This window comes from Dromiciops gliroides, chromosome 5 (genome assembly GCF_019393635.1).
Source record: "Dromiciops gliroides isolate mDroGli1 chromosome 5, mDroGli1.pri, whole genome shotgun sequence".
Lineage (NCBI taxonomy): Eukaryota > Metazoa > Chordata > Mammalia > Microbiotheria > Microbiotheriidae > Dromiciops > Dromiciops gliroides.
This window is the reverse complement of record NC_057865.1, coordinates 193978470-194050558: the sequence shown is the minus strand read 5'-3', so window position 1 is coordinate 194050558 and position 72089 is coordinate 193978470. Positions and strand designations below refer to the sequence as shown.

The 72089-nt window shown below is 38.1% G+C and overlaps 1 protein-coding gene across 1 annotated transcript; it reads left to right on the top strand.

Annotated features, from left to right (window-relative positions):
* The first annotated feature begins 33881 nt into the window (after positions 1–33881).
* On the top strand, positions 33882–61952 carry EMP1 (epithelial membrane protein 1). The gene is made up of 5 exons (XM_043968620.1): positions 33882–34045; positions 52630–52738; positions 60628–60724; positions 60833–60973; positions 61769–61952. Exons 2-5 carry the CDS (start codon positions 52661–52663, stop codon positions 61933–61935), a joined length of 483 nt encoding a protein of 160 aa, XP_043824555.1. The 5' UTR covers positions 33882–34045; positions 52630–52660; the 3' UTR covers positions 61936–61952.
* Positions 61953–72089: the final 10137 nt, after the last annotated feature.

The following is a 72089-nucleotide window of genomic DNA, read 5'->3' as shown; positions in this document are numbered from 1 at the left end:
ACCTTAGACTCTATAGCCCAGAGAATGAGACTTGGGGGCTTGCTCCATTTCTTTTTGTTCTTTTTGGTTCTAGGCACAGGAAGTAGAGTTTCTGGACTAGAGAGCCTGAAGGCAGGATTCCAGGCTGGATGAGAAGCCAGGGTGTGAGAATGTGAACCTAGGGGGGCTTTGGACTTGAAATTTGGTAGAACTGTGCTATATAGGCACTGGGTTAAGCTGTGAATCTAATTCTCTTTCCTTCCTCAGAGAATGAGGTAGTATTTATTTGGAAGTTATGCTCCCATGTGCAGGGGATGTTTGTTATTTCTATACCTTTGTGAGGTAGGCAAATGGAACTGGGGCACCCTTAAATTTGGAGAACACAATAAGTGGGGGCTTGAGCAAAATGGCAAAGGTTCGATACTCCCAAATTCCCTTAAGAATAGCAGTGGGGGCGGCTAGGTGGCGCAGTGGATAGAGCACCGGCCCTGGAGTCAGGAGTACCTGAATTCAAATCCGGCCTCAGACACTTAACTAGCTGTATGACCCTGGGCAAGACACTTAACCCCAATTGCCTCACTAAAAAAAAAAAAAAATAGCAGTGAACTCTGGGAGGGGGGGGGATCGGGGAAGATGAAATATAACATAGCTCATCTTCAGGCAATGGGGACCAGAGTAATGACTGTTACATGTTTGTCAGTGTTCATCATCTCTCCAATTCAGATAAAACTTCTAGGCCCACTGAAAATTAAAAGAATTTTTTTCCTTACATTTTTAAATTAAAAATTTTTATTTTCAGTTCCAAATTCTCTCCTTCTTTACAACCTTACCTGACCCATTGAGAAGGCAAGAAATACAATATCCATTTTTACATATGAAATAATGCGAAACCCTAACATTTTTGAGGCCAATGTTTTACAGTCTGATGAATATGTCTAGATCTTATAGGCTTACTTGGACTCTTGACACCTGTATAGTCATAGCCTTGAATGAACAGTTTTTATCAGTAAAAATCACCTTTTCCCAACTTTCAGTCCTTTAGTTTTACCCATGATGAGTTTTTTAAAAATTCATAGAAACAGCTCCTTTAAAACAACAAAATAAGCCTGTTCTTCTTGCCATTTATTCTACCAACTTAAAGATACATACACCAAACTATAGAATGCCCCCAACTGATCCTGTTTCATCATGGCCGTAAATAATGCTTAAAATCTTTGACTTCCGCACACAACAGATGCTGGAATATCTCTAACATATATAGAATATAGAAACATATTCCCTGAGCACTACAATTTTGCATGATCCTTTGGAGCAATACCTATTATTTAAAACCACAGAAATAAAAATTCAACAAAAAAGAGCAACAAAACACACATAAAAAGAACGAAATCTAGTGCTCAACTAGAAAGAGAACTGAGTAAATGTGAGGAAACCAATATAATCTGGGTTCATCTGGTCAAGGTCAGACTTCTGAATCAGACTAGTGTCAATAGAATGACATGCATGACCATTGCTTGTCATAAAATGAAATAACTGAAAAATTATTGCTTGTACTAAGTGATTCACCCACCAGTATATGTATGTTGCCCAAGGACAAGCCTAGGTAGGCTGGTAAGATTTATTGCCAGATTAGGTGCAGGGAGATGACTGTTTCAGCCATGGTAAACTATCTCTTAAGTTATAGATCCATAGCAACCTGCAACAAAAATCACCCACACTGATGAAATCATAGTCCTCTGAAATATTGAACTAAAAGGCTAGGGACTAACTCTCATTTTGTATCTCCCCCAGTGTATCATGGTGCTCTGCAAACAGTAGGTAAATAATAAGTGATTGGTGAGTGAATTGATGAATGAAAGAAATAACATCTCTTGGCTGGGCTTGAATTCTCCCTTTGGCACTTACTAGAATAGGACACCAATAAATGAGTAAACAGGAGCAACAAAATGTAGGAGTCCAAAAACAAGTAATTTAAAATCTCTGAGCCTTAATTTCCTCATTTCCAAAATGAGGATGATAATATCTACAGTATCTTAATCACAATGTTTTGTTTTGAGGATCTTATGCTAATAAATGTGTAACAACCCTTTTCAAACACTATACAAACATCTGTTTTAATTTTTTTCCTAGTAGTGTTGTTACTTTCCTCCTTTATTGCTTAATAACTAGTCTATTCTTTTTTAATATTCATATATTTAAAAATATAAAAAAAGAAAGGAATGGTGAGTCCAAAGGTCACAATATTGTACATTAATGATGGCAATTATGATGTGACATTTTAAAAGTTGGAGAGACATAGTCTCTGGATAATTAACATTTTATTAATAATGTGACATGTTATGAATAAAAGGCCCAGTGCCACTCTTGAATGCTAAAGACCCCTCATGGAACCCACCCAATGCTTATATGCCCTTGGAAGAGTGGCTGTTCCTGAGGGGAGCAATTGACTCTGATTGGTTAACAAGTAATGAGAGAGAATGAATATTATAATGAGAGATGGGCTTATTCCATTGAAGGTCTTGGGGCAGGTGACACTGAGCATCTAGTCTTGGTCAAAGAGACATCAATATCTATATTAAAGAAGGAATCCAGTTCTAGCCCAGACCTGTCTGACTAAACACAATGAGGTGAAATCTATCAATTTACCTAACTTTATCTTTTGAACAGATATGAATTCTTGCTCTCACTATCAGCCTTGCACTTCAAAGTCTGCCTAAATAACCTAGGGGGGATAATTTCTCAATGAGGAAGTAGAAAAGAGGGAAAACCTTGGTCCTAATTCAATAATTAGTTATTAAATGCAAGAGACAAACAATTGTTTCTCTCAATGAAAAAATATTGAATAGGTGAGGAGTTGGTAAACAATTTAGAGCTCTTTATTTGGAGTCACTGAACTTGGGTTCAAATCCTGACTCTGCTACTATATTACTTCATTTTGGGGGATCTTAGTTTCCTCATCTGTAAAATGCTTGATTGTGAGACATGAGAGACAGGATCACCCAGCATGGTGTGCTCAAGTCAAAGGAGGCACTGTATTCTACGAGCAAAGCAGAATTTCAGTGGCTCAAAAGAAATGTGAAACATACAAATCTAGAGACACCTCCACTCCAAATGATAATACAGACAATTTTTGCCTGACCTGTGGTAGAACATTCTGTGCTCCTGTTAGTCTGATCAGCCATAGTCAGACACACTATATCTTGACTCTAACATAGTGATGTCATTTTGGTTCTCTGCACACCAAAGACAACAACCAACCATCAACTAAAATGAAGTGATTGGACCAGTTGGTCTTAAGATCCTTTAAGATTATAGCTCATAGATTGAAGGCTGGAAGGGACTCCAGAGGTTATATAATCTAACCTTCTTATTTTATTGATGAAGGAACTTTTTCCTAGAGAAGTTAAACTCAAGGTTACACAGTTAGTAAGTGACAGAGTTGAGATCTGAACTCAGTTCCCTCTAACTCTTAATCCATCAGTTGTTCCACATTACTACAGTGTTTCTAGTTTTAAAAGTTGTCATCCTAGAATTCTTTGCATTTTGAGTCAACTGCACTATAAGAACAGTGTCTAGGAGCAGCCTTTGTGGGTAGGGTGGGGAGCACTTAAGGAGAAGGAAGGGCAGTTCCTGGCTGATTGTAAAATACCATTAAGCAGTATTGGTCTGTCCAAATTATTCATTGATTTCTTTCAAAAATTTCTGATCATTGTTTTTGAAGATTGCCTTGCTGTTACCATGTTTTTCCTCTTTGTTTTCAGGCTCCACTATCTTAGTTTGGAGGACATAGCTGGGCTTCCTCTCCATCTTCCTTCTTCCTGTTTTGAACCCAGTCATTCATTCCTTCATTCAGTTCAAGAAATATAATTAAATAAGGACTGATAAATTATATAATATTCATAAAATTAAAAAATATTTTTAAACACTGTTAAACTATTATAAATATCCAAATTAAATATAAAGGACATAAGAAGAAAGATGCTACCTTCATCCAGAGAAAGAACTGATAAATAGAAGCATGTATAGAATAATTTTACATCTATCATCTATCTATCTATCTATCTACCTACCTATTTGTATTTAATGGTAGCCATCTCTGGAGGAGGACAGGGAAAAAAGGAGAAAAAAAAGAAAAAAGGAATTTACATGATAACTTTATTGTATATTTGAAAGGAATAGCAAGTTGTTCATAATGGATTTGCAGTTTCATGTGCAATAATCCTTTTTACAAATTATACTGTGTTATGGAAATGCTTGTTTTATTCCATAAAATAAAATAAAAAAACATTATGAGCAAGACACTGAGGATATAAAAAAAAGCAAAACCAAAAAGCAAAAACCACAAATAGCCCCAAACCAAGCCCTGTTCCCTCCAGAGTTGCCAGTTTCTGCAGCTGGGGTGCACAATCTGCGTCCAAGGAAAGCTGATCCAGTGGGTGTAAAGGCTTGGATGCCTCCAGAGGGCCATAGGAGTGTGGGTGAGGAGAGGCTCACACAAAGGGTACAGTTAGAAAAGAGGAGAACAATGAAGAGAAAAGGGGAGGAGGAGAAGGAAGAAGAAAAGGAGGTTCTCTTGAGCTAAACAGGGCCTTGAAGGGAAAAAAAAAAGGATCTCAGTAGAAGGGGGTGGAGGAGAGAAGAAAGAGGATTTCATTTCAGACATGATATACTGTGCATTAAATTGTCTAATTTGACTGGAGCATCGAGTATCTGAAGGAGAGAAATGTGAAATTTCCCTCGCTAATAAGGTGGATTAACTGTTCCTTTGGCTATTACTTGTAGCACCCTCTAAATTATGTTGCCTAATTTAGGGACAGAGGTCTGGTCAACTTGGAATAGTTACAGGTCTGGTTTCTGGGGTCAAGAATCTTTGGCTCAAAGGTAGTAAATAAATACTCTGAACCTTTGAACTGACTGTCTGCCATGCCTGGCTGGGATGTTTTCCTTCTTCATCTCTACATTCTGGCTTCTTTAAAGCCCCAGTAAAAAATCCTGTCTTCATACTGATCCTGTACATAGCTTGTCTACACATAGTTGTTTCATATTGTCTTCCACCATTAGATTGTTCACTTGTGTATCCTCAACACTTAGTGTTTGGGGGGACTTGTGACCTGGTTTGGGGGACTAGCTCACCCAAAGAATTGGAGTCTCATCATGAATCTTGTAAAATAAAAAGAGATTTATTAGGAGAGGAATATATGGCTGGGGACCAGATCACCTTGATGACTGTCCCACTGGAGTAAGACAAGACCTGGTCTTTTGTATTTTTACAAAACAAAGAAAGGGAAGGGAATTACAAGGTAAGGGGAAATGCAAAAACTCGGGCCAGAGAACTAAGAGGGGATCTTTGATAATGGGGCATCGGTAGGATATGCAGCATCCATCCATATCCTGCATATCCTTTAGCAGACCTTAGTATTGCTTCAACATACTGGGCTTAAGTCTTGCCACACCTCATACCTGAGGTGGGAGAGAGAGCTGTTTTCCCCTTGGCTTTTGGGGTTGGGATCTTGAGATTTCTTGTGGTCCCAGTGTATACCTACAACACTTAGAATAGAATAGCACAAAATAGGTGCTTGATATATACTTATTGATTGATTGGCTGAATGTTATAGAGGAAAAGGGAATACTGGACAACAGCTCTAAAAAAACTTAAGGAGAGTTGAGGTTTTTAATCTGTGTGATTAGGGGAAAAAGACAATACCTGAGTTGGGTATTGAAGATTAGGTTGATTCTTAACCATATTTCATGTCATGCACTCTTTTTACAATCTAGTGAAGCCTCTGGATTCTTTCTTGTGAGAAAAATATGGGCCCCCTTCAAAAGCTGATTGAAGTTGTCTGGGGAATATCTGGGAGGTGAATTTCATCTGGGAGAAGGGTGCTTACTAATGGCTCCTTTCCTCCTTTCCTTCCCCTTCCCAGCAATCAGGATCACATGATGAGAGAGACCCAGGGCTGGTCTCATGGGGGAGGAGTTTAGAGGGCTGCCCCTTTGACTATATTGTATTCTAATTGGCTAGCATTTGGCGCCAGTGTCTTGGTGCGAAGATTGTAACTGATGCAGCAGGGTGGAGCCAGTCGTTAAGAGATAAAAGAGTCCCATGCTCACTGCCATTTTTATTAGGGAGCTGGCCCATTCATGCTCAAATGTATAAATAAAGGCCTTTGATACTTCTCCAACATTGAGTCCCAGAAATTTTTAAATGGGATTTCTCACAATTTGTTTCTCACATTTCTCAAAATATTTCTAAGTGAATATGATGAAATACATTGGATTACAAGGGAAGCCAATTAGTTATAAAAATACGGTTATCAAAATATATTTTAAAGTAAATTATCAGATCCCCAAGTTAAGAACTCCTGTATTAGAGAAGTTCCAATAATTATTTAATCAGGAATAAATTGCTTCCTCACCCCCCTGGAACTTTCTGGCATATCTTTTTTGGATTTTCAGATAATATATTTGGGTGTGTGTTTATAGAATTTTTTTTTTTAAAAAGTGATGCAAACTGTGAATACCTTGTTTAAAATATATGTAATTGACCTTTATTTGATAGGCTCTCCACTGGTACCTCCTGTTAAGAGGGATAGAATTAGACTTCACATCTGAAGGGAAGCTGGTAACATGCTGGGCTAGTAATTCATGTGATGTTGTGAAGCATTTGAATCAATAATTATAGATCTTGCCTGGCCCCACCACTTTCCAATTTCATTGAGAAGCTGAGTTTCAATCAACTTCCCTTGAAGTAGCTGTTTTGTCATTCATTATATGAACGGGTTCTGATTCTCATTTGTCTTTCAATATGTTAGACTTTTGGGGACAGCATTCTGCCTTAGAAGGAAAATACAATCTCCTAAGCATAGCTGGCACCCAATAAGAAGATGAAATAGATGCAGAAATGAGATGGTATGGCCAACAGGAAGCAGAATTATCAAAGGAAGTGCAGTAGGTAAGGGGGAAAAATTAGACTGTATATCTATGTAAAGGGTAATAACTAGCATGAGACACTATAGGAGACATAGGGCAAAATCTATAAAAGCAATAGAATGTAAATAGAATAAAAGAATAGAAATAGAATAGAAGCTCAAACCTGTTACTACAGATGTTTTAAGTCTGTGAAGAACACAAAAAGATTAAAGAAGGAACAATAAAGATGTAGACCACAAATCAGAGATAAACATTCAGAATAGACCAGGAGAGATGAGAATTAACTGAGAGTAAAAAGGAAAGAAATTTTCCTTAGAAATAGTTCCCCCCCAAATTTACCCCCCCAAAGGGAAGATGAACAGAAGGATCTGAAGGGAGTTTTTTCAATTGACCACTTAGCTGAGAATGGGGGAAAAAGGGGAAGATAGATAATCAAATAAAACAAAGAAATCAAGAATATGAATAAAACCTGCAAATTAAGTAAAAGATTGATAAAGAAGAGGAAGGTATTTGTGTGGAGAGCCTGTGGGAATAGTGTTGCATCAAAACAGTTTAAACAAAAGTGACTATAGTGATTAACCTAAAAGAAGGGGAAATGTTTTTAAAGAAACATTAGAGTTGTAAATTGAAGAAAACATAAACCTATCTCTTGTAAAGTTAAATAGGAATGGATTAAATAATCTAATAAAATGAAAGAGTGAGAAGATAGATAAGAAAACAAAAATTCAGAACGTGTAGCTTATAAGAAGTATACCTAAAAAGGAAAGACTTATAGAATCAAATAGCAATCCAGGGCAGGTGAAAGAAAAAAAAACCACACCCAGGAATTGTAGTTATTGTATCAGAGCAAAAAGCAAAATTAACAATATCAATAGCTGCTGATCAATGAAGTTATGTTATTTTTAAACCAATACTAATATTAAGCACATGCATGAATTGATATAGTATCTACATTTAAAAAGGAAAAATTAGTTGAACTGCAAAAGACATAGATGGTAATACAGTAATAGCAGGAAACTTTAATATTCCTTTCTTAGAACTTGAAAAATCTTACAGAAATATAAGCAAAAGGGAAAAGACAGAACCAAACAAGTTGGAGAATTTAGTTAAGAAATTTACACCAACTGTACGCATTTCTCTGCACCATTTGACACTTTCAGAAAAATAGAAAATACCATAGGGTACAATGACATTTCAAATGTGTGAAAAAAAGAAGAAATATGAAACATATCCCTTATAGATATAATGTTATAAAATTGGTAATCAATTCAGGGATCATAGGCAAAAGAGAGACATAAATGGCTATTTAAAAATGAATGAATTACATGAACAATATGTGGAATACAGTAGCAATAAAGAGACAACCTAACAAAAATTCTGGGACACAACTAAGTCAATTCTAAAAGAAAAAAAATTCCCCCCAAAACATCCATTAACAAAATTAAAAAAGAAAGAATTAGTGGACAGAATACATATTTTTTATAATTAGAAGAAAGCAAATAAAGCACAAAAGAGATAATCTTGAAAATGATAGGTGAAAAAGATGAATTAGAAACTACAAAACTATTGAATTGATTAATGAAACTAAAAATTGGTTTTTTGAAGACTAAACAATTGATAAACCTTTAGCCAAATTGACAAAAAAAAGAGAGTAAAATAAAATCAAATTAGCAAAATTGAAGGGGCAGCCAGGTGGCACAGTGGATAAAGCACCAGCTCTGGATTCAGGAGGACCTGAGTTCAAATCCTGCCTCAGACACTTGACACTTACTAGCTGTGTGACCCTGGGCAAGTCACTTAAACCTCATTGCCCTGCCTCCCCCCCCCCAAAAAAAAATTAGTGAAATTGAAAAATGAATAAGGTGAAATAATCAAGAAGAAAGAAAAAGAATGGACAAACCTAAGAACTTAAATGAAATAGATTATCAACAAATGGACGGAACACTAAATAGAAATTTTAAATAATACAATCAGAAAAACGTTAAACTATCTGTAAAGAAACTATAACAGAAAAAATGTGCTAGCTTAGGACTTTAAATTTTTAATGAATAATTATTTCCTATGCAACAAAAAAATTATACTCCAAAATTGAAAAGGAATGCGCTCTACTAAATTTTTTAAAATGGGACAAATATAATCCTAATGCTTAAACTAAGGAAGAATAAGTCAAAGAAAAAGAATTACTGAACAATATCATTAAAGAATATTGATTAAAATAAAAAAAACTGTCAAAAAACATGCAGCAATTGCTACAAAGAAATAATTTACTTGGATCAAGTTGGATTTATAGCAAATCATTTCAATATTAGGAGACAATTAACATAATTTTTTTTTTTTGCGGGGCAATGGGGGTTAAGTGACTTGCCCAGGGTCACACAGCTAGTAAGTGTCAAGTGTCTGAGGCCGGATTTGAATTCAGGTACTACTGAATCCAGGGTTGGTGCTTTATCCACTGCGCCACCTAGCTGCCCCAATTATTTTTAATACCACATTATAATAATTAGTTCTTTTTAAGCCTGAGGAGTTATATGATGGCTACTAAGAACCATATTGTTCTCTCCTTTGAAGTTTTAGCAAATTTATATTAGATAAAATTTTAGGACTGAAATGAGAATTGGTACAAGACCTCTATAATAAAAAATTCCTAATGTTTAACCTGAGGTTGGACTTTCTGCCTAACTTTACATTTATTTTTGTCTTTAGTTAACTACTGGCCTTCTTGTGGTTGAGGCAAAATTCATTTTTCTGGGAACATTCAAGTAATTCAGGTAAAAAACAGTAGATTATATATTATAATGCCTATGGATGGTTAGTTACTAGAAAGGGAAATTGGGGGAAAAGCAAACCTTTTCTTTTTTTAATCATAAAAGTATTTTATTTTTTTATAATTACATGTAGAGATAGTTTTCAACATTTGTTTTTATAAGGTTTCTAGTTTCAATTTTTTCTCTCTCCCTGCCCTCCCTCCTCCCTCCCTAAGACAGCAAGCAATCTGGTATAGGTTATATATGTACAATCACATTAAACTTATTTCTGCATTAGTCATGCTGTGAAAGAAGAACTAGAGCAAAAGGGAAAAACCTCAAAAAACAAACCAAAAAAATTAGAAATAGTATGGTTCAATCTGCATCTAGATGCCACAATTCTTTTTTTCTGGATTTGGAGAGCATTTTCCATCATGAATCCTTTGGAACGATCTTGGACCATTTTATTGCTGAGAAGATCAAGTCTATCACAGTTGATCAACACACAATGTTGTTGATACTGTGTATAATGTTCTCCTGGTTCTGCTCATCTCACTCAGCATCAATTCATATAAGTCCTTCCAGGTTTCTCTGAAATCTGCCTGCTCATTGTTTCTTACAGCACAATAGAATTCCATTACATTCATATACCACAACTTGTTCAGCCATTCCCCAACTGATGGGTATCCCTTCAATTTCCAATTCCTTGCCATCATGAAGAGAGCAGCTATAAATATTTTTGTACATGTGGGTCCTTTTCCCTTTTTTATGATCTCTTTGGGAAAAAGACATAATAGTGGTATTGCTGGGTCAAAGGGTATGCATAGCTTTATAGTCCTTTGGGCATAGTTCCAAATTGCTCTCCAGAATGGTTGGATCAAAGCAGATCTTTTCTTTGGACTTCCCATAGTCCTTTTATAGGTTGGTTCATTGATGATATCAACCTGGGACTTCTGTTCAGAGATGCTTGTAGAGTCAATGGACCTTTTCAATATCTCCCTTCTTTGAGATAGCTCAATACTATCTTATCTTCCTCCTTTTGCTGGTTTCCCCATGGCTTTAGGTTTCTGGATTAGCATTATGTGACCTTCATTCCTTCCTGTTCTTGTTTGTCCTTCTATCTAGAAAAGGTCCACTTGCAATAAATTGGATTTAAGTGAGGGAGGGCTGTGCAAAGTCATCAGCCTCACTCTCTCCTCCATAGGCATCTGGGTCCAATTACAAGATATAGCTCAAGACAACTGGAGATGGATCCAGATGTTTAAGGCAATTAGGGTTAAGTGACTTGCTCAGGGTCACACAGCTAGTAAGATTTGATCTACTGTATCACCTAGCTGCTCCTTATTCTTTCTGCTCTTCTTCTAAATGCTCAAAATCTCTGTTTGGTTTTGAGATAACTCCATCCTTTTGTACAAATTCTTTTTGCTATTGTGCAGTCATTTTAGTCATGCTCGACTCTTCATAACCCCATTTTGGGTTTTCTTGGCAAAGATACTGTAATAATTTGTCATTTCCTTTTCCAGCTCATTTTAACAGATGAGAAACTGAGGTAAACAGGGTTAAGTGACTTACCCAGGGTCACACAGCTAGTAAGTGTCTAGAGTCACATTTGAATTCAGGATGATGTCTTCTGACTTCAGGGCCAGCACTCTCATCTAGTATGCCACTTAGCAGCTTTAATTCCATAAGGCAGGGCTAAATCTCTCACACAGAAGTTTTGATTAATTCAAAAACTGTATGCGTGGGGGGGGGGGAGGGGGGGAGGGGGATAATCCTGTTCACATTCAGTTCTGATTGATTTACTGGATCAACATGTACTGTTACGTAGCAATATTAATTACTGCTATGTGGATAGAATAATCACTGGAGCTTCACTGTTATATAACCATTTTTTTTTTTAAAAACCTTCTAAGACCACATGGTTATATTAATAGATACAGAAAAGGCATTTAAAAATATAACATAAATTTATGCTCAATAAAACAAACAAACAAACCACTCTACATAAAAGGCATAAAAGGTTTTTTTAATCTGATAAAAGGCATATATAAAAACCCAAAATATAATGTTATAATATATGATACAATATAAAATAATTATATAATAATATAACACAAAACAAGATAACAGTATAATATAACATTATTATATAATGGGGAAATAATAGAAAGTTTCCCTATTAATACAGGAACAGAGTAAGGATGTCTTCTTTCCTCACTATTAATGTAGTTCTATAAATGGTAGTAATAGTAATAAGATGAGAAATAAATTAAAGACATGAAGAGGCAAAGAAGAGACACATCTATCCCTGTTTACTAATGATAAGTTTACTTAGACATGGTTAGTTTACTTAGAAAATGCTAGGGCAATTAGCAAAGAAACTTTTTAAGATGAGAAATATCTTTTGTAAAGTTAAAGGCTACAAAATGAACTCACATTAAAAAAACCCCTTTGTTTCTATATAATGAGAAAATACATGAGACAATAATAGAAAGTACAGTCCCCTCCAAATAATTACAAAATAAATAAAATGTCTGGGAATCAATTTATTAAAGCACATTCAAAACCAGTGTGTGTGTGTGTGTACACATGTGTGTGTGTGTGTGTGTGTGTGTGTGTATATATATATATATATATATATATATATATATATATATATATATATATATATATATATAGTAACAATTGAGCAATTTAAATTGCTGGGAAACTATTCAGTGCTCAATATGATAAAAATTCCAATACTACCAAAGTTCATTTATAAATTTAGTGTTATAAAAATTAAATTACCCAATATATATTTTACAGAGCTTGATAAAATAAAATAAGAAAACTCAATGGGTAGAACAAGTAATCTAGGACAGTGGTGTTAAACTCAAATACCATTAAGATCCCTATGGCCACATATTACCTTAGACAACCACATATTAACATTATCTATGTTTTATTATATTTTTATTTATTTTGTTAAATATTTTCCAATTGCATTTTAATTTAATTTGGCCTGGAGTGTTGTGGGCAACATACTCCCTGAGTGTTTGACACCTCTGATCTAGAATATCATGGGGAATAATAAAAAATGTTGTAATGAATGGGAAATAACACTTTTATTCCATAAATTATATTACAAAAATACAATCATCAAAACCATTTGGTACTGGTTAAACAAAAGAAAATCAATGCCAAATACTAGACTAAGAAGGATCAGAAATAACTGAACTCAATAATGCAGCATTTGATAAACTCTGAAACATAAATTATAAAGAAAAAGAATCTTGCTATTCGAAAAGAGATGCTGAGAAAACTAATTCAGTTGGGCATAAATTAGCTTTAGACCAATATTTTATGCCATGTTACACAGCAACAACAAAAAATGAAAATGTGACCTAAATGCTGAAGATCATTACATAAAAAGATTAGAAGAGAAACAGATTAGATGTCTTTAACAGCTAGGGGTGGATGATGAATTCTTTTTCTTTTTTTCTAAGCCATATTATATTGAGCTTTATTAAATATATTTTTCATAAACATTAATGGTAATTCAGGGCATATGTGGTTGATGATTAGCAATAGTATGCAACAGCTTTCAGACTCTTTATTTAAGGTCACTATAAAATCTAATGAAGAATCTTCATTTTATACTTCAAACACAAAGTTTAGCTTTGAATGTATTCTATTTAACAACTTTTTATGAGTCTACTCTGACATTGAGAAATTTAAATAAAAACTGCAGAATTGGTCATTCATGGGGGTAGAGCCAAGATGGCAGAAGAAAGGCAATGACTTGCCTGAGCTATCCTCAAGACCCCTCCAAAGACCTTCAAATAGTGCCATAAGACAGTTCCTGGAGCAGCAGAACCCCCATTTTCCAGTCAAAGACAACTTAGAAGGTCAGCAGGAAAGGTGTGTTGGACCAGGGGAAGAGTGGAGCATAGCCCAGCACAGGCCATGTCAGTGCAGACCCAACCCCAGCACAGATGCAACCCCAGTGAACCAGGTCTTGGGAGCATATGAATCAGCTACATCAATAGCTGCTTCTGGAACTCAACCCATGTACACTGAGATGGTTGAGTGGTTGACCAGGGGGAGATTACAGAGGTCTTTTTGCTGGCACTGAGGCAGGACTCTACTGTTTTGCCTGTGCTCACAACCAAGTCACAGTCTTGGGTGGTGGCCCCAGGTCGGGGAGGAGAGAAACATACCAGAGCTTGTAGCCACAGTAGGGCAGGGTTCTGTTCTGGGTACCAGGGCAGAGAAGCAGACCTATGGTTGCTTGAAAACCAGAGCACAGGCCAAGAGAATTGTGAAAATACCTCTCCTTAAATCATACCACCTTGGAAGAACTAAGGACATACAAATTCCTAGAAGTATCTCAGAGAACAGCCACTCAAACCCCCTGAAGCTTGGGACAGTGCACCCTCCACCCTGGAAGCAGTGCCCTACTTTAACAAAGAGTTCAAAGTCAAGAAATAGGCAAGGAAAATAAACAAACAAAAAAATGCTGACCCTAGAAAGTTTCTATGAGGAAAAGGAAGATCAAAATATACCCTCGGGGGCAGCTAGGTGGCACAGTGGATAGAGCACCAGCCCTGGATTCAGGAGGACCTGAGTTCAAATCCAGCCTCAGACACTTAACACTTACTAGCTGTGTGACCCTGGGCAACTCACTTAACCCCAATTGTCTCACCAAAACAAAACAAAACAAAACAAAAAAACACCCTCAGAAGAAGATAACAAAGTCAAAGCTCCTACATCCAAAGCTTCCAAGAAAAATATGAATTGGTCTTAGGCCATAGAAGGACTCAAAAAGGACTTTGCAAAAAAAAAGTAGGAGTGTGAGAATTGGAGCATCACCATCCTGCTGAGAAAGACTTTGCAGGGAAGCTCTGCCCTGAGGAGAAAGCAGGAAGTGACCTTTCTGGGGTTTTGAAGGTTGGATTGGCATCCAGAAGTTACTACCTGTTAGTCATGTCAATCAGTGCTACCAGCCAATTAGCTTGTAGCTGTGTGTGTGGATGGCCCTGCTTTCTGTTTCACAGGGGGCTTCTGGGAGGAGCCACAGGGAAGTGTTTTTTTGTCTGGCTTTTTGGCATGATGGCACAACTTCATGTGGACTGCTAGGGTTTCTCTCAGGCTATACCTAATAGACCTAAGCTAGGGTTTTTTCTATTCTATAAGAATTCTGTTCTCAAACTCCCTCTCTTCACTAACTTCTAATACACTTTAATAAATACTTAAAAGCCTAAACTCTTGCTGAACTTATCAGTAAATCTTAGCTAGTTTTTCCCCCACAATGGGATCAGGTCAGGCAAGCACACATTAGATTTTATTTTTATTTTTATTTTTTATTTTATTTGTTCTTTTTTCTTTTTGTTTTGGTGAGGCAATTGGGGTTAAATGACTTGCCCAGGGTCACACAGCTAGTAAATGTCAAGGGTCTGAGGCCGGATTTGAAGTCAGGTCCTCCTGAATCCAGGACCTGTGCTCTATCCACTGAGTCACCTAGCTGCTCCCACACACATTAGATTTTAAATGTTACAGCTAGAATTTTAGGCTTTAAAAGAGGCAGAGGAAAAAATGGAAAGAGAAATGAGAGTGATGTAAGAAAATCATGAAAAACAAAGTCAACAGCCTGAAAAGCTAAATTGGCCTAATGGAAAAGGAGGTACAAAAGCTCATTGAAGAAAATAATTCCTTAAAAATTAGGATAGAGCAAATGGAAGCTAATGACTATGAAAAATCAAGACACAATAAAGTAAAACCAAAAGAACGAAAAAATAGAAGGCAATGTGAAATATCTCCTTGGAAAAACAACTGACCTGGAAAATAGATTCAGAAGAGATAATCTGAAAACTATTGGACTAACTGAAAGCCATCATCAAAAAAAGAGCCTGGATATCATCTTCCCAGAAATTGTTAGGTAAAATTGCCCTGATATTCTAGAAGCAGAAGGTAAAATAGAAATTTAAAGAATCCACTGATCACCTCCTGAAAGAGATCCCAAAAGGAAAACTTCCAGGAATGTTATAGCCAAATTCCAGAGCTCAAATATCGAGGAGAAAATATTGGAAGCAGCCAGAAAGAAATGATTCAAGTATTGTGGAGCCACAGTAAGGATCTAGATCTAGCAGCTTCTACATGAAAGGATCAGAGGGCTTGGAATATGATATTCTGGAGGGCAAAGGAACTGGGATTACAACCAAGAATCACCTACCCAGCAAAACTGATTATAATCCTTCAGGGGAAAAATGGGAATTCCATGAAAGAGAGAACTTTCAGGCATTCTTGATGAAAAGACCTGAGCTGAATAGAAAATTTGAATTTCAAATACAAGACCCGAGGGAAGCATAAAAAGGTAAACAGGAAAAAAGAAATCATAACAGATATTAGAAGGTTAAACTGTTTACATTCCTGCATGGAAAGAAGATACTTGTAATTCATAAGAACTTTCTCATTATTAGGGCAGCTGGGTGGAGTATATTTAGACAGAGGACACAGGTGTGAGTTGAATATGAAGGTATAATGCCTTTAAAAAATAAAGTTAAGTGGTAAGAGGAATGCACTGGGAGAAAGGGAAAAGGAGAGGTGGAATGGGGTAAAGTATCTCACATAAAAGAAGGAAAAAAAAGCTTATGGAGTAGAGAGGAAGATGGGGGAGGTATGGGGGAGTGAGTTAGCCTTACTCTCATCAGAATTGGCTCAAAGAGGGAATAGCATACACACTCAATTGGGTATAACAATCTATCTTACCCTACAGGAAAGTAGGAGGAGAAGGGGATGTGGGTGTGTATGTGTGTGAAAGAAGGGAGGGCACATTGGGAGAGGAGACAGTCAGAAACAAAACACTTTTGAGGAGGGATAGGGTGAAAGAAGATAGAAAATAGAATAAATGTCATGGGGAAGGAATGGGATGAAAAGAAATACAGTTAGCAATAGTAAATGTGAAAAAAATTTGAAGCAAGTTTGTCTGACAGGTCTCAGTTCTCAAACACATAGAGAACTGAGTCAAATTTGTTAAAATAAGAGCCATTCCCCAATTGATAGATGATCAAAAGATATGAAGTTTTCAGATGAAATAATCAAAGTTACCTATAGCCATATTTTAAAAAATGATCTAACTCACTATTGATTGGAGAGATGCAGGTCAAAACAATTCTGGGGTACAACCTTATACCTATTAGATTGGATAATAGGGCAGCAGAGGGAAATGACAAATGTCATAGGGGATATGGGGAAAATTAGACATTAATACCCTCTTGGTAAAGTTGTAAACTGATTCAAACATTCTTTAGAGCAATTTGGAACTGTGGCCAAAGGGCTATAAAACTATATCTACTCTTTGACCTAGTGATACCACTACTAGGTTGGTATCCAAAAAGAGATTAAAAAAAACACAACCCCAAAAGTTGGATTCAAAATTAAGGAGATGCCCATCAATTAGGGAATGGCTGAACAAATTGTGGGATGAGACTATGATGGAACACTATTGTGCTATAAGAAATGATGAGCAGGATGTTCTCAGAAAAACCTGAAAAGTCTTACATGAGCTGATGCAAAGTGAAATGTACTTTATACAAAGTAACAGCAATATTGTAAGATGATCATCTGTGAATGACTTGGTTATTTTCAGCAATACAATGATCCAAGACAACTCTGAAGGACTTATGACAAATGCAATCCATGTCCAGAGAAAGAACTGAATACAGATTGAAGCATTTTTTAGCTCCTTTTTCTAAAGTTTTTTTGTCTGTTTTCTTTCACAACCTGACTAATGTGGAAATGTTTTGCATGACTCTACATGTATAAGTTATATTGAATTGCTTGAGTTCTTGGGGGTAGGTTTGGAAGTGAGGGAGAAAGAGAATTTGAAATACAAAGTTTTAAAAATTGATGTTAAAAGGGCAGCTAGGTGGTTCAGTGGATAAAGCACCGGTCCTGGATTCAGGAGGACCTGACTTCAAATCCTGCCTCAGCTGTGTGACCCTGGGCAAATCACTTAACCCTCATTGCCCCACAAAAAAACAAAACAAAACAAAACATTGATGTTAGAATTGTTTTTACATGTAATTTGGAAAATTGTTTTTACATGTAATTTGGAAAAAATTCTAAATAAATGAGGAAAAAACTGCAGAATTCTTAATGACAAAAAATTCTCGATATAAAAGGAAATGTAGCTTTTTTAGAGAGGCCATTATTAAAGTTCAGACTGCTTGAAAGACTGGTATCCAACACAATTGATTAGAAGTTGGGGAAGAGGAAATGAGGGCAGGTTTTGATAAGCCATTGTATTTGGTGTAAAGCTAACATTTTTGGCAGACAGGGAAGAAGTACAAATTTTTGAAGTTATCCACTCCTACTCCCACCAAGATAAGTTAAGGTTATCAGTGTTTATACAATGCATCTGATGTGTGTATGGGTGTGTTAGGGAACCTCCTCTTGGTATTCAAGAGGAATCCTCTCAAAAACTAGGAGGGGTAGAAATCTTTACCCACTTCAACCTATCTTCTGAGATTTCTGCTCTGTGACATCTGCCCCATTACCCCTCAAAACAATAAAGCATTTTGTGCATTAACAATATAGTTTTTAATATATGTATATATTTAATTTTAAATTTATGGAATAAAACAAGCATTTCTATAACACAGTAAAATAAAAAAGAGAATTGCATATGAAACTGCAAATCTATTATGTACAATACCCAAATTAACTAACAGTATAGTTATAAAACTTAGTAAAAAATAGTATTTTAATGGTATAGTCACCAGAAGTATACAGTTATCAGAAATTCACAAATTCACTTGGCATCTCCAGCTCCTTTATTTTTTGCATCTGGCCTGTTTAGCATTTCCATTTTTTGAAGGATTATTCTTATCCTTTCCAACATAAGGTCTTTCCCTTTTTCCTTTGGGTAACCTTTCTTTCATTTTCAGTAGCTTTTCTGGGTTTGGGTTTTGGCTTCAGAGGAAAGGGATTAGTAGGTAACTGCTCCTTTGCTCATCCTTAACCTTGCTTTATCATCTCCTTCAGCCTTTCTCTTGGGCATGGTTGTGATGGTCGGGGCATCAGATTCTGGGAACAGGGTGTAATGACCTGTCCAGGGATAACTCCCATGTCCTCTTCCCAGGAGATGAATTCTTAACCAAACAACAGGTAGAAGTAGTTACAAAAGATAAAATAGCTAATTTTGCTTATACAAAATTGAAAAAAGCTTGTATGAATAAAATTAATGCAAGTATGATAGAAGTGAATATTTGCTTGGGGGGAAATCTTTACATGAATTATCTCAAATAAGAATCTGGTGTCCAAGTATATAGATAACTAACAGAAATATTTAAGGCCAGAGGTAGCTAGGTGGTGTAGTGGATAGAGCACCCTCCCTGGGGTCAGGAGGATCTGAGTTCAAATATAGTCTCAGACAGACACTAGACATGTACTAACTGTGTGACTGTGGTCAAGTCACTTAACTCCAATTGCTGCCCCTCCCCCCAAATTCCCAAACCATTCCCTCAAAGATAAGATCAAAGGATATAAAGAAATATTTCTCAAAAGAAGAAATGCAAATGATTAACAACCATGTGAAAGAACATACCAAATCACTAATAATGAGGAAAATTCAAATTAAATCAACGCTGAAGTTTCATTTCAATTGCAACAAAATTGGCAAAAATGACAAAAGACAGAGACAGACAATGTTGGAGGGGTTATGGAATCACTAAGGTTTTGTTAGCAGAGCTGTGAATTTATCTAACAATTCTGGAAAGCAATGCGGTAAAGAAAGTGACTAAAATGTCTATACCCTTTGATCCGATGATTTCACTGTTAAGCATATGCCTTAAGGATGTCAGTGACAAAAAGAAAGGCCTTCATGTACACCAAAATATTCATAGCACCCTTGTTTTGTGTAGCAAAGACCTGGAAAGAAACAAGATGCCCCCTGATTGGGGAATGACTAAACAAATTGTAGTATATGAAGATAATAGTGGTTTTTGAAATAAGAAACTATGAACATGAAGAATACGGAAAAGCATATGTTTATGAACTAATGCAAAATGAGATAAGCAGAACCAGGAAAATCATATATGTAATATATAATAATATAATAATAAATATATATAATAGTATATATATAGCCATTGTATATACTAATATATATTATATGTACTAATTCACATAGAAGCACACGCATATATATAATGACTACCACAATGTAAATGGAATGTTATTGTTTAGTTGTATCCAACTTATTGTGACCCCATTTGAGATTTTTTTGGCAAAGATGCTGGAGTGAGTTGCCATTGCCTTCTCCAGCTCATTTTATAGATGAGGGAACTGAGGCAAACAGGGTTAAGTGACTTGCCCAGGGTCACACAGCTAGAAAGTTTCTGAGACCACATTTGAACTCAGGAAGATGAGTCCTTCTGACTCCAGGATGGGCACTCTATCCACTGCATCTAGCTGCCCTTCCTCTTAGAAGCCCCTTTTATTCTTTATCTCCTTGTTCTGTTTCATCATTTGGAAGGAAAGGAATAAATATATTTAAATATTTAAAGGCATTTAACAGTTTTTGAAGGGAGGGGGCGTTGATTTTTTATCAACCAAGGGATTCATTAGGCAAAGAGAAGAGGAAACATTCCACCTTGGGTAAAATGTGAGCCAAAATCTGGAAGTGGAAGAAGTAGAATGTGGATCATGCAGTTTGTTCAAGGTATAGAATCCATGTACTTATTTTTACTGGCAAGGTTTAGAATTTAGTGTTGTGATGAGTTTATGTGCATTCTGCAGTCTCACAGTCCAGAAGCCCAGAATCTTTAGGTCATTTTTGCCACTGATGGGGATGCTGAACTTTCTCAAGGATTCAGTTTGAATCCATAAAGTCCCTGGGCTGGTTCCAGGTCTTGAGCATACTCTACAAAAATGGCATTTCAGGGACCCCCTGGAGGTCCAAAGGTGGTCCATGAGAGTCTCTAAGTTAGTCAAAGGTTTAGAAATCCACACATACCCTAAGGATCCTCTGGACAATTCTGATCCAGGTGCTACCTCTTAGGGCAGCAATTAGCCATGACAATTTCCCAGAAGCACATTGGCCCTGACCTGAAATCATAAAACACTTAAGGGAGCTGATTGATACCTCTTGCAGTCTGATAGCTCAGACTTGTTAGCTAGTCTGTGACTGGGAAATTCATTCACCTGACATTTTATGACTAGCACATATCTATCTTGTATGAATTCACATTATAGCTACTTTTGGTAGGGATTCTGCAGGCACATACTAGTGTATTTTATTACAATAAATTTGATGGTGAAACCATAGGTCTTTAAGAAATAAGAAGTCTTTAATATTCCTAGAGGGAAATCACCCACATTTTCCTCCTCCATATCTATCTTAAAAGGGATGCAGGGGGCAGCTAGGTGGCGCAGTGGATAGAGCACCGGCCCTGGAGTCAGGAGTACCTGAGTTCAAATCGGGCCTCAGACACTTAACACTTACTAGCTGTGTGACCCTGGGCAAGTCACTTAACCCCAATTGCCTCACTAAAAAAACAAACAAACAAACAAACAAACAAAAAAAGGGATGCAGGCATCTTTTAGACACTGCTTCATCTCTCCTTTGGAAGCTTATGGCATCTAAGATAATGTCTGGAGACTATCTTTGCACATATTTATGTTGTCATAGATGGCCTGAGTTGGGTGGTAGTAAGTAAGTTCCTTGTCACTGGAGCTAAACAAGCAGAGGGCAGATGGCCACTTGTCAGGGATGTGATTGCTAGATGAGATCATGCTTCAGGCAGAATTTAGGCTCTAAAATTCCTTCCTCCTCTGACATTTTATGATTTCATCAGTATGTGATACTGCTTGCCTAACATTTTGGGTGAATAGAACCTGAATATTAATACATGAGGCACTTAAGAAGGAGAGAGCTGATCTTTGTCCACTCCCACATTCTTTGAATGGAAGCAGTTGGGAGCTTTGAGAAATTGGGAATAAATTGGAGATGAAAAATTTAATAAAAGCAGCCAATGTGCACTCATGCCTCTAGCAAAGGCCTTTGCTGGTACAAAGGTAAAAGAAAGAAGTGATAACAGGTCCTTATCGGGAAGATATCATCCAGCTTCCTCTGACTAACAGACTTGTGCTGCCAAGCACATGGCCACAAAGAAGGAGCTTCAGCTTACTGATTGAATTAAATTAAATGTGATTTTGTCAGTATGGGAAAGGAAGGAAAAATGCATTTATTAAGGGCCTGCTATGTGCCACATGGGCAGCTAGGTGGGACAGTAGATAGAGTGCTGGGTCTGGAGTTAGGAAGACTCATCTTCCCAAGTTCAAATCTGGACTCTGATACTTACTGGGGAAGTCATATTTAACCCTGTTTCCCTCAGTTTCCTCATATGTAAAATGAGCTGGAGAAGGAGGTAGTAAACCACTCCAGTATCTTTACCAAGAATACCCCAAATGGGATCACAAAGAGTCAGACATAATTGAAACAACTGAACAACTTGTGCCAAGCAGATCTTTACAAATATTATCTCATTTGATCCTTATAGCAACCCAAGGAGGTAGGTGCTTTTTACAGTTGAGGTAACTGAGACCAATAGAGGTTAAGTGATTTCTGAACACTTTGGGTGTGAGAACTCTCTCTACCAAAGCAGATTGTAATCCACCTATGATTTAGTTTATAGATATCAAACATGCAGCCTGTAGGCTGCATGCAGCCCATGACACTCCCAAGTGTGGTCAAAACCATATTAAAATGAAGTTCCTATCTGATTTTAATGTTTTTATTCCCCATTTATTTATTCCCCATTTCTCAAAACTCCCACTGCTTCCAAGCAAAGAATGTAGAAGTGGAAAAAGATTAGCTCTCTCCCTCTTAAGTGCTTCATATATTAACGTTCATGTCGTATTACTATTCATGGGTAGGATTGCTTTGCTCAGAGAGCCAGAGCTAAGTTAGCTCTAGCTGAAAATCTGAGATTCAGAAAGATTGTCCACATTTGGGCAAATTTCTTGTGGGTTCCGTGGTTTGTGTTCTTAGCACAAGAGTACCAATGAGGTACATCATCCTCATAAAGTCATGGAATCTCAGAGAGGAAGGAACTTTAGAGGCCAAACCCTGCCTAATTACATATTAATAAAAAAAATAATAAATGTAGGCTTTCCACAGTCAACAAATGGCCTGCAAAGATCCTTGTGTGTGGTTTAATGGCTCCCATTTCTAGTTGAGTTTGACACCACTGTTTTAGTAAATTAAGTCCTTAGGTGTTACTTTGAGGCACATGGATGTTAATTAACTTGCATCAGGATCCCACATATCACTACTTCTTCTTCTTCTTCTTCTTCTTCTTCTTGCAGGGCAATGAGGGTTAAGTGACTTGCCCAGGGTCACACAGTTAGTAAGTGTCAAGTGTCTGAGGCCAGATTTGAACTCAGGTCCTTCTGAATCCAGGGCTGGTGCTTTATCCACTGTACCACCTAGCTGTTCCCCCACCCCCACCCCCAATCCAAACACATATATGCCACTTCTATGGAAAGCCCTATATAATTGGGTTAAAAAATGCATTAAGTAAAGGTTGGATGCTGGATCAACCAAAATTAACCAGAAAGAATGTTTAATTTTCCAATCATTCTGGAAAATAGATTTGATAGTCTTGATTTAATATTTGATCATTTCATAGGCTGATAGAATCAGAGACTTATGGAGCTGGAAAGAGACTTTAGGAATCAGCTGTTAGCCCCTCTTGTTATTTTTTCTTTTTTTTTCATTTATTTAGAATTTTATTTTTCCCCAATTACATGTAAAAACAATTTTTAACATCTATTTTAAAAACTTTTTGCTCCAAATTCTCTTCCTTCCTCACCCCTCCTTGAGAAGGCAAGTTATTCAATATAAGTTATACATGTGTAGTCATCCAAAACATTTCCACATTAGTCAGGTGGTGAAAGAAAACATACAAAAAAAAAAAAAACCTCAAGAAAAATAAACGAAAAAAATTGTGCTTCAATCAGTATTCAGACACCATCATTTCTTTCCCTGGAGATGAATGGCAGTTTTGATCATAAGTGCTTCAGAGTTGTCTTGGATCATTGTATTGCTGAAAATAGCCAAGTCATTCACAGCTGATCATCTTACAATATTGCTGTTACTTTGTATACAGTACATTTCACTTTTCATCAGCTCATGTAAATCTTGCCAGGTTTTTCTGAGAGCATACTGCTCATCATTTCTTATAGCACAATAGTGTTCCATCATAATCACATCCCACAATTTATTCAGCAGTTGCCCAAATGATGGGCATCCCTTCAATTTTGAATTCTTTGCACCAGAAAAGACCTGCCATAAATATTTTTTGTACATATAGGTCCTTTGACTTTTTGGTTTTTTATCTCTTTTTGGATATTGACCTAGTAGTGGTATTGCTAGGTCAAAGAGTATGCTTGCTTTTAAAACCCTTTGGACATAGTTCCAAATTAACAACCCCTCTTGTTAAAGAGAAGGAAACTGAAGCTTAAAGAAACAAATATGATTGCTCCAAAATCACAAAAGTAGTTCTTGGCAGGACTGGGATTAGAACTGAGATCTCATGATTTTGACTTCAATGTTCTCACCACCATACATTTTTAAAAAAAAATTAATAGCATTTTATTTTTTTTCCAAATACATATAAAGATGATTTTTTTGCATTCATTTTTGTTTTTATTTTTGTTTTTGTTTTTTAGTGCGGCAATTGGGGTTAAGTGACTTGCCCAGCGTCTCACAGCTAGTAAGTGTCAAGTGTCTGAGGCCGGATTTGAACTCAGGTCCTCCTGAATCCAGGGCCAGTGCTCTATCCACTGTGCCACCTAGCTGCCCTGGCTTCATTTTTTGAAAGAGTTTGAATTCCAAATTTTTCTTCCTCTCACCACTCCTCTGCCTTCCTCCCCAAGATAGCAAGTAATCTGATATACTTTATACATGACCGCATTTCTTAAGAAATATTTGGGTTCCTTGAAAGGAATGATAGAGTCAAAGCCAAATTCCAGGGGAATCGTTTGGTCACTAAAGTCTTTGGAGTAGACATAGTAGTTAGTAGGAATACTAGTTATAATCAAAGAAGATATAGTGCCTCCTATCACCAAAACCAAGATGGCCTAGATTCTCACACTAACACTATTAGTAGTCATCATAGTTGTAGTAGTCATAGGAGTAATTGTAATTAGTAGCTGTAGTTAGTAGTTGTAGTAGTAGTAAGGAGGTCAGTATTCTCTTCTACAAGTTGAGGATGCTCACCTGAACTGCCTTCTCTCTTCATCATCTTCTGGCTTTCTTGGCTTCCTTCAAGTCTCAGCTAATATCCCAACTTCTACAGAAAGCCTTTCCCAAACTCCCTTAATTCCAGTCCTTTTCCTTTATGAATTATATTCAATTTATCCCATAGATAACTTGTTTGTATGTGGGTGATCGTGTATTGTCTCCCCATTAGATTGTGAGCTCCTTGTGAACAGAGATTGCCATTTGGCTTTCTTTGTATTTCCAATGCTTACATTGGGAAGAAGTATTTAAATAGCACCTACCATGTGCCAAGCACTGTGCTCAGTGTTTTTTTTTTTCTTTCTATTTTTTAATAAACATTTTTTATTTGATTCTCACAACTGCCCTGAGGGGTAAGTAGTGTTAGCTCAACCCAGTGCCTGTAGTAAATGTTTTATTGACTAACTGCCCTAGTACAGGCTTTAAGTAGGAAACAATAAAGCATGAAACCCACATTTGGGCATTTCTGACTAGAGTGCCCCTAAAGGTCAATTCCAAAGGTCATCTCAAAATTAGGGGAAAGGATGGTCATGAAAGTCCACCTTGGGACACCAACAATGATAATATTCCATCTAAAAACTTTTAAAAGGTATGTTTGAGGGGTTTCATTTTCTTTTGTAGAGACTAGGGATGTATGAGGGAAGTCTCAGTAAGCAAACTCCTATCTTACCGATTTATGCTTTCCTCATTCAATATTTAACTATGTTTGTGGCATAGCTTCCCCACTCCCAATAGATTTGAATCTACTTTAGGATACAGCCTGTGTCATCTTTATCTTTGTATCTTCCCTAGTCCTTAGTACTGTACACCATGAATCATGGGCTGATGTTTGTTGATTAAGTAAAGAAATGAATGAATTTGCCACTTACTCTTTTTTTTTTTTTTGTGAGGCAATTGAGGTTAAGTGACTTGCCCAGAGTCACACAGCTAGTAAGTGTTAAGTGTCTGACATCAGATTTGAACTCAGGTCCTCCTAAATTCCAGGGCCGGTGCTCTATCCACTGCACCACCTAGTTGCCCCCCTAATCACTTTTAAAGATAGATATAAAGGCTATTTTTCCTGCTGCTGTGAGACCTGTTAGCTTTGGGCATTAGACCATTTGAAGGGAGATTTCAAAAAGGACACTTCACCTGGAGGACATTCAACTGATGAAAAATACTTAGGGTTTACAACTAGTGCCCAGCACTGTGCTCAAGCTCTGTCTGATAGGTGAGGACAAATTATTTTTAGTGATAATAGTGTTGCATTTACAAAATATTCTCTTAAGGATGAGACATGGAGCTCCAAGTATTTATTTATTCATTCACTTATTTATTCATCTATTCATTCATTCATTCGTTCGTTTATTTATTTATTTAGGCTTTAGTTTTTTGAAGCTCCAAGTATTAGAAGGGACTGAAGATCAATAAAAAGTAGTTTACTCTAAATAGGCATTTATTTTTGCATTCTGGGAAATGTAGTTCACATTAACAAATAAATAGGGATTCTTTTTACTCTTCTTTTCTCCTTACAATTTATCTTATTTTTTTTTTCTATTCCTTGACCATGTCTCTACATACTAACAAACCAACCATATTATTGGCAGTCACTAACACAGATGACTATTATTTGATCAATTGGAATGCATCAATGGGAATTGATCATGAAGATGGTTAGGATTGAGAGACTACTTCTATTGAAGTCTAGTTTGCCCCAAAGGCTCAGGCCAAACCATCAACCTACACACATACACACACACACACACACACACACACACACACACACACACACACACAGTTCTTTCATAATTCCAACTTCTTGCTGTTTCAAGGAGTTTATTTTCTAGTCATCTGGAAATGAACATGCCAATTTTTAGCATTCCTGGAATGTCCAATAAATTATTTAGTGTTTCAGCAGTTTTATATTTTTGTAGATGAAAGGCCATATCTGAAACAGCCAGCTAGGCTCAAGGGATTTCAGAGGCATTTCTCCCTTTTTGTTGAAACTTGCAAAAAAAAAATGATATCTTTCTTAGTAATAAATGTTTTAAAGTAGAACAATATGACCTGGAGGACACAGGTCATTTCTTTATTTAACATATATTTACCAAGTGCTTACTATGGGCATGGTACAAAGAAGCAAAACAACACAATGACCTGACCTCCATGAACTTATCCTATAATGGGAAGGGGAAGGAGGAGGGGGAACTCAAACATGTATACAAATCATTGTAATTCAAGATAGACTGTTGATCTAGACCAAAACTTCTTAAACTGTGGGTTGTGACCCCATATGGGATCATGTAACTGAATGTGGGGGTGATAAAAAGTTTGGCAGTAAATGTTTGACTTGTATACCTACATACCTTAGGTTGCATAAAAATTTCTCAGGCAAAAAGGGGTTGCTAGTGGAAAAAGTTTAAGAAGCTCTGTTCTAGATAAAGTGTTATAAGAAATTGGAAAGGTCTTTTTCAGTCAGGTTGTGTAGAGGAAATGAGGAAAGATTTTGTGAAAGAAGTGACAACTGTATCTAAGCTCAAAGGAAGATGGGAGTCAATAAAGAATAAACATTTAGTAAGTACCTACCATGTGCTAGGCACTGTGCTAAATTGTGGGAATACAAAAAGAGGCAAAAGACAGTCCCTTCCCTTAATGACAGTGTAATGGGGGAAACAGCATGCAAACAAATATGTATAGGCAAGTTATATATAGGATAGACAGGAAATAATTAATAGGAGGGAGGCGTTAGAATTAAGAGAGGTTGGGATGGGTATTCTGTAGAAGATGTGATTTTTAATTGGGACTTAAAGGGAACCGTGGAAGTCAGTAGGCAGAGATGAGGAAAGAGGGCATGCTAGGTATGGGTGACAGCCAGGGAAATGTTTGGAGCTGAGAAATGGAGTGTGTTCTTTGTGGAACAGCCAGGAGGCTAATGTAACTGAATTGAAGAGTACATTGCAAGGAGTAAGGTGTAAGAAGACTGAAAAAGTAGGAAGGAGCTAGGTTATATGAAGGGCTTTGAATGCTAAACAGAGCTTTATGTATTTGATCATAGAGGTGATATGAAGCCAGTGGTGTTTATTGAGTTGGAGGATGACAAAGGGTAGCAGAATTGTAACTAGCAATTGCGGGGATCAAAACAATTTACTTGAAGAGGTGTGTGGAGTCATAGAAGACACTACCTCAGGAGGGAGAAAAAAGCCTGAGGATATCAGGAGGCCACTGCTAGGGAGCCTGAGGGAGAATCCTGGAGGAACTCACCTAGGGTGTGGTGGTTGGGGAGAAGGAAGGACAACATTTAGTAGCTTCTTATTTTAACTATTTTTCTAGATAACTAGATGCTTAGTGTCATAGTCATTGTAGGAAGGCAAACGATATCAGCACCCTCTAAATTTCAGAGCCCTAGGGCAAAGTTCCAATTGCTCCACCTCAGTTACTACTCTGACAGGAAGAGAAGAAGGGAGTACATTCCAGGCAAGAGGGATGGCCTTCTTGAATCCCCTGAAGTGCTGGAGAGCAGCAGTAAGGGATTGGGAAATACCTAGTATTCTTGTTTGACCAGAAAAGTCATATAATTTTGAAGGGGAGAAGAATGAAGCAAGGCTAGAGATATGGGCTGGAAACATCTTGTAGAAGACCTTAAATGCCAGGAAATAGGGAAGGTTTTGGACTTAGAGAAATATTGGAGAAGAAAGAGAATAAATGAAAGATGTAAGAAAAAGAAATGTATAGTAAATCAGACTAGGAGAAGGTGATGTAGGTAACTGAATAGGGTGCAGCATGCAGGAATGGTGGGGGAGGAAAGAGGTAACTTTAATAAAGGCACATTTAAACAAAAACATTTTATTAAATAAAATGTTTTAGCTCCAGAAAGTCTGTTCCCTGTGACCTCTAGCTATTTATTTCATGTTAAGTGAAGCTGTGTGTGTTATAGTGAAGGTTTAAAACTTCCAGTAACTTAGATCTGCCACCAATCCCCATAGCAATCCACCCCCATGGTGAGTGCCTAACAAGGCCCACTTTCTCTATGACAGCTCTAGTCATAACTCATTTCTCTCTCTCTCTCTCATTAGTCACTTTTCTGCTGAGTAATTATACTCTGCCCCATTTCCATTTGGAATCTTATAACTCAAAGCCAGAAAGGTATATCAATATACTCCCCTATGGCTCCACTCACAATCTCTATAACTTTCCAAACCAAAATCCTCCTCTCTGGTTACTCTTATGTGTATTTGTATTTCATATTAGATTATAAGTTCCTTAAAACAGGGACCATAGTTGGCACATAGAAAATAATAAATGTTTCCTCATTTTTCATTCATTCATTCATCCAGTACACAGTAACCATAGGGAGCACACTTTTCAAATCTTGTCTAAAGAACTAAATGTACTATCCTGATTTTGAAGTAAACTGGTAATTATTTGCATTTATGGAAGAAACCATTAGTATGGCTAATCCAAAATTTATTTGGATTTTATAATGCATTCTGTGATTTTTTTTTTTCTTTTAGGCATCTTAGTTCCTTCTTTAATTGTGTCCTGCTAGTGTCATGGTAAGGGCAGCTAGGTGGCACAGTGGATAGAGCTTTAGGCTTGGAGTCAGGAAGACATCTTTGTGAGTTCAAATCCTGCCTTAGATACTTTCTAGCTGAGTGACCCTGAGCAAATCACTTAACCCTGTTTGCCTCAGTTCCTTATCTGTAAAATGAGCTGGAGAAGGAAACAACAGACCACTTTAGTATCTTTGCCAAGAAAACCCAAAACGGGGTCATGAAGAATCAGACATGACTGAACAACAAAAGTGTCATGGTAGACTGGACACTGAGCCCAGTCCTTATATGCATGTGCAGTGTTGCTGATGTAATTTGTGATGTGCAAGAGGATGGAGAACCTACTTCTAGGAAAGTCAGGAAGACATAATGGAAGTGCCTGGAGAGATTTGTATGTTCTGTAATTGGTTCCAGTATACTAAGTGTTGGTTAATAGGAGCCTCTTTGATTGGATCTGGCTATTCAAAAGTTAGTAGTTAATATCATTTCTTTTTTTGAATTGACTCTGCTTGTCGATGGCATTTTATTGAGAGAAGAGAGATAATACTACAAAGGGAGAAGCCTTCAATTTCCTCATCTAAGGCCAACATATGCCACCTGATTAAAGAACTCAGTAGCATCAGAGAAATAAACCCCAACCCCTAGGGAATATCCCTATTACCCTCACTCTGGGAGAACAAGAGCTTGTTTGATATAATAATATTAATAACAAAAATTATTTAGAATTTATTGGACAGAAGTCAACTAGTGGTAGAGAAAGGAGTGGAAGAACATATTGTATGTATATCAGGTAGAAGCTGGCTTGTGGTTTTTAAATGCCTAGATATGCTTCACAGCATGGATAATCATAGGAAAACAACCTCAATTAGTGTTCATTGGTTCCCTTTTCAGTGAATCTTGGTGACTGGGCTCCCTTTGGGGACTTGTACAATAAGGCTTCTACTTTTAACTCTCATTTAAAAAATAGGTTCCTTGCATTACACACACACACACACACACACACACACACACACACACAGAGTTCCATTATCTTACATCATAAGAACATACAAAGTTCCCACACTGAATTGAACTTGCTAATCTTCCCAACATAGAATCTTGCCAACTGTCAGTTCTGGTTGCCTAAGAAAGATGTTTTAAAGGATTGGTAGTATGATGTTATGCCACGGGGGTGGGGGGGTGTTTCCTTCCAAAACTATATAATTTCTAGATTCACAGAAATCAAAAGTAGAAAATAGTTATGACATATATATACATACATATATATGTGTGTGTGTGTGTGTGTGTGTGTGTGTGTGTGTGTGTATTTGAATGGAGAAATGGAGGCACAGACAAGAAAAATCAACAGTGCAATGCAAAGTCCAAGCCAGGGTCTGAGCTAATGCTCACACCCTTATCTGTTTTTAGACCTCTGGCCCCGTAGCTATCCTTGGTCTTAAAGTTCTGCCAGGCTTAATGGTTGGGTTGGGATAATGCTTAATGTTTTAATCACATGCAGAATAATCACAAGGGGATGCTTTTAGCAATGTCTGATCCAGCTTCTTTCCTATTCATAATAAGTCAGTTGCCTCATGATATCCAAATGCAGTAAAGTTTCATGGGTTTATTACAAGCTTTTATAAATCCCATACTGAGATTCATCTTTTAAAAACACCCCCCCTCCTCCAGTTTATATGGCACCTTTGGGTTTTTTTTGAGATGTTCAAAGTGTTTTATGTTTTCTTGTTAAATCTCACAACATCTCTACAAGACATATAGAAAGGTCGGCCTCAGGTTATTACATTTATTTGAAAGCTGAAGTACAGAGAGGATGCGTCATTTATTTACCGTCTCACAGCCAAGCAGGGGCAGAAGGGTGAGCTGGAGCTCAGTTTTCTGATTACAAGTTAAGAAACTGGCTACTCAATCCATTGAATCCATTGTTGAAATGGAGCAGAATGAAGATAGGCAGCATGACATAGTAGATAGAGGGCTGGTCTCAGACCCTGGAACACCTAAGCCCTTCTTCTGACATACACTGGCATGTGACTCTAGGCAAATCACTTAAACTCAGTGAACTGACCAGGCAACTCCCTAAGAAGGTAAGTTTCAGAGAAGGGACTGAACGCCATGGTGGAGGGGATTTCCTCATGGGGGTGTTCCCTATATCAGTGAAATCACAGATCCAGTTCCTGTGGCTACCCTTTTCCTTTCCAAGTGCTCCCTCTCAAGTTTCCACATCCTTTTTTGAAAACCAATGAGAGGGGCAGCTAGGTGGCGCAGTGGATAGAGCACCGGCCCTGGATTCAGGAGGACCTGAGTTCAAATCCAGCCTCAGACACTTAACCCTTACTAGCTGTGTGACGCTGGGCAAGTCACTGAACCCTCATTGCCCCGCAAAAAAAAAAAAAAGAAAGAAAAAGAAAGAAAAGAAAAAAAAAGAAAGAAAGAAAACCAAGGAGGGAAAGTCTTCAGAAAGATTCATTGATTTACCAGCTTTCTCTTAAAAACTGTAACCAGACCACATTCTCATCAGCATTACAAGCTCCTGTACGTACTCTTTCCTACCCATCCTTCATTGTCCTGCAAGATGTTATTGGGTGAAGACAGATTTTACAGACTAGAAGAAGACCCTAGAGATTCAAGAGTGGGAGGGGAAGGACGGAGAATGCCAAGTGACAGAAGGGAAGAATAAATCTGTCATTCTCTGCAAGGCATCAACAGGCAATACCATTAATCTGTCATTTCCCTCTCCCTCTCCCCCTCCCCCCAACCTCTCCCCTCCCTTAGGTCTGAAAACAATCTTAACTTATGGATGGGAGCATCACATTACCTGTGATGGAGAGGTTGAGAAATTGATTGGGTTGTTTAGGTGAAAACTTCATTTAATTTTTCTTTCTTTCTTTCTTTCTTTCTTTCTTTCTTTCTTTCTTTCTTTCTTTCTTTCTTTCTTTCTTTCTTTCTTTCTTTCTTTCTTTCTTTCTTTCTTTCTTTCTTTCTTTCTTTCTTTCTTTCTTTCTTTCTTTCTTTCTTTCTTTCTTTCTTTCTTGGTGAGGCAATTGGGTCAAGTAACTTGCCCAGGGTCACACAGCTAGTAAGTGTCAAGTGTCTGAGGCTGGATTTGAACTCAGGTCCTCTTGAATCCGGGGCTGGTGCTTTATCCACTGTGCCACCTAGCTACCCCTCATTTAATTATTTTTCTTTTCTTTTCTTTCTTTCTTTTTTTTTTTTCTGTGTGAGGTAATTGGGGTTAAGTGACTTTCCCGGGGTCACACAGCTAGTAAGTGTCAAGTGTCTGAGGCTGGATTTGAACTCAGGTCCTCCTGAATCCAGGGCCAGTGCTCTACCCACTGTGGCACCTGGCTGCCCCCCCCATTTAATTTTTAATGAAAAAAATATGGAAAATCTAGATAATAACTAACCCACAAATCATCCCTCATCCCCAAAGGGAGAAAAAACATTCTTCGCAGTTACTTTCTGTGGACTCACTCAGGTGTAAGATCAGTAAATTATCTCTCCCCTCTGGTGCTCTTTAGGAAATGTGCCTTTCCCTTACAAACAGAGCAGGTCACTGAAGAGTGCAAGGAAATGATTGTTTTTTTTTTTTTTAATGTCCCTATCAGGGTAGACTACTCTATTATAAAGCAAGGTTCAGCTGATTAAAGCATTTCAACAGAGAGCAAAGTTCCTACCCCAGAGAACTTCCCTCTCAGGTATATGTAACCAGGACTGAAGAAGTGTCAGAGTTTGTGCAGAGTGGACTCAAGTAGTGAGACTTTTGTGCTTATACCATGTATAACTTACCTCCTGAATAGTCCTTTCTATTCTCATGGAACCGTTTATTTCTCTTGGGATTCCCTTTTTACCCCGTTTTGTCTTTTGTGAGTCCCTCCCCAGAAAATGAGAGGAAAAAAGGAGGTTAATATATATATATATTTTTAAATAGTTATTAACAGCTTTGGTGAGTGGTTTAGTGAGAAAGGGTGCGAGCCCAATTTGAGGACTATTTCAAGAATTTAGTTAGTCATGTCATCTCTCCATACTGCTCCCGCCTCCATCTCTTCCTATCTTCCTACCTTAGATAATTAAAAGTTGGCTAGATGTGTTGCCTGATGCCCCTGGTTGCTATGCTTTTTTTTTTTTGTGCTTTTCTTATTAGTAACAAGGAGTGGGATTTTGTAAACACATGCTATTTGTGTGACTCCTATTACTCACTTGAAGCAATGTCAGTCTTTTTTCCACTGTGGTCTATGTGTCTGAGTCAGAGGGAGCCCTACAAGAGGTTTCTTTGAATTGATGGTTCCCTCCCAGTCACTCTTGACTTACTGCCAACATTGCAGGGCGTAGCTACGAACAAATCTTACCCCCCTCCCCCCCTTCTTTAAAGCCAGACTGATTCATAGAAACTCCTTTAAAACTCAGTAAAAAGACACCGCCCCATCACACATCCCAACACACCAGCAGAGGAAACATAACCTCAGGAGTCAGGTCCTTCCTCTCACTGCTGTTACATACTCGAGAAGAGAGGACCAAGGACAAAAGCCAGCTCTTGTCACTCAAGGTGCTTGCTGTAGTCAGTCGTTCCCTTTCTCAAGGTAAGAAACGTTTCTGGAGACACTCGGAAAAAGTTTCTTTTCTTTCTTTTCCCTCTGTTTGCCTTCTTTGGACCTCACCCAAACGTTGCTTTTTTCATCTCTGCATTTCTGCATTTCTCCTGACTTTTTCGATCTTAAGGCAGCTTACTGGGTGATGGGAAAAAGTGAAACTTCTTTTTGCTATGTGGCTGAAAAATCCACAAGCCCTCACACACATCGACACTATTTAGAGGAAAAACCCAGAGGGCAAAAGCAGGAGAATCCGGGGCCAGTTTGTTTATTATAATCACTGAGCCTGCACTCAAAGGTGTGAGGAGCTGGGACTTTGGAACAATCTGGGCACTTCTCCATAGAGGAAACGCTGCATACCTTTGAGATGACATATTTAAACTCAGTTTTCAACTGCTCCATTCTAATTTCAAAAACTTCAGTATTGGGGTTGGGTGTGTATGTGTGTGTGTATGTATTTGATTTGAGCTGACTTTAAAATTTTCAAAAATGAAATGAAATTTAAAAAAATTCTATTTGTTTTTTTTAATGGAGAGGTGATTTTGTTATAATTTTTTCCCTTTTATTTAATGTTATTTCCGTTGTTCGAAAGCCTCTGATTTAAAAAGGAAAAAAATTTAAAACTAAAATACTCTTCAGGAAAATTAAAAGTGTTTCAAATAAAATTCAGAAATGGTATGGTTGATGAAATTGGGAGTCTGATCTGAATTCCAGAGAGCTCTCTGTTGGACAGACATAGGGTGGAGGGTGTGGGCACTTCATTTGTGGCTGAGAAATTATTGCATGGATTTCTGTTTCCATTAGAGAATTGCTCCATTTCAGAAGTGAATAAGGAACTTTTAAATCAGAGAACATAATGAATGAGAGAGAGAGAGAGAGAGAGAGAGAGAGAGAGAGAGAGAGAGAGAGAGAGAAGAGGGAGTAGCAGTCTGCTTTTGAATGGTTATTCTATTACTGTTTTAGAAGGCAGAATGACATGAAGAACATTACAGCAAGTAGTGGTATCAATTTTGAGAAAAAAAGAGAGAATCTTTTTATCTCTCTAGCTTTTCTACTCTCTGATTAGAGTGCCTTTGCCCAGGTGTGGCCCATTTGAACATCTCTACTATAATTAATTCCCCCCCCCCCCCAAACAAAACAAGGGAGAAAAGACAAGATACAACCTGTTTAGAAGAGGTTAGTTTTTTCCCTTCAGCAATTCAGTGCATTTGGAGATTTTTGATACAGCCGGTTTGTTTTCTTTTTCTACCCAATGCTTGCTTTAAAAAGGCCTGGGAGGTAAAAAAAAAGAAGGGTGAGGCAACCTGTTGTTAAATACAGACTGTCCCAAAAGTCTTGGTGGCAGTTTTATGCTAAGTTTAAGGTCAGTTTAAACTTTAAGCTAAGTTTAAAACTTCCACTGAGACTTTTGGGACTTTGTGTAGAGAAGCTGCTATTTTTTCTCAAAGCTCTCACTATCTTGCTGCCTTTGCCAGTACATTAAAGGAAATTATTATTTTAATCACTCATTTTCTGATAAAGGTTTCATACCTTCATTGTACTAATAATCCTTTTTGAGTTTTAAAATATTTATCTGTTGTTAAGAACTATGAGAACAAACAAGTGGTGAGAAAGTTGTTCAGTTGCTACTGGTGGTTTTTTTCCCCTCAATTTTTGACATCATTAAAATGTGAATCCTTTTTCTAGTGATTTCTGCCCTCCATCGTTAGAAGCTGGCCAAGCTCCAGACTAACTTCTGAAAAATGGGATGGGGAGTTGACATCTAATTAGAAGGACCCCCTAAGAATCAAGATCGGTTTTAGGGCTTTTATAGTTCACTTAGATCCATTGCAAAACTCTCTTCTGTCTTCTTAGCAGCTCCCCCTGTGTCTCTATCCTATGGCCTGACTATCCCAGGTTGGGTGATAATTCTCAAAAGAACCTTGAAATCAAAATTCTCAGAATACTTCTGAACTGGAGATTGATTACCTAAGACCGTAGTGGATCTCTCATCATGCTAAGAAATTCTGCAAAGGTCTAATTCAATTGAACAACAACAAAAAAACCCACATCTACTTTGTGCTATGTTCTGGGGCTCCATACATAAGGGACAAATATTCCCCCAATGAGTTTGTCTTCAACAATGTTGCTTGGGGATGGGGATGGAATAAAAAAATGTACTCAAGTATAGTGCAAGGGAAATTGAGGGAGCTATTACTAAAAGTTGGGGGAGGTGGTAGTGGATCAAGGAAAGCTTTCTTGGAAAGTAGCACCTAAATTGAGCCCTAAAGGATTCTGAAAATGGGAGACATTGAGGACATTGATTTCAAACTTGTTTGAATGGATGAAGTGGAGCAGTGGAGATCAGAACTGGAGAAATGGCTGGTGGCCTGTGGAAATTTCTTTTTTTTTTTTTTAATTTTTGGTGAGACAGTGACATTGTCATACCTTTTTATTACGAAGACTAGTTTGGTACCTATGTAGATGATAGGTTAGAGTGGGGAGATCCTGGAAGAAGGAAGACAAACAGAGGCTAATGCAATAGTCCAGACAACAAGCCAGGAAGGCTTGAACTGCATTGTATTGGTGAGATGTGACAAATGTCATGGAGTTAGAATAAACAAGATTTGGTAACTGATTAGATAAAGAACTGAGGAAGAGTAAAGAGAGAGGCCTCCAAGGTTTTGAACTTAAATGATTGGGCAGATGGCTATGCCTTTCCTAGGAATGAGCTATTTCTTAATTCTTCAGGTATAGCTGAGACTGACATATCCCCAGAGGGAAAATTCAGGCTTAAATTCTCTATTCTAGTCCCTTGACCCTAGAGAAGTACTGGAGGGCCTTTTTGGAGGCCATGTTGGTTCTTTGACCATAATGCGGATTCAGACCTAATCTTGGCTAGTTTTAGTGTGGCTCTGGGGGGTGGAGGGGTTCAGTCAGTATTGAGCCTAAGAATTCTATCTAGTGGTGGACTAAAGTCCTAGGGGAAGAAAAGGACCTTTTCAGGATGGAGACAATACAGAACTGGTATGCTCACTATATCCTTCCCTTCGTTGTCTCTGTCTCTCTGTCTCTTTCCATCAGTTTGGGCCACAGACAAGATTAAAAAAAGAAGGCGTTTGTTAGACCTTGTAACTGTTCACCCAGCCAAACATATATATAGCATTTGAGTCAAAACCATTTCATACATGAAACATAATAACATAATTCATTCTCTTATTCACCACACATTGATTCACAGTCATATAACTGACTCAACCAAAGGTCTAGATATAGGCACACACTCACAGACAAACACATACTTAGAGCTACATGTTGACACACCCAGCTAATGGTCCCCCAAAGGTCACATTCAAGGCATTGTGGTGTCATTGAAAGAGAATTGGCTTTGGAGACAGGAAAACCAGAGTTTAAGTCCTACCTTTAACACATACTGGATGTGTCACTTTGGAGGAGTCACTAATCCTCTCAGTCTGTGAGGAAACTTTCAAAGAAAGCTGTAGACTTTTGGTAGAAGGAAATTTCCTCATATAGTAATGATCAATGAAATCACAGGCCCAGTTCCCATCCTTTTGAATAACTCACATTTATATTGTACTTTAAGGTTTGTTTATAGCACATTTTCTTAATAACAACCCTATTGAGTAAATAATGCAAGAATGCTTTAAAAAAAATTCTGATTTTGCAACTGAGGAAATTAAGGCTCACAGCGGTCAATGACTTTCCCAAGCTTCTATACTTAGTACGCATCAAAGTTAGGCCTTGAACTCAAATCTTCTAGTCTAGTACTTTTTTTTTTTAAATTTTTAATTTTTTTTAGTGAGGCAATTGGGGTTAAGTGACTTGCCCAGGGTCACACAGCTAGTGTTAAATGTCTGAGTCCGGATTTGAACTCAGGTACTCCTGACTCCAGGGCCAGTGCTCTATCCACTGTGCCACCTAGCTGCCCCTATAGTACTCTTTTTACTAAACTATACTAGAAACCTATCTAACTTAACCCTTTGGGTTGTCCTTTGACTTGGTCCATAGATCATCTAGTCATACCTACTAGGGTTAAGAGGCTCTCATCAAAAAGGGTACCAACCAGGGGCAGCTAGGTGGTGCAGTGGATAGAGCACCAGCCCTGGAGTCAGGAAGACCTGAGTTCAAATCTTACCTCAGACACTTTACGCTTACTAGCTGTGTGACCCTGGATAAGTCACTTAACCCCAATTGCCTCACAAAAGAAAAAAAAGGTACCAACCAAATCAATCTTGTCTTATTACCATACTGTTAGCAGACAATAACTCTATTAGTAGGATTCTTATTCTTTTTTCCTGGGGAAAATTTAATGATCCTTGATCAGTAAGGAGAATATAGTTGTTTTCTTTCAGACACCAACCTTCTGGTCTCTTCCCCACTCCCCATCTATGTGGCAGAGTATCCCAAGTTTCTGGACCATAGTCTATGTTGCAAGAAGGAGAATAAGAATAAAATCCAAATGGGGTATGTTCCCCCCATTTGTAATTAGTTCTTCACAGTGTCACATAGTAGAAATAACAGTGTGATTCTCGTTCACAGCTTTGGCATTGTCTTGCTGTGTGATTTTGGGTAAGTTATTTAACTTCTCTGTGAATTAGTATGTTGATATGTAAAATGAGAGGATCAGTTTTCATTTCCAAATCTTCTTTTTGCTCTAAAAACCTATCAATTTTTACTTCTATCATGTTGGGAGCAGACAAGACACCAAGAGACACACCAGGAGACATTGTTCTTTCCCTACTAGATGGAACAGAAATAGGCAGTGGCTACTTCCCCGGGTTATGTCAACAGCTGGGTTAGCTCTTAGAGATGAGTGGGAAAAGAGTAGAAAAAGGCAGTAAGTTGCATTTGAAAGGCGTTCTATGGAGTACACCCTTCCCCACTGGGCCCCCAGAGACAGCAACATCCATTCAGAAATTCCTTATGCATCCGGTCTGATTGGCTTTTCATAAAAGAGCCTCATTTGCCACATTGATTGAACACAGATTGTGTGCCCCTCAAAGGAGGTGGGGAGGGGGCGTTGAAAGAGGAATGGATAAGACACCTGGTAGACACTTAGAGGAGTTAGGCATCTGCCAGGAACCAAATGAGACACAGGGAAACCGAACAGGTCCTGGGAAAGAAACTCCACCCGCTTCTCAAGAATAGGCCCTAAAGCATGAGGGTGTGGTTGTAAAGGGCTGTGTGTGTGTGTGTGTGTGTGTGTGTGTGTGTTTGTGCACTTGTGCATGGGCCCATGAGACAGACAGAGAAAGAGAGAGAGAGAGAGAGAGTGAGGAAGAGAGACAGAGACAGAGATGAAAAGATCGATAGAGACACAGAGAGGCACAGAGATAGTGAGAGAGAGAGAGAGAGAGAGAGAGAGAGAGAGAGAGAGAGAGAGAGAGAGAGAGAGAGAGAGAGAGAGAGAGAGAAAGAGAGAGAGAGGGAGAGAGAGAGAAGAGGGAAGAGGGAAGAAGAGAAAGAAATAGAGAAACTGGAAAAGATGATAGTTATATATTGAAAAAGAGGGAAATATATTGTCCAAGAAGGGGAGATAGATAAAAAAGAACACATATAAAGTGTATGGATGTTGTGAGGTAGCTATATAAATATTATAATCCTTTTTCTACAGCTCAGAGAACAATAGTTCTTAGAGGTTAAATCACTGGTTTATGGTCACCCAATAACAAAATAACAGACTTGGGATTCGAACCCAGGTCTGTTGACTCTAAGTGTCAACATTCTTTACCCTACACCTGGCTGTTTTTTAAATAAGATACAGGGAATCAGGAGAAGAGAGAGAAAGGCCTGGGGAAAAGTGGGAAAGATGCTTTTATTTCAAAATGTTACCTAGTGGTAAAAAAAGCAAATTTTTATGAATGTCTAAGTTTTTGGATTTTTTTTCTCTCTCCTGGCTTGGAGTTCATGTATCAACAAGATGGTAACTGTCCTCAATATTGCCTACACTTTAAAAAAATAAAAGCAGAGTTGAGAGCAATATGAAAATTTTTCTTTTATCTTAGAGCATCAAAGTATGTGGTGGGGCCAAAGCATGATGGTATGTTTCTTCAGCTTTGAGGAGCTTTTTTTTTTCTTCCTTTTCATAATTTACTAACTAGGGATGGGTTAACCTGGGGCTTTACCCTTGGGCATTAAATTCTAAAGAGTGCCAAGAGGCTTCTTCAGCAGAAAAAGAAACAAATGACGGTCGGGTGTGTAGCCATGACTGGGAGGGGCATGCTTCCTGCTTCCCAACCCAAATCCTGGGGACCTCTGGGACCCTGCCTCCATACCTTTTGGTCCTCCATCTCTGTATCTCTTGATCATTCATCATGGCCTTGTGCTTCTGTGTCATGACTATGCTCTTCCCTCAGGTCCTGGACTGCTCCCCTCCTATAGCCTGGGCACTCTCTTAGGTCTTAATCACACATCTGCCAGTTTCATTTTTTTCAGTGAATTGCATGGTCAAGAGACATGACTTCTTTGATGCCTCCCTCAACTGCTGTGCCTACTGCTTCCTCCACAATCACATCCCAGGGAATAGGGGGTTACTGAACAAACCGTAGAGGTACAGGCTAGAATCTTTCCTGCTGTGAATGCCTTCATCCAGTGCCTGAGGTTAATTGATGGTGTTGGCTATTCACCCAAGCCATCTTGAAATGCAAACAAAAAAGTCTAATATGTGCTAGAGTCGGTGGCTTATGCATAAACCACTCATGGTGCAATGAGGGTGAAGGTAGGTTTGGACCATGTTGGAATCCTGAGATCTTCCTACTCCCCATGTAAGCCCTACCCCACAGCAGCCTTACTAGATCCCATAATCTCTGTCTCCCTTCCCCATAGGATATTGTTGTGGGATCAGATGTATCTCCCTAACTTTACTTTGCCCCAATAAGTTATTCTTAAATAGTCAATTTCAGGAAGACTTTCCTTCTTTCCCTGAGTGTCTTTTGATAGTGTATAGCCATGGCACTAGAATGATTAGTGATGCCATCCAATGTATTTTCACAGGGTTCTTGAAATTCTTAGGCCCTATGAGTCAAAAAACTCTATGAGTTTAAGGCTAGGAGGGACTTCAGAAACTATCTATTGTAACCCTCCACCGGAGAAGGAAATGACAAACCACTCCAGTTTCTTCACCAAGAGAATCCCATGGACAATATAGTCTATGGGTCATGAAGAGTTGGATATGACTGAACAACAAATTCAAACCCTTCATTTTACAGATAAGAAACCTAGGGCCCAAGGTCACATAGCTAGTTAGTGGCATTCTCAGGTTTCACAGCCAGCCCCCCTGACTTCAAATTCAGCCACATTCCATTATATCAATCTGAATCCCTGATCTCACTATTCTTGGAACATATTCACAAGTGTTATTCTGAAAGTAGGTTCATGATCCCTGGGTTATGAGTCAAGCCATGTTCTTCTATGAAACCAAGTTCTTCATTATGGATTTGGAGACACCTGAGGATTTAATTTGAATATTAAACTTCAGAAGCACCTGCCTCTGGGGCTTGGGGGAGTGGTCCTTCTAAGAAGAAAGAACCTGGAACATATACCAGATTGTTTCTTTGTCCTGCTGTCATGAGGTTTTGGTTAGTTTTAAGAGGTTGTGTCGACCCATGAATGGACCAGAAGGCAATAACTGTGATAGGGTGGCATTGGTAATAAGAACTAATATTTATATGTATTTTATGGTTACAAAACACATCTGTGTATGATCCTCACAACAGGTCTATGCAGTATTTAGTGCATGCTCAGCCATTTAACAGATATAGAAATGGGACTTGTTCAGGGTCACACAGGATATTAGTGGCAGTTGGTGGTCCTTTCACTATGCTACACTGTCTCAAATAGTTCTGTAGTTTTTTTCCAAATCCGAAGAAAAGACTGAAGAAGATATTCAAGAAAAAAGCATAGCTTGGTGGAAAGAGTTTTGGACTGAAGGTCTAGAAATCTGGCTTCTAAATAGCTATTTATTTGCTGAATAATCATAGGCAAGTCCCTTATGTGTTGTCTTCCCATTTGTTAGAATGTAAGCTCCTTGAGGGCAGGAACTGTTTTTCTTTTTGCTTGTAGTCCTATCCCTCGCATTTAGCACAGAGGTTGTCACATAGTAAGCACGTAATAAATGCCTATGACTTACAACTTTATGTTTTTCCATATTCTCATTTACAAAATGGAAGAATTGGGCTAAGATAACCTATAAAATGTCTTCCAGTTAGAAAATCCTGAGCAACAACAAGAATTGTTTTCTTTGCTTTAAATGCCTGATATTGGGGTAGAGAAGGGAGATTAAAAAAAAAAAAAGAGGGGCAGAATTCCAGGACAACCTGCAGAAAACTTTGGCATATGATAGCCATCTCCTATCATGTCAACCTCACCAGAGTGAGTTAGGGTTTCTTGGGACTTCAGCTTAGCCACACGTTGATTTTTCTTCCCCTTTCCTTTGCTCTTGGTAGACCCCTCTTGTAAGATCTCTTGGCTGCCTGGATACTTCTGTTGTAGGAAGCACTACAGAACTTCTGTTTACCTCTTCCCACAGGAGAAATGTTTGTCTTCTTTGTCCTGCTGTTTCCCTGAGGCTGACGATCTTGCTTTAGAATTCTATGTGTCCACTGAAGTTCTTGCTCATATTTTTCCAGAGGTTCCACAATACAGTAATGAAATGGATTGGAAAGGAAAGACATCCAGATGGAGGGTGGTGGGTGGAAAAACAAGGAAGACCTAAGATTTCCTAAAATGTGCTTACTCTCTCCGGGAACATTTTCAAAAATAATATGCTGGCTACCATTGTTCCTCTTTGTTCCTAGCTAGCATGCTATCCAACATTATGGGTGTGGGCCTTCAGTGTTCATTCACTGTTAACAAAATCATGGAATATTAGAAGATAAGGAAGAAACCTGAAACAAGTTCATGAACTTGTTTTGTTTTGATAGCTGTATTTTAATGAAATTGGTTTCATTTTAATTCTATGCATTTTATTTTATGTACTGAAAATCATTCTGAGAATCTACATATCGGGTCCATAGGTTTTACCAGACTGCCAAAGAGGTATATAAACCCCAAATTTAAGAATCTCTGACTGTAATCCAATAGGCCTATTTTATAAACTATAAAACTAAGACTGAGAGGTGAAATGATTGACTTATAGAGCTCACTGACTACTGACCTCCCTGGCTTCCTGTAAGTCCCAGTTGTTCAGTAGTTTTCATTTGTTTCCAACTTTCCATGACCCTATTTGGGGTTTTCTTGGAAAAGATACTGGAGTGGTTTGTCATTTCCTTCTTTAGCTCATTTTCCAGATGAGGAAACTGAGGCAAACAGGGGCAATTGACTTGCTCAGGGTCACACAGCTAATTGGTGTCTGGGGCCAGATTCAAATTCAGGAAGATGAGTCTTCCCGACTCTGGAGCCCCAGCACTATAACCACTTAACCACCTAGCTGCCGGCTTGGTACATAGTAGGCACTTAATAAATGTTTATTGATTGATTCAGCTCAACCATCTGGTCATTAGCACAGCAAGGCCTGTGGCCCAACCTGATACATGGTAGAAAACAGTCTTGATTTAGAGTCAGAAGACTTGGCTTCCATATTCAGTTCTGTGATTTACTAACCATGTGATCTGGGGCAGGCAACTTCACATCTCTAGGTTTTAGCTTCCTCAGCTGTAAAAAGAAGGGCTTGAACTGAATGATCTCTTCCAGTGCAAAACCTCATGACTTCCAGTCCTATGTTTCTTCCCCCATGCTTCTTTTCTATGTCTTCAATCCAGTCTCATGATCGTTGATGTTGATGCCAGATAAAAGCCACTCTTCCCACAACAATCCTAACACGTAGCCTCTTTTTTGGGGAAGCATTCCCAGACCCATGAAAGAACCAGTTGTTTTCCCTGAAGCCCACAGACCCCTCTTATTTTGGCTGCCTCAAATGCAGATGTTTTTTACAGTTCTCTTGTTTAAAAAATTCAGTCCCAATTGGACAATAATATCCATACCTTCCACCCCAAACACCAGGCTTTTAGAAGCAGATGGACATTATGCTCTCTCCCATGGAGAAATAAAAGGAGTTTTCTCTTTCTTTTTGGACACAGTATTTGGAAGGGAAACTATACTTGATGTGAAGCAATAACAGTTACACTAAAATTTCACTTGAGGACTGATCAAATACACACCCCTTTCCTTACCCAGTTACCTACTCCCATTGTTGCATTTATTTTTCCACATCTAGAGCAGTCAACTATATAATATCTTTCCCCTCTAGTGATGGGGCATTTCCTTTGTTGCCTCTGTGTTCAATTACCATCTGATTTTCTGCTTGAAACAATTCTTTGATGGAGAAGCCTGACAAGAAAGAGAAGACATTGTTTTTTTCTTCCATGTCAAACAGTAGTTTTCTTAGAAGGTTAAGGGATTTTTAGAGTTTGATGGTGTCACTCACTAACTGCTGGGCTGAAGGGACTTCTGAGATCTATATCCAAGGTTCTCATTTGAACCCTGAAATTATAGGCTCAGGGATATGAAGTGACTTGTACAAAGTTACCAATCAGTTGTTGGGTGTCAGAGTCAAGACACAAACCTAGGTCTTCTGCTTATAAATTCAGTGCACTTTCCACTACATATAGAGAAGATAGCATAGAGAAAACTGGTGGCAAATTAGGGTACTGACGAGGCAGTCAGATGACATGGAACAGTTCCTCCATCTTTCATCTCTTCTTGTCCTTTAGAGAAAGTACCAGGTCTTTCATTGGAGCAGGCAAGAATGATCTGTGGAGACAGTGATGTCATTTCAGGGAGATGAGAGAAGGAAGAACAATGTGATTTAGTCCTGGGATTATATAGGATTAAAGGATCAGTTAAGAATATGAAAAATGGTTGTGAGGGATGTGATAGAAAAGTCTGTCTAATTTTGTTAAAAGTTTGTACCTGCCATAGTTATGCATATTGTAAAGTGGAATGTGTAGGAGGGTAGCTATAATAAATTAATAGGTAAATTAATTGATAGAGTTGAACATTTTCCATAAATCATTTATATTATGTTATTATATGTCTACATTGACTCTACACACACATGCACATACATACACTAATACATATTCTGTTTTTTAATGAAAAGAAGTTAGCATATAACCAGAGTTATATGTCCCCAAACAAGTGAATCCATACAGAGCAATTACCAACCAGCATTTGTAAGATGGGTCAGATTAATGAGGAGACCAAACAAACTACTTGAACTTAGTTTCTTAAAAAAAAAAAAAGGGGGGCGGCTAGGTGGCGCAGTGGATAGAGCACTGGCCCTGGAGTCAGGAGTACCTGAGTTCAAATCCGGCCTCAGACACTTACTAGCTGTGTGACCCTGGGCAAGTCACTTAACCCCCATTGCCCTGAAGAAAAAAAAAAAAAGAAAAACAATGAAGAAAGGTGATGGTCCAAAGAACATCTGCATCAAACATGGACAAGCACTACCTTTTAGGATTATTTTAATTTTTCCCATGAAGGCTTCAGAAGTCTCTTAATGTATTATTCTAGTTTATTCTAAATCCATAAGGTATGGTGGTGATCAGGAGAGTTCCTGAGCAATTTGAGGCTATCCTCATTGACTCTCAGGTGTTAATTACATTGGAGCAGCATCAGTTAAGGGACAGTGCAGTGTCCAGTGTTCTTTCCAAATGGAGCCAGGATACATGGCTACTGCCATGGGAAGTAATCATTATATTATAGCTAACATTTATATAGTGCTTACTATGTGTCAGGCACTGTGCTAATACAATTATTATCTCATTTGATTCTCACAATAACCCTGAAAGGCAGGTGCTAGTATTTTATCCTCATTTTACAGTTGAGGAAACTGAGGCAAAGAGAGGTTAAGTAACTTGTCCAGGGTCACATAGCTAGTAAATGTCTGAGTTCAGATTTGAACTCAGTTTTTCCTGATGTTGGGTTCAGTGCTACCTAGTTGCCCCCTACAAAAATAGGTAGCTTTATCATCTCATCATACAGATTGGAGGATTTACCAATTGTTGAGGTTTTTTTTTTCTTTCAGATTTCCACCCTCTTATAAAACATTTGGGACAGAAATTCTATTCAACATAAAATACGGTCTTTTCTTCTTTATTATATTACTAATCATTGAACATGTATGGTAGATACTGTGATAACACAAAACATTTTTCTCACAATACGCCTGTGATTAGTTATTATAAGTAGTATTATTCCCATTTTACAGATGAGAAAACTGAAACGATCAGAATTTAAATGATTTGCCTGTGTTCACCACAGCTAATAAATGTTTGAGGAAATATTAGAACCAAGGTAGTGATTTGCTGGAGCCAGTTTATACTAGCTCTTGAGAGCTGATTGTTAAATTTTCATTGCTAGTATCCACACCTCAAAAACTGGCAAAAACTATAAATCAAGGCTTGCTTTGTTGTTTTGTTGATCATCTAGTCTTAAAAGATGGAAGAATAGTTAATTATGCAGATTAAACTTAAAAGTGTGCCTTACAAAAATTTTTTTGGAGAGCCAGTTGTTAAACATTTACCAGCACACCCCTGAATCCAGGTCTCTTGCTTCTAAGTCTGGAGCCCTTTTCATTATGCTAATGTGATACAAAGAAGAATAGCTAACACTAATTCATTGGGTAACCTTGGTTAAGATGCCTCCCTTTTTTTTTTTTTTGCTGGGCAATGGGGGTTAAGTGACTTGCCCAGGGTCACACAGCTAGTAAGTCAAGTGTCTGAGGCCGGATTTGAACTCAGGTACTCCTGAATCCAAGGCCGGTGCTTTATCCACTGCGCCACCTAGCCGCCCCCCCCCCCCATGCCTCCCCTTTTGAAGCCTGAATTTTCTTATTTTGAGTTAGAGTTATATTAGATGACTTCTAAGTTGAAGCCCTAGTATTTTATTTTGCATAGAAGGAAATTTGTAATCCCTGACAGAAGTGAATTTGTAAAACCCAAAGAGAATTTGCTTAGAGGTTTAGATCAAGTTCTTGATTCCTTTATCTTTCTTTTCCCAGTTACCTATTTGTTCTTCACTATGGAACTAAATTGTACTTCCTGTAGGGTTAGAATTCAAAGGATTTAATTAAGAGCACATTTAATTGCCTACTACTACACACAAAAAGGTCCTAAATATAGAAAAACAGTCCCTGACCTCAGGAAGGTTATATTTCGCTAGGGTAATACCACAAGTACCTAGATTCTAGCACCTGGAGGAGGAGGGAGTGGGAGCAGAGGGGAAAGGAGGGGAGGCACCCAGAAGAGATGATACCTGAATTGAGCCTTGAAAAAAAAAGGTTCTGAAAGAGCAAGGTGATGTGAGAGTACATCTCAAGCATGGAGGGTAACTTGTGTGAATGATGCAGCAGGAATTGGAATGCTGGCTATGGGGCATGACCATGAGTCTAATTTGGATGGAACATGGATTACTTGAAAGAGAATAATATGGAATAGGCAGGAGTCACTTCACGGAGGGCTCCTGAATGCTTAGTTAATAGGCAATAGGGATCTACTAAAAGTTTTTGAGCAGGGGAGTGACATGAGAAGACCTATACCCTAGGCAGATTATTTTGGCATCTGAATGGAGAATGGATTAGAGATAGAAGAGATTGGCAGAAGAAAGATTCACCATGTCGCTTTTACAATAGTCCAAGTGGGAGAATATTTTAGGAAACTGTCCAATTTTTTCACCCTGTATTCTTTAGAGAATAGATTCTTGAGAGAATGCTTCTATGGTCAGTCTACCATGGTTCCTAATTAAATAGACAAATTCTTGAAGTAACAGGTCCTGGGGAAAGGGTGGGGGCTCTATTGGGTGTGAGTTCTAGGGATTAATGTCATTTCTGGTTAATTTCACTGGATTAAGGATAGATTTGAGGCAGATCTTGGTGACTGGATAGTCACCATTCCTGTCCTTCCTTTCCCCCAGGAAAGTCTGTTTTTTCCTAGGTCACTGGGAAAATGGCCGAAAGTTTTATGGTGTAATCAGACCCAGGATGCTTGTCTGAAAGATGTTCTGTAAAAAGGAACTGTGAAGTAATCTTGTGCCATCTTGTACAGAGAAAATTCCAGTTTCTCCACCCTTGCCTTTCATCTTAGAGATTCTCATCCACTTTCACATGAATCATGGAAATTACAGCTAAATTGGAATATCCCTATGATGTCACATAGTCATCTCATTTTCTCCCTTCGCCTCCCTAAGGCCAATTTCTGACCATTTTTTCCCCTCAGGACTTCCATGAAAAGCCCCCCCCCCCTTTTTTTTTTGGCAATTTCTTTGGCTTTGGAAGTCACTTTTCCCATTGCTCCATTCTATCCCAGGACTCCTAATTATTTTCTTAAGCCATACGCAAATAATTCTTCTACCTGTTTTTCCACTATTCCCACAATTGTTCAATAAATTCAATTCAATTCAATAAAATTTTAAAATCCTATCAGGTCCCCAGGTACTGTTTTGGGTTCTGGAGATGCAAAGACATAACAAAAAATAAGAAGTAATTAAAGAAATAATCTCTGACCTAAACTAATTTACATTCCTCAAAATTTTGGAAAGTGATCCTCAGATCCTCAAATTAGGAATCATATCCAAACTTCAAATTTAATCTGGTTCACTTATATCTTCAAAGAAATGCTCATCAGAAAAGGGAAAATGGGGACCAATCCTTACTCTACAGAACATCAATGAATTTGCCTCATATCAAAACAGTTAACCCATTCAATTTGGATAATAGTTTTTAATTGATTTGTGAATTCACAGCATCAAGGCAAAGAGACAGTATGACAATGTTTCAATGCTTAACTTTTTTTTGAGGGAAGTCTTTCTGAGTAAAAGGTAGTGCAGTATAATGCAGAAAAAAAAAAAAGACTGGATTTGGGTTGAGAAGACCTGTGTTCAGATCTTGACTTTGCTATTTGGGGGCTACTATGAGCAAATCACTCTACATCATTTGGCCTTAGTTTCTTCAAATATTATATATATATATATATATATATATATATATATATATATATATATATATATATATATATATATACATATATTTTAGGCAATTGGGGTTAAGTGACTTGCTCAGGGTCACACAGCTAGTAAGTGTCAAGTGTCTGAGGCTGGATTTGAACTCAGGTCCTCCTGAATCCAGGGCCACCTAGCTGCCCCAAATATATATTTCTTCAAATATAAAAGGAAGATATTAGACTAGATAAAGTCTAAGGTTTCTTCCAACTTTAAATCTATGGTCCATGAAGTTTATAGGTAGGTGGAGGGTATGTTTTGAAGGGCATTTCTTCTGTCCACACCCAAACTTTCACACAGAACCAGAGATGAAAGTAACAACTGCTGATACCTGAAATGATTGTTAAGTGTTCTAAACCCTTAATCAATAAATATCCTGGATTAATATTAAGTCCATAGGAATAGAGCAATAAATCAATTGTTTGCTGGTTGAAATACATAATAATAATAATAATAATACATATATATGTTTATCTATGTATCTATCTCTTTATCTCTCATCTGTCTCCTAGATTCACAGTACAACTGGAGGGAGCCTTGGAATTCATCTAGTTTGAACTATCTATTTTGTAGATGAGGAAATAGGCCTAGAGAGGTTTACATATGCTTCAGACCATAGGCTTAGGAACAGAACCAGGAGAATGAAACCACACTATATCACTATTCCCTTCTTATTTACTGTTTTCAGTTATCATGCTTTGGCAAAAGCTGACGCATTTCAATGACAACTGAAGAGATTCTTGAAATTTCTACTATAAAGACAAAAAATGGTGGTGGTAGGGGGAAGCCAATTACATGAGAACTCATAATGTAAGGCTAATTTATGGTTACAACCCTATTTACCACAAATAGCTACAATAATCATATTCTAATATGCAAAAAAAGTTACTATCTTCAAAATGTCTTGAGGATAGGTAGTAATTACCAGTATTGGAAATGAGTCTCTCCCCAAAGTTGATGAAGATATATTGGGCCTTAGTACGAGAGCTTGGTCTATGTCATCATCAATTTCTACTTCATTTTAGCTATTTACTCTGAACTGCTGTCTTCTCTTTCAGCTAGAGGTCACCCAAGCTCAGGTTTCTATTCCTCCTTCTGCCACACCACAAGACACATGCTATGGTCCCTGGTGTGTGTGTGTGTGTGTGTGTGTGTGTGTGTGTATGTGTTTGTTTTAGTAGACTGAGTAACTAGCAATGGGTCAGGGCAGAGACTCAAAGGTTTGGGAGTGGATCAGTAAAAATAATGACCACCTCAATATACACTTTAATTTAAAAAAAGAGAGACAAACCTGGTCCACTTTAATTTACCCACAATTAGATGGAGGAGAAAAGATGCCCCCTCAAAAAAAAAAAAAAGTAGGTAACCCAGGTCACTTCTCTAGCCAAGTGATCCCCATCCACTTCTGGCTGTATAAAACAACCCAAAAATGCATCTGTAAACTAAAAGCAGGCTGTTCTCTTTGCAAAGAAAGAAAGAAAGGGCACCATCACAGAAATCTGAGATGAAAGGAAGTTGCTTCTTTTTTTTCACTATCCCACCCACTTTCCCAGCCAGTGCAATTGGCAAATGGAATGAGGAATGAAAAGGTGGGGTTGTGGTTTAGATCAAAAGTGATATAGGAAGCCAGGAATGCACATGTCTCAAAGATGCTATAGATTGGCCCACTCAGGTAGTCTGTGGGGAGGGAGATGCTGTGGAAAGTTTAGTTCACCAAAAGTGAAAGTGAGAGTGAGAAGGAGAAAAGTAAATCAGATATGACTTTAAAGTGTTGAAAAAGCAATTAAAGGAGAAAAAAAGGGATACTGTACTCTGAATAGCCTGTCTATAAGAAGCAATTTATACTTTGCAGTATTTGGAATATTCTATTCATACTTGAATAGAATAAGCCTTTAGAAAGACTTTGCAACATTTAGAGGGAAAGTATTTGTAAATGAAGGGAGAGGAGAAAAAAATCCTTAAAGGGATTTAGGAGGATTAAATAGAAGAACTAATTAAAAATCAATCATCCCTTGAATTGCATCTTCTGTGTAATCAACCATATCTTTGTATAACTTTGTGAATTTGGCCGGGGAATGAAGGGCAGGACCCCAGATTGGGCTGAAGTCCGGATTTTCTTTCCCATCCCAGGGGCCATGTGGTTTATTCCCTCCCTTCTGTCCCGGACACTAGGGGGAACACTGGGCAGAATGCCAATTTTCAAGAGGACCAAAGTGCTTTACTACACACAGTTTCCTTTATGCTCAAAAAAGGTTTGGGAAGTAGGACATGCCTAGTTATTATTTTTCGCCTTTTACTCATGAAGGAAACTGGTGATTGAATGCCCGGTTCAAGGGTTAAATGAGAAGTCAGTGATAGGTATTGTCTACCCTATTTCAAATGGAAGCAAATATAATTGTTTAGAGAACTTTACACCATAGAAGAAAACCTTAGAGTAAGGGGATAGAGCTGAGTAAAGGAAAAAAAAAAAGCTGAGAATAAGGAAAGATTTGCTAATGACAGGCACCAATTTTTTTTTCTCTCTTGGAGAAAGCAGTGTAAATTAGATTGCATCATTCATAATCTAATTGCACAAAGTCCTAGGAAATAATTTTACATAGTGGAGAATGCTGCCACTCTGGCCTGGTGATGGTGAGAGATGGCAAGAATGTGGCATCTAATTACTGCTTGCCATCCCTGGACAGTAATAGTGTAGGGACCCTTAATCAGTTCTATTTTGAAGGTTTGGGGAATCAATTGGTATACTTTAAAAGAGTTAGGGTTATTTAGTCTTCTAATCCAATAAGACCTTGTAATGAGTGAAAATGTCTAAGGCACAGCTTCAATCAAATAAGGCAGAACAGGAAAAAAGTGGGGTGAGTGTGTAAGAGATTCCACAGTCTCTTACCTTTTTGATGGCATTTACATGTACACCCTATCCAAGATAGGAAACCATATATCACTCCTTCTATGTACAAGCATGCATTTTTTTTAAACTTCTTTGGGTAGGGCAAAACATCTTTGTCACCAAACAATTCTCAGAACAGATTCCCTTACCCACTTCCCTTTTAAGTCAAAGCAGAATTTACTTATTGACTATGCTTTTGATTTGCTCTCTCTACCTATGCTCCTACTGACAGATGAAGACATTCACTTACCTAAGCAAGTTCTCTGGGGCTGGCTTTTCCTTTCTTCTTTCTTCTTCTGTGTCTTCTCCATCTTTCTGCCCTCTGTATAGACCTTTTTTTTTTTTCTTTATGGACTGGAGTTTGTACTTTTCAGAAAATCATTCACAATTTCAAGGTTTGTATGCTACCTCTGTCTGTAAATACTAGCAAAATCTCTGGTACAAGTCCTGGTAAGGCAGGACTCTGTGGCCAATTTTGCTTCATCTTGCTTAAGCAATTTATCTAATGTCATATAATTACTAAGTGTCTAAGTTAGGATTTGAACCCAGTTCTTCTTGACTCCAAGTTTGGTGTTCAGTCACCTAGAAAGAAGGAATGCCTACCCTTTCTGCTTTGGGGTGTCATATGTATAACATATGTTGAAACCATATTCTTAGATCTTACAACAACTTTTTTTTTGTGTTCTCATTTTAGAGTTCTCTTCATCAACATCCACTCAGACAAGATGTTGGTACTACTGGCTGGGATCTTTGTGGTCCACATTGCCACAGTCATCATGCTGTTTGTTTCCACCATTGCAAATGTGAGTAATGCTTTCTTATTATGCTTTTATTCTACAGCACTTTGTGGGCTCGTTGGAAAATCAAAATCCAAAGACCAGAAACCTAAAATTAGGAAAGATGTCTATCATTAAGGATTGTTCAGCCAAGTTGGAACAGAGCAGAATTCAGTTCATTTAAAAACATCTCAAATCCTTTTGTACTTTTCAAGTGCCCTGAATTTTCCAGGTGAAATTTCTAATGGTTGCTACCTTGGTATTTATACCCTAAAGTCTGAGTTACATGGAACTGGATATTCTGAAAGAAAATACAGTTTAGGGGCAGCTAGGTGGCACAGTGGATAGAGCACTGGCCCTGGAGTCAGGAGGACCTGAATTCAAATCCAGCTTCAGACACTTAACACTTACTAGCTGTGTGACTCTGGGCAAGTCACTTAACCCCAATTGCCTCACCAAAAAAACCCCAAACAAAACAAAACAAAAAGATAATACAGTTTAAAATATATATGAATTGCCATACTCAAATAGAGCAACAATAAACCAAATTTTAAACTTAAAAATGCCCCCTTAATTAATGGTTCAAAATGTCTGGTATTTATTTAGGCTAAAAAAAGAGAAAGTAAACCATACAATTTCACACCCTAAGGCCCAAACTGTTCCCACAACATTAATAAGCAAATAATGTTGAAAATGTGCATATCTCAGCCTTTTTGATGTGTTGATTTGTTTTGCTAAATTTACTTTTTTACTATTCTTAAATTACTTATTAGAAATGATGGTTTTCTGGGAGAATTTGAGTGAGAAAATGTATGTGATTAAGATAAAACCCCAAATCCCTCCAAACCCCCAAACTCCAACAAGTCAATAATATACACATTTTATTGGTCATCATGGGAACTACTTTCAGATACCTGAGAGCCTTTGAGAATGTGGAAACATTATGCTTTCTAATGAATTTATCACATGCTATAAAAGATGAGCCATTATAGATTTTTTTGGGGGGCAGGGCAATGAGGGTTAAATGACTTGCCCAGGGTAAGTGTCATGTCTCTCAGGCCAGATTTGAACTCAGGTCCTCCTGAATCCAGGGCCAGTGCTTTATCCACTGTGCCACCTAGCTGCCCCCCATTATAGAAATAGTAAACAAAGGAAAAGTGGCAAATAAAATCAGTGTATAACTAGTAAAATTTCTCAATTTATCAGGGGACAGATTTGATTTAATTCTTGCTGATTATCCAAAAACACATAAGCATGGAGAAAGAATTTCTGCCTTTAAGAAATCTTTTTGAGAATTTCATGATTTTTCAAAAGTATGTGTTTTCACTTTGTTAATTTGAATGCATCTAAATGGAGCAAACATTTCTCCCATGAATTGCTTTGGAGACAGCTTGTAAAATTCATGCAATGTACCTTATGAAATGGACAATCTACTGCTTTTCTACCTAACAAATACTTTATACTCCTTTATATGTTACTTATTGGGGGGAAAAGATGAAAAGACTGTAAGACCATAGACTTGGAGGTGGAAGACTATGCAGAGCATCCTGGTAGAGACAATGAAGTTGAACATTCCTCCTCTCCCTACTGTACCCTCCAGTTTTACAGATGAAAAAACTGAGGCCCATAGAGATGAAATGATTTGCTTAAGGTCCAACACATGATTTTTACAGCAAACTAAGAGTATCTTTCTGATTCTGGTTGGAACTCAGATAGTGTGAGAGAATAAGGAGCAACTAAAGAGGCATTGTGTTGGATTGAGTTGGATTGATTCTTTAGAGCTTGCCCTGGTGAGATATAGCTTCCTCCATGTTTGTGACCTGAGCAACACTCAAAAGTTCCCTCTTACCAAATTACCTTAGTACATGAAAACTTCTTGGAAGAAATGGTATTTCATAGCAATTGAACTGGATGTTGAAGGATGTGTAGGAATTTGGTAAGTAGAGAAGAGAGGGTGGGGTAAGAAGTATGTGAGGTTTTAACATGAGAATGCAGTATTCAGGTGACAGTGAATAGACCAGTATGGGTGTACCAAAGGCTTTTATGGTTAAGCAGGACCTGGAAGAGATAAGACTTAAAAAATATATATAGGTTAAGACTGGATAATGAAGGAGCTTGAATATGAAGCTAAGATTTTGGTTCTCCAAATTATAGACCAATGAATTTGACTGTCTTTTGGCAAAAATCAAGTACACTGTTAAAGGGATAGTTTATGAACATTTAGAAAGGAAAGCAAAAACTATGATCATCTCTAAGCCACAGTGGCTTCAACAAGAACAGTTCATGCCATGTTAAGTTCATTTCCTTTTTGGACTGGGCAACTAGATGTGTAGACCAGGGAAATACTGTGTAGACACAGCCTACCCAGATTTCAGTGAAGTATTTGATGAAGTCTCTTATGCAGTCTTTTTGTAAAAGTAGAGATGTGGTCTGTGAGGATATAAATACATGGATTCAAAGAGGTTTAATTCATAATACCCCTAAATTAGCCATTTATCAGTAGATGTCAACTTGAAGGTTACTGTCCAATGTAAGTGTTCCATGAATCTTTCCTTGGTCCTGGTGGTATAGGAAGCATTACATGATTGTCAAATTTTCAGGAAGGATAGCTATGATGTTGTATGAGAGTCAATACCAAAAAAGTTATTTGGAAGCTGGAAACATGAGCTGAATTGAATAAGATAAAATTGAATAGGGTAAAAAAAAAGTTTGATACTTGGGTTCAAAAATTAATTTCATAATAACATGATGGTGTCCATATGACTAGACAAGGTTCATGTCAAAAATACTAGTAATTTTAATGGAGTGCAAGTGTAGGATGCGGTATGATTATGCATGACAGTAAAAAAAAGCTAATGCTATCTTAGGTTACAGTAAGAGAGGTGTAGGTCTAGAATGAGAAAAGTGAGTAGTGTATTGTGTTTAGTTTGGGGTATAAGAGTCTAGGAAGGACATTGGAGAAAAATTGGAGAAAAGGATAACAGCTTGATATGTATATATGAACACGCACAGGCACATATATGTATACATATATGCATATGCACATAGATACGAGTATCTATGTATGTATACATACAAAAATACACACATACATATACACACACACACATGAAGGAAATGGAATGGAAATGGAAGATTTGGGGGGGGGCGGGGGGACGACAAGATAATAGCATTCAAGCACTTGAAAGGCTGTCTTGTCATGTTGCAAAAGGGTTAGACATGTCCTTTTTGGCCCCAGAGGGCAAGATTTAAAGCAATTGGTATAAGTTGCAAAGATGGAGATTGAAGTTTGAGTAAAAGAAAAACTGCCTAACAATTAGAATTGTTCAAATGGGCTACCTTGTGAGGTAGTGGGGACACCCCTCGCTGAAGTATTTAAACTAGATGTTTACAAAGAGTCATGGATTCTGGAATCTTTCAGTTTTGAGATTCTGTGATTTGGTTTTGTGGGCACTCAAACTAGTCTACTCGCTGTCACCTGAGTACAATCCACTCCTTTTAAGATTTCATGCCACTGAAACTTTTTGAGCAGGAGACTGATGATGAAACTATTATTTGGGAAGATTAAACTGGTAGTTGTATGTCAATATATTCACCAGTGTAAAAGAATACAAAAATATTTGTCTTAATATTTCCTGGAAAAAAAACATCTCCGGGACAGTATTTGTCTGTATCATGGAATTATAAAGATTGGGAAACAGTGAGTTGTCTTTACACCTTGGAATACCCTGACCTCTGGTGGCCACTTTAAATGTCCAACTTGTTTATAGTTCATCATTGTTGTGGTTGCTATTATTATTATTATCATCATCATTGTTAAAAGTATGGTCATAAAAACCGAACAACTCAATTGTTACACATCTAAGATGTCTGAAGACCGCAGCTACATGATCTGGCTCAGACCTCTGTTACACTAGAAATGTAAATAGATCCTAATGAGAAAATGAGAAAGCTTTGTTCCTATCTGTTATGAGTATTAAGAGTTAAGAGTGCTGGATTTGAAGTCAGAGAGGATCTGGCTTTGAATCTAATGCCTGCCACTAAATAGATATATGACCCTGGCCAAGCCATTTACACCATTTTAGTTTCTATTTCCTCATCTGTAAAATGTTTAAGTTGGAAAAGATGACTTCTGATGGTCCTTCCCACTCCAAATCTTTGATGACTCTGGGTTCAGTTTCCTCAACTATGAAATAAAGGGATTGGAATAACTAATCTTTGAGATCTCTTCCAGTTCTAAACCTACAACCCTATGATCCTATGAAATAGAAATGGATGGGGAAATGAGTAAGATCAGCCTTTAATTTCTCTTGTCCCATACAGGATCAAACCTTATTATACTCCTGTGTTTTCCAAGGTGAAAATAACTAGCATAAAAAGTTAACTTGAGCTGTATTAATGGGTAATACTATAATAATGAGAAATAAGTAGACCCTAGTTCACCAACCTACTCTGTCTCCTTTTTCTAGGTAACATATATTTTTTAAAAAGTCTTCTTGAGGCAACATTCCTGCCTTTATGATTTATCCTAAAGAAATGACACTATGGGTGGAACCTTATTTTTAGATCTAATAGTTGAGGAGGCCAGCATCATGTGACAGTTATAGAGTCTCACGGGGATGGTTTGAATTAGTACTCCTATTTGCAGTTGGTCTGAGCTAGTTGACTAGCTATTACATGATTTAGCCATACCTTTCAAAGTTTGCAGATGTTATCTATAAAAATGAACACATTATAAAGGAAAACCTTCTGGAGTATATACTTTGTATTTTTTTGTCCTAAATTGATTTGTCTTTTAATTTTACCTGTAAATGAGGCCTTAAAAATTATTGATAGCAGTTTTATTTCCTTATTAATTTATATATACATCTACATATACATATATGAGTACATATATGTATATATCTATGTGTCATCTACTTTTATGTATTATCTATATCTCTCTGTATTATGTATGCATGTATCTCTAAAAAAACCCAAGTGTTACATAATAGTTCAGAGTTCCTTAATATAATCCTCTGGGGGGGCAGCTAGGTAACCCAATGGATAAAGCACTGGCCCTGGATTCAGGAGTACCTGAGTTCAAATCCGGCCTCAGACACTTGACACTTACTAGTTGTGTGACCCTGGGCAAGTCACTTAATCCTCATTGCCCAGCAAAAAAACAAAAAAATATAATCCTCTGTCTTATTCTTCTTTGCATATTGAAATGTTATCTTTGTTGACAATTTTTAAATTCACAAGAAAAGAACATTTGTTTTGAGGCAGTGGGGTTGCATGATTTGCACAGGGCCACATAGGTAGTAAGTGTCTGAAGCCAGATTTGAACTCAGGTCCTCCCGACTGCAGAGTCAGGACTCTATCCACTGTACTACTTAGCTTCCCCAAGAAGAATTATTTTTTTTAAAAGAAATCTTATCTTTCTTTCCAGAGAAAGATAATAGAGAATTAGATAAGCAACAGACAAAAACTTGCTTGCAGGGCTCTAAGCTTTGTCATTCATTTCATGGGTAAAGGGAACACAGTGTTTAATTTTGAAGTGCCTAAGTTAACACCTTGAAGTCAGATTTTTTTTTTAATCTGATTAAAGAACTAGCAACTCTTTCCTAAGGTCTGTGGTTCTATTCAAATGAGCATATGCTCAGTTTTCTGTAATCTAGTTAAAAAGTTCAATCTTTTTCTGAAACCCTCCTCTGTTGCTTTATTTTGGCATGGCAGAGATCCTGGGTTCTGCAAAGCTGTGCCAGTGGATTGCAAACTCAACAGGTTCTACCAAGTTGGAAACCCTTGGAATGCAAGTCAGGGATTGGCTTTTGTCCAAAGCCAGGCCACTTACATTCAGAGAGACTCCTTTTTAGGTTGGCCACAAGGTGGTGGATTTAGGAGTACAGAAACTTGAAAAAAAAAATCTAAGTTTTAGCTGGGTTGAAATCTATGTTGGTAGCATGAGTACCCACACACTTCAACAAAATACCAGATTTGTGAAATATTGAAACAAGTGCCTCCTGTATGCTAGATACTGGGAATATGATAACAAAAATGAAAAACAGTGCCTGCCCTCAAGAACATTGCATTCTGCTAGGAACACAACATCTAAATAGGTAACAAAATGACTAGAGGAAGGAGAGAGTCCAGGCAATTAGGTGAATAGGGAAAAGTTTCCCATATGAGTTGATATCTAAACTGAGCCTTAAAGGAAGGTGAAGGTTCTGTTAGGCAGGGATCAGTAGAAAATACATTCCAGATGTGGCAGACAGCCTATGCAAAATTGACTGAATAGATTTTTGAGGCATCTGCATAGAGATTATAATTGAATCCATGAGAGTTGATGACTCATGAGGAAGAGTGTAGAGAAAGAAGTGAAGAATTCCTAGCATGGAATGTTGGATAGGTGGGAGAATCAATGGTTAGTCAATGATACCAAGGAGTTAGTGAGATAGGAAAGAGGAGATCTGGGAAATAATCAAGGGAAAACAGAGCATCCAAGAAAATAGGGTGATCACCAGCATCAGAAGGTATAAAGTGATATACAAGAATATAATCTGAGGAAAAGACAATCAGATTTAGCAAGTAAGACATCAGTCATCATTAATCCTGAAGTTAGAAATTTCAGAGGAGTGGTCCAGACACAATCCAGATGGCAAGGGATTGAGGAAGTGGGTCAAAAAGTGTAGATGCTTCCCCCCCCCCCCGCCCTAAGAATTTGGCTTTGAAAGGCAAGAGAAGTATGGAATAATGTTCTGAGGGAATGACAGGGCAAATGAATTTTTTTTTTTAAATGATTGGAGGACAAGGGCAGAAAAGGTGCTAGTAGATAGGGAGAGACTAAAGGTGAAATAGAGATTACCAAGGAGACAATCTCCCAGAGGAGACAGGAGAAGAGATGAAAGGTACAAATATAGAATTTAACATTGGCAAAAAGGGTCACATCTTTATCAAAGACTGGGACAAAGGAGGAAGGAGGAATGATAGGGTAGAGGAATTTTGAATTGTAGAATAGAATTCACAGAAGGATGGTCCTTATGTTCTAAATAAAGTAGGGGAATGAAATCCTCTGCAAAATCATGAATGCTGGAATTGATAGCATGTGGCAACTGATTAGAGGTGGGAGGTGAAGGGTCAAAGAGAAGAATCAAAGATGACAATGAGGTTTTGATTGGTGTGATTTCAGTTGAGGATTCCCCTCACAAAACAAATCGTTAGGTAACTAATTTCATTCAGGACCCCTTTTGCTTGTTTCAGGATTATATACCATCAGTCTTTATGATCTTCCTTTGTAATTTATTCTCTGGTCTTATATGAGGCAGTCCCTTAGGACTGAATAGTCAAACTTAGGGAGATTCAAGTCATTCGTTGAACTTGATAAGACTGATTAAGCTCCTACTACATACAAGTTATTGTCCTAGTTGCTGAGAACAAAAAGACCAACAAATCAACAAATAATAAAAACCCCCCACCTCATCCCTATCTTCAAGATGCATATTTTCTATCCTGAGGATACAATACTAACACAGGTAAATTCAATTAAATTTGAGAAGGGAAAACTCAACAAAAACTGAGTTCGGTGATAGGAAAGGTTTTTTTATAGGAGGTGATCCCCAAGATGATGAGGCTTGAACACAACTAAGGATTCCAAGGGTCAAAGGTAAGGAGGGAACAAATTTCAGGCTTACCCCAAAGATTCAGTATAGAGACAGAGAAGTCAGAGATGGAATACTGAAGACAAGTAGACCATCTTAAATGTGTCAAAAGACACCCAAAACATTGATAGCATTTTGTTAATAGAAATATATGTTTGAATACAGACTTCATTTTTTCATCCATCCATCTATCTATCTATCTATCTATCTATCTATCTATCTATCTATCTATCTATCTATCTATCTATCATCTATCTACCTATTCTTTCATTTTAGGTCTGGATAGTTTCAAAGAATGGGACCCAGTCAGAAGGTCTTTGGAATGCCTGTGAAAATGGGAAATGTGATTTACAGCTAGCATATGCAGGAGACGGTATGTTTTCTCATTGTCTACATCTTGACAGCTTGAAAAAGACTCCAACCTTTTTTCCTAGGCTAACTAAGTTTAATCTTTTTTCTCAATTTACAAATATTTGGACAGATGCCCTCAAATCCGTGCAAGCCTTCATGATTCTGGCCATCATCTTCTCCGTCATTTCTCTTATCGTTTTCATATTCCAACTCTTCACCATGGAGAAGGGAAACCGGTTCTTCCTCTCTGGTGCCATGATGCTGGTTTGCTGTAAGTGTCCTAGAATCAGCCTCTTCACCTTAAAATATAGCTGTTTACATTAAGAAAGCATAAGCAATCTAATAGGAGCTTCCAGCTGCATACTCAAAATAGCCTGACATAGGTGTCAAACAGGCCTTTTTTTTTTCTTTTTGAGAATCTTTTAATTAAACTAAAGACCAAGCACCAGCAGCTGCCTTGGTCCTTCATAAGAAGTTGCTACTAAGTAGTTGATACACATTGCATCTGAAATACCTCTGAAAAAACACCCAATGCCACACTTAATTAGTGAGCTGTGCTCTCACATTCCCTTAAAGAAGGGAAAGGTGTAGCCACAACATAAAGCAGGTATTGTTATTATTATCATTCTACTATCAATATTACCCAATCCATCCAGTTCTGCCTGAAGACTGAATAGCTTTTGCTGTACATTCCTGAGCAACCAGATCCTGCCCTGACCTGCTGGGGATATCGGCAATACTCAGAGCCAGGGTGGGAATGGTGTTCTTTGGGTTGCTTTAGACTTGTTTATGCTTATTGTCCTATCTAGACATTCAACAATTTCTTTGAAAAACTCAACTATAGTCCTACTTGGAGTCTGAGTTGGTGATCTAAATTTCAGTTTTAAATATTCTCAAATGATTTATTATGCACAATAATGAAGAAAATGGGAATTTAGAATCATGAAAATTCCTTTGATGACTTGCCTTGTATGATAAGACAAAAACTAAAAAGTGTTGTGTTTCTGACTTTAATTTGTCCCCTCTCCCTCTTCCTCTCTGTCTCCCTCTCCCCCTCCCCGTACAGGGCTATGCATTCTGATTGGAGTTTCCATCTACACTGATTTATATGGGAACTACAAGAAGAATTTGACACACTTTGATCACCACGGATACTCCTTCATTCTGGCCTGGATATGCTTCTGTTTTAGCTTCATTATTGGTGTCCTCTATCTCGTCCTTAGAAAGAAATAAGGGTGCTGGAATTTTTCTGTGGGGTTTGGGGGAGGGGGCTGGGAGGGGAAAGCTGTGGAAACTGGGAGGGAAGTGGGAGTTGCTCTGCTAGAAGAACCATATAAAGGATGGGGGGAGGGGTTTGGGAGGGGGAAGAACTAAACTCATCACTGAGACAAATCACTACCACCACACACCCTACCCTCGAGAGAAAGCAGGCTGTGAGGAGAAGCTGCTCTGCTCTTCCCTGGATACCACAGGCCAGAGAGCTTCCCACAAACCACCAGAGTTGTTCTTGTGCCGTTCTAAACTCTGACGGACTTACCAGACAGCATGCCATTGACCTCCTTAGCATGGTGGAGAAGCAGTGAAGTTCTCACTCCTGAGGAATCAAGAAAGCCCTCAGACCTTTTTCACTGAGTTAAAATAGCGGTACAAGTTGCTGGCAATCACCGTGGTGTTATTTTTGTCCTGAATGTGCTAAATCTGGAAGCAAGCCCTCCCTTCCTGCTCAGAGCAAAACATTGAAACCCCTGTTACAAAGTGGCCCTAAACCAAGGTGTTGGCAACCACCTGATAATCTCTGTTATGATTAGCCTGAGTAATCAGAAAAAAGTAAGTCAGAGAAAGTGTGGGAGCACCTGACAACACAGAGGAAGTGTTAATAAATGCTTGCTGATTGAGGCAAGAGATTGCAAGGGGGAGGACCTTTGTCATGGAGTATGGCTGGTTAGGAGATTATAAAGAAAAGAGGATTTCAAACTCAGAAGGGACCTCAAAGGTCCCCTAGTCCATCCCCTACCCACAGAGCAGCTGATTAAAACGCACATTCACCCCACATGGAGGCCTCTCACCACGGGAGTTTGCTGGCCCCCTTGCCTAGACTCTGAGGCTAGGAGTTTCTGGAAAGCCATTAATTAACTACAAAGTCTACAGTGAATATAACACGCAAGCTATGGGATCAAGGGATTGTCTTTTAAAGAGCACCCAGTCTCCTGAACCAAGCTTCTAAAATTGGTTTTTGATGCTCAACCCAATTTTTTTGTTGCCTACATAGAAGCAGATATTTTTCCTACTTGCATGATGGGGCAGGTAAACACAACTTTATAATACTCTCCTTTCAGACTCCCCCCCCCCCCACTGTCCCCCCCTGCATCTCCCCCCCAAAACATTAGGGACAACAGAGGACATGTTGTCTAATTATCAGGGCAAGGATCTGCTAACTGGGTTTTGATCACTCCATTCTAGCCCTGATTCCTTATACAATATTAGAGTATGTCACTTCATTTCTTTGAGGCTCAGCTTCTCATATTTAGGGACCCGGGATCTTAGATCTCTTCCTAGCTTTGGAGGTTATCTAGTCTGGCCTTCTTATTATATAAGAAACTGGGCCTCAAAGAACTTAGGTTTGTCAGATGGTCCATGACAACCCCAGTTTACCTTTTGGCTGTCACGGACCCCTTTGTCAGTCTGGTGAAGCCTATGGACCCCTGATCACAATGATGCATGTTTCATAAATGAAAGAAACGTGAAATTTCATTTAGAAATCAGTGACAATAAAGATGTATTTTTTTTCCTATCCAAGTTCACAGACTCATTTAAAACAATTCAAAGGCCTCTTGAAGGTCTGTGGACCCTAGGTTAAGAACCTCTACCTTACAGGGTTGTGAGGCTTAATTATTAAGAAAGCTAATTCAATTAAAGTTAAATGAAAGCAACAGAAAGAACCTTGGGTGAAAGGTGCTACCTAACTGTAAAGTATTATTATGTCATAGCTCAGTTATGAGAACAGATTGCTTGCTTCCTGCCAGAAAACTGAACATTCCCCCAAGACAAGTAAAACTTTAGTTAATAGATAGTTAAGTTCTTTTTATAAAGTGACTCTTATGGTACCTGGTCAGATCATAATTGAACTGCTCTGCTGCCATAGGGGCATTAATATACAAAATGAACTTATTCTGTTCCTTCTGGTCATCTAGTCATTGCTTTCCTCCCCTTGGTAGGCAGAGGGGAAAGTGGGATTCTTAAAGGGACAGCCAGAGCAGCTATTTAAAGCCATCTCAGATCCTGGGTTTCTTTTCCCAATGTTTCCCTTCTCCAATGTGAAGGACACAGTCTTGGGGAGGAATTTCAGACATCTTTCCCTTCTATCTTAATCTCTACCCTCCCAACATTTCCTGTACTTTTTTTTTTCTGAATTGTGTGGGGTTGTTCTGCCATGATTGCTGATATTTATGTAAAAATAGTATTACTAAGCAGTACTGGTGTATATTCTAGTTTTATGTATATGCTGGGGGCAGGGCACTGGATTACCTGAGGGTGGTGGCCAAATTGGCTTGGAAATTGTGGGCTGATAAATGTTTTAATGGACAAGAAAAGTTTGGGCAAGTAGTAAAGGCTTTTATAACTTCCAAAACACTTATGCCATGAGTTAACCAAGGAGATGTTTGTGTCACTTACAAGTCAAAATGTAACTTGGAGTGAACATCATATTCCCCTCTTCTCTTTGTGTGACATTTCCTTCTCATGTAATTTGTTTTACATTTGTGGGCATGTCCTAGTACTGTACTTGGCTTTTTTCATGGAATAAGATATTTCATATATAGTAATTGTAAATATTTTGATACAAATGTTTATAACTTTAAGGTTAAAAAATAGATTCTGATTCTCTTCACTGCATGATCTTTGTCTCGTCATTCTTTGAAAAGTTGGAAAATGTGAATGATAGAAATCATTCAATGAATCAATAGAATGATACAACCTCAGCTATACAGTTGAAATTTACTTGGTGATTGGTTGAAATGTGAGGAGAGTCTTGGACCTTAATTGCCTCACATTGCCTCAAAAAAAAAAAATCCTTCTGGAGCCTAAGGTATTCCCTGGTTATCAATCAGGCAACTTTAAAAGGTGCAAAAACTTTTAATTTATTAAACATGGTCAAGTTCAGGTGTGTCTTGTTTTCAAAAAAACTCACATAAAAATAGAAACTTCCTAAATAGACACATTAGAATTGATTATCTGCTTTACAAATAAAACAGCTCTTTACTTGGCTAAGTGATTCACCACAAGCTTCTCTTGAAATAGCTAGTTCCCTTAGTGCATTCCAAGTATGAATTAATTTGCAAGTTTGAGATATACATAATTTTTCAGTAACACATCTCATTTATAAAGTGATGGGTTTTTTCCCCAACCTGAGGAAAAATGGCATTTATACCATAGACCAATAGTGAAGGGAAAGAATAAACTGCTGCAATGCTTATGTCAACAAAACCAACTTGATGAGGCTGACTTCAATGCATATGAAATAGTCTTTCATCTCTCAATACCCTTTGGAGACCTTTCCCCAGGGGTTATGTTCATAAATGTTTAACAATAGGCTCTCCAAAAAAAAAAAAGGATGTACAATGTCCTGCTTTATCTATACTTTTAAGTTTGATCTAATTACAGACATTTTCTCCATCAATTTCTTAATTCTAGACAATAAACAAAACATTACATCAAGCCTGATTTGTAGTGTTTACCTATTTCTGACATAGGAGTGCTCCCTCTCTCTCTCTCTCTCTCTCTCTCTCTCTCCCTCTTCTCCCTTTCTTGATACCTCATAATATCCAAGACAACTCTTCCATCCATGATATGCTGGGATATTCCTATTGAGCAAGCCCTGCCCCCCCGCCCCCCAAGTCAATTTTACTCAATATTCTCACCTATATAACTTCCTATCTTCTTTCAGAGCCACAGGAAACAAAATGTTGAAATAATCAGGCATTTCCCAGAATCGAGAAATCTTTCTGAGTTTCTGAGGGATTAGTACTAGAGTTGTTCTTAATATTTTCATTTTGATTTTAAAAAGGGATGAATGGCAAAATCTCTAGGTTTATAGTTTTTCTTTTCTTCCTGCAGTGAAATTCCCCCTCTAACAGGGACAAAATGCATAAAAGATCATAAAGTTATGTAAATAGGTAAAGAGTTAACAGACAAATGACAATGCTAGTAAAGTATTTGTGGGAAAATAAACCAAATTATAGAATGACAATGAGCAGCTTTAAGTTATCAATTACCAGTCAGGAAGGGAATCTAGAGGGGTCCCTTTGGACCCTTTTGGTGGATGATTGAAGAGTTGTCCCTGAAGACACTAGCTCAGTGGTTGTGGCAGCGTTTAAGGCTAAAAACATACTTGATATCATCCAGAAACTACTAGAAACTCAGTAGAAAGTTCTTTCAGTCTTCTCCCTCACCAAATCTATACATTTATAAATTATAAATCTATAAATCTATAAATTCTAGAACTCTGGGGGTAATCTTTGAGGTTAGAAAACAGTAAATATAGGACAAAAAAAGGGCAGTATTACTTGACACAGCTGGTAGTAAGGTTACTGAACTCAGTATCACCACAGGCAATACAGACTGAAAAACAAAGAGTTCTAAAAAGTTTCAGCTAAGTTAGAACCATAGAATTACCAGAGCTATACAGAAAAATAAAGATCACTCAGACATTGATAACGAATTACTGGAGGAAAGTAGGATAGTTTGTGATATTTTTCTGGTTGAATAACAACACTTTTCTGTAACAGGTCCCTTGATATGTAAGAGACAGTCCTGGGATAGATAGGTCATAGGTATGACATAATATGGCAAATTTCATATTCTTAGGATATGCTTATACCTAACTTCCCAATCTTCTAGAGATTTCAACAGATTATAAAGTCAGATGACACAAGAGGAACAAAAATATATGTGTTATAAGCAAAGAACTCTACACAGAGAGAGCTCAAGTAAGAATAAACCCCACAAGAAGAGGCAGGTCTCAAGTTAGAAACAAGTTGTGTTTCATAAGTTCAATGATCAGCTATACGTTTATATGAGAAAATAAACTTCAGGTTCTAAACCATTTTAAATAGTAGCTAGCTTCCTAAGCTAATCAACGATTTTATTATGTATATAATATAACTGAACTAGTAGTATATTTCAACTATTTACAATCATTACTGCAAAAGATCCCTGAAAGGGAGGGTCAGCAAATGTCTTCTTTTATCTCCAGTATCCTCCTGGTTGTCATATCTTTGGCATTCCCCAAATGGCCAGCAATACTATTGATATGGGGGGAAGTGGGGTATGGGGTTGGGGTAGGGGTTGGGGCTCTGGGAATTCCTCTTTAAAGGATTACACTCTCTTGCACACAAAAGTAGTTAGAATAAGGTGGTAGTTTATTTAGGAGCAAGGGAAGGGAAGGGTGGGGGGAGGGAAACCATGAAAGAAATCCTTGGACTTCTCATGGGGAGATAGGCACAAAGCATATGGCTCAGAGGTACCAAATCTCCTCGAACAGGAGACTGGAAGGTACTTTTATAGAGGACTGATGGGGGTGGGCCATCTGCCTGTGAAAAGTTCCTTTAGTGAGAGAGGACCATCCCCTACTGGTGATAGCTGGGGGAATTGGGTGAGGGGTGGCTACAGACCTCTCTTCAGGACACAAAGGCCACAGCCACACCCAAATTTATCTCCCCAGGGTAAGGGAGACCAGATAGAAGGGTAGGAATCCTAAGATAGCTCAGTCTGATTTGGTTCAGCTTATCTCTCTAGGCGTTATCTGTCCTCTGGTTTAGTTTCTCAAGGAGAAGATTCCTTGATGTGCCCCAGAGAACTTCTGGGGTGCTCTACACCCCATGACACTATCAATGGCAAGAGAGGATCTATGAAGGTACCAATTACATTCTAATTAGAACATTGGTACTTACTCCTGTCTTCTAGTCATTTACTTTATCTATGGAACACTCTGGAATATGTGTAATGTTGGGAAACCATGGAATTGGTTAAGGAAGGGAGGAGTTCATAAGAAGATAGATGAGATTGATAACCATGAGTAGGCAAGCCATGAGGACAGAGAGAAAGAACCATGTAGGTAGGAGCTGTGGGACCTGGAAGGCAAATGTGGGAACTAGGGGATTACAAAGAAGTTGGAATAAGAAAAAAAGTTGAGAATAACCAAGGAATAAAGGAACACTGAAACCTTTATAGACTTTAGTTTCCTCATGTGTAAAATGAGGGAATTAGAATAAATTATCTCAATGGTCCCTTCTAGGTCTTCTCTATGTTTTCTATTCCATATTGTCCACTTGGTGTTCCTTCTTCCCTGTTTCCACAAGGAATGAATGAATGAATGAATGAATGAATGAAAAAATGCATTAACCACTTGTTGTATGCCAAACACTGTATTAGGTACTGGGAATACAAAAGTATAGACAATCTCTGCCCTCTCAGTGTTTACGTTCTAATAGACAGATAACACACATTGGAATGGTGGCTATAGTGGGGTGTTTTTTTTTTTTGCTGCAGGGCAATGAGGGTTAAGTGACTTGCCCTGGGTCACACAGCTAGTAAGTGTCAAGTGTCTGAGGCTGGTTTTGAACTCAGGTCCTCCTGAATTCAGGGCCGGTGCTTTATCCACTGCACCACCTAGCTGCCCCAGTGGGGTGCTTTGATCCAGAAAAGTTATAGGGATGGTGAATAGGAGAGTATATTGACATATCCCTTCTGGGTAAAATGGTAGAATTGATTTATTCATGGTTTCAGAACTGTAAAAAGAGAATGTTAAGTTCTCTGGGGCAAGCAGCTAGTGAAGCTAGGGAGTAAGAAGTGAGGTGGAGCATAGGCAGGACCCTGTAGTTACCAATCAAGAGAGCTGTCACGATTGTAATGATGCCACCTGCTGGAGAGCTACTGTAGGAAAGCTCCACAATGAGGAGAAGGTGTCTGAGGGCAAGCCATGTGGCGTTTCTTTGGCATCAGGAAGTGATGTTTGCTTGTGGGAGGAAGAAGGGGCGAGGCTGGCTCTCTCGTGTGGTTTTGCCAGGACTCTTGTGGAGAGTGGAGCAGGAGAACCATAGCTCCCCAAGATAGATAGCTGAATCTAGGCCTCTTTCTCTCTTCACCAAATTCTTAATTCTCCTTAATAAATGTTTAAAAGTCTGACTCTTGCTAAAGCTTATAATTTATTAGCTACCACTCATTAGATTTTAAATAATATAGCTAGAATTTTAGCTCTTACAGAGAGCAAAGCCCCAGGGTGGACATTTTGGAGATAAAAGGGTTAAAAACATCCAGGGCATGTTTTCATGTTGTCTGGTCAATGCAGAGATTGCTTCCGGTGAGGCTGTTAGTAAGATGGCTAGAGAGTAGGAAATGAAGTGAAACACAACTGGCTCTTAAAATTTCAACTTCCTGTTCCTCTAATCCCCATCATTCCAACCCCTAAATTCCATTTCCCTGATGCCTATCCTCCAACTAAATTTCTCTGTCTGTCTCTCATTATATCAATCCTACCCCTCACTAATTCTTGGCAAACCCCTTCCACCCCCTACTGTATTGTTAACAAATTTCCTCTATCCTTGAACTCTTCCTCCTACACCTCTTCCATTTTGGGGGCACTGCCTGAAACCTTGTTTGTGCCTAAAGATACTATATCCTTTATTGCTTCTCCAGTCTTTTTATGCCCTCTTATTCACTGGGTCAAGGAAGCAAGTTAATATACTTTTTTTGTTTCAAATATACCTTTCAAACCTTCACTCTGTTGTGAGCATTTGACAACCTCTTCTTTAACATTCATGCCATTCAATTTTATCACCCTGTACAGATTTGTTGTTGCTTTCATTTACTAATCTCAGACATTTTCCCACCTTCCCCAATGATTTCACCACCTGAATCTCAGTCTTCCTCTCCAACCTAAGTTCTGTCATCATTCATTGCAATTTTGATATTCAACATGATGACACATGATAGGAATCATAGGACTCCTGGTCTCTGTTCATTAACCATCTCAATTCCCATGACCTCCATCTCTATTCTACTTTAGTCACCTATGAGGTATAAGTTGTTTAGACCAGAAGTATCTAACAGTGGCCCAAAACAAAAGACAAAATTGAACCATGTTAAAATGTAATTGGGAAATATTTAACAAAACAAATAAAAATACAATTGAACACAGATAATGTTAATATATGATTTTCTGAGTCAATATGCAGCCCACAGGGATCTTTATATGTGCTTTTTTTTTTGTGGGACAATGAGGGTTAAGTGACTTGCTCTGGGTCACACAGCTAGTAAGTGTCTGAGGCTGGTTTTGAACTCAAGTTCTCCTGAATCCAGGACCAGTGCTTTATCCACTGCACCACCTAGCTGCCCCCTTTATCTATGCTGGTTTAGGTCATTTGATCACTTCAAGATGCTGAATTGTGAAATTCCTTTTCTAATCACAATTTCTTTCCCTTGCCTTACTCCTTATAGACCTGCTCTCCACCCTGTGACTCTAGTTCCTTGACCTCTGCTTCTTTAGTATGCCTACTCTGCTTTCACTTTCGCCTTTCAAAATTTTAATTATATGCAATTCCAACAAGGTACTTCTTCATACCCTTGAACCCTTTACTCTGTTGCCTTTCTTATGTTCCTCCTTTACTAATCCACAATCCTGAGATACTCTCACAGTCTTCCATCTTTGTTTCTGCTCCCAAGTCATTGAGCATTATTCAAGGAAGTCACAGAATCCAACTGATGGAGTCCATTACAGATTCCACTCAACTGGGCCATAGCTGCTGACTAGAAATGTTTTTACTAATTTTTAATTCTGATTGATTCATTCTGATATTATTTTAAACCTCTTTTTGTCAGGCCTTCAATTCCACCTTCTATCCACTGAATTTCAGTAGAACATCTCAATCCATCAACAAGCATTTATTAAATGCTTACCGTGTGCCAGGCACCATGCAAAGTGCTAGGGATGTTTTTAAAGGGGAAAACAATTCATGTTTTCAATGTGCTTACATTCTAGTGGGGGAGATAACTTGTACATACATGTACACACACAAGATATATACACAAAGTAAATATATACCTTTAGAGGGGAAGGTACTTCTAGCCAAGGGACTTGGATAGACTGCCCTCAGAAAGGCTATTGGGCTGAGTCTTGAAGTAAATCTGGGATTCCAAGGGGTAGACGTATGCAACCAGAGTATTCAAGGCAAAGGGAAATTGCTAGCATAAAGATTTGGAGATGGGAGATGATGTGAATGCAATGTGAATGCGATTAGGTCAGTGTGGCTGGACCACAGTGTTTGTAGAGGGTAATAATGTATAAGAAGATGAGAAAAATAGGAAGGGGAGAGATTGGGAAAAGATTGCCAAATGAAGGACTTTATTTTTGATCCAAGAGAGCCTATGGGGTTTATTTGGGAGGTGACACATTTAGAATTGTGCTTTAGAGAAGTCTTTTGACAATCTTTGACATTCTTAAGTTGCTTGGAAAATAGTGACATTGAAATATTGTATTCCTGATGTCCAAAAGCCTAAATTGGCAGTACAGCACATTGCTATATCCAAGGAGGGACATCCAGATGCCCTATCTCATGTGCCCAAGTAGGACCTGGGGTTATGATTCAGGGGAATCCAGAAGTACAGTAGAAATTACTGATGAGGGCAGCTAGTTGGCACAGTGGATAAAGTACAGGCTCTGGATTCAGGAGGATCTGAGTTCAAATCCAGCCTCAGACACTTGACACTTAATTAGCTATGTGGCCCTGGGCAAGTCACTTAACCTTCATTGCCCTCCCAAAACAAACAAACAAAACTTAAAGGGGGCAGCTAGGTGGCACAGTGGATAAAGCACCAGGCCTGGATTCAGGAGGGCCTGAGTTCAAATCTGGCCTCAGACACTTGACACTTACTAGCTGTGTGATCCTGGGCAAGTCGCTTAACTCTCATTGCCCCACCCTAAAAAAATTTCTTGAAAGAAATTACTGAGTATTGAAAAGATTAAAATCATCCACTGTGAACTGCATCATTTCCTTATATACCATCACATAACTAATTATTTCAAGGTGTTCTCACCCATCCTCTTTTGGTTGCAGTCAGCCTTTTCACCAAGTCTAAGATACACATTTGCTCTCCACTCTACCCCATAATCTCTGGACCCTCAGAGAATAAGATTTAATTTAGTTACATAGTGCTAAGTAACTTGTTGCCTAGTCTAATAAGGCTGGACAAATACTGAATGCAATTGGAGGGGACAAAGAAGAAACATATAGATTATTATTGTGTAATCTTCAAACTTTCCCAAATTCAAGGAGGGTCAGTGACTCTATTTTCTCTATGATAAACTATAAACTCCTTTCTTTTGGCATTTAAAT

Excerpts from the sequence above, each read along its gene's own strand:
- EMP1 (XM_043968620.1), top strand. The coding sequence starts at position 52,661 with ATGTTGGTACTACTGGCTGGGATCTTTGTGGTCCACATTGCCACAGTC. Across the intron at positions 52,739-60,627 it reads TTGTTTCCACCATTGCAAAT|GTCTGGATAGTTTCAAAGAA; the intron begins GTGAGTAATGCT and ends CTTTCATTTTAG. Across the intron at positions 60,974-61,768 it reads TGCCATGATGCTGGTTTGCT|GGCTATGCATTCTGATTGGA; the intron begins GTAAGTGTCCTA and ends CTCCCCGTACAG.